The 72,089-nt window shown below is 43.8% G+C and overlaps 1 protein-coding gene across 1 annotated transcript; it reads left to right on the forward strand.

Moving 5' to 3' along the window:
* Window positions 1-9,196: 9,196 nt before the first annotated feature.
* On the forward strand, window positions 9,197-33,023 carry SYPL1 (synaptophysin like 1). Its single transcript, XM_074379251.1, is given in 7 exon segments — window positions 9,197-9,388; window positions 10,132-10,179; window positions 10,181-10,210; window positions 23,641-23,765; window positions 25,313-25,520; window positions 30,413-30,601; window positions 31,595-33,023. Coding segments are annotated over 7 exon segments (804 nt in total). The 5' UTR covers window positions 9,197-9,319; the 3' UTR covers window positions 31,730-33,023.
* Window positions 33,024-72,089: the final 39,066 nt, after the last annotated feature.

The raw sequence follows: 72,089 nt of genomic DNA on the forward strand, positions 1-72,089 counted from the left end.
AAAAATAACCTTGGCCAGCGTGGTGGCTCACATCTATAATCCCAGCACTTTGGGAGGATGAGGCGGTGTATCACTTGAGACCAGGAGTTTGAGACCAGCCTCGCCAACATGGTGAAACCCCGTCTTTACTAAAAATATAAAAATTAGCTGAGCATGGTGGCATGCGCCTATAATCCCAGCTACTTTCAAGGCTGAGGCACGAGAATAGCTTGAACCCAGGAGGCAGAGGGTGTAGTGAACCGAGATCGGGCCACTGCATTCCAGCCTGGGTGACAGAGCAAGACTCCATCTCAAAAAAATAAAAATAAAATTAACCTCTACAAATTAGAGGAATTTCCCTGTTTATTGATTGTTTAACTATAAGCCAAGCTTGAAATGGTGATGAGAACTGTGCTCACTTCAGACACAAATAGATTAAAAGTGGACCCACACAGGGAGGATTAGCATGACCTCTGCCCCACGTAATTTTCAGTAATGAAAAACTGCATTTTATTTGCTTGCAAGAATTCTATTCTCATTTCATAGTTTTCATTTTATCAGTGGAACATTCTTCCTTACAACTCTAATTCGCTCTAGCCAAAGGCTGATTTCCTTAAATGACTTTTGTTCCAGCACTAAGTCTTTGCTGCTTCTTACCCACCCAATCAGATTGATGCACCCCCACTGTTTCAGCAGCCAGAGTAGGTAACATTTCCTCCGTTCTTAGTCTGTACCAGGCCTCTTCTAAATGATCGCTTATGATTATAAAATTTAAATCCCACTACAATTCTCATTTCCTGTCCGCAAAATGGGGATGAGAAAATGGAAACTAAAAAGGCTAAACCTCTTGTCAAAGTGTAGGGTAAATGCCCCTAAGAGCAATAACTTGAGCATACCCTTAGAATGACCTTATACAGCAGACGCACCTGAGTGTGTGTTCCCAGCAAGGGAATCCAGGAGTGGCCAACCCCGAGCTTCACTCCTTGTATAAGAGCAACATCTGAGCCCCAGGTCCATCTGGTAGAACAAGAGCCATACAGGGGTTTGAGTCCTGAGTCTGGGGTTGGATGTGTAACTACCCGAGGAGATTTTCCTGCCTTCCGTACGAAGAAAGAATACAGCATTACAGTATAGAAAAAGAATAGACATGAGGCAGCCAAGCCACATGGGAGATGGAGTCAGTATTTAAATCAAAGTTGGTAGTTTAGGAGTTTTTCAAAGGCAGTTTAGGGGAAGGGAGTGGTGGCTGGGGTTGCTGTTGATTGGTTGCGGTAGAGATGAAATCATAGGGAGTTGAAGCTGTCCTCCTGTACCATGACTCGCTTCTTGGTGAGGCCACAGGAGTGGGATTGGTGGGTCCAGGTAGAGCTATGGGTGTCAAACGTACAAAAAAGCCTGAAAAGACATCTCAAAAGGCCAACCTACAATAGTAGTGTTATCTACAGGAATGGCTGGCAATCTGTGTCCACTTCTTAGCAGAATCAGGCTCCTTTCCACTCCCTAGCCTGATGGCCACTCATTAGCTTTAAGAAGGTGTCTGAGTTTGGGAAAAGGGCTATTATCATTTAAACTATAACCTATATGTCTTCTAAAGGTAACAGCCCCAAAGCCCAGGCATGAATAAGGCAGCTTACAAACTACAGGCAAGAGGGGCAGGCGGGCTAGGTCAGATCTCCTACACTATTATAATTTTGTGCACATTTTAAAGTGATGGGCAAACTACAACAAAAAAATTCAGAGCTCAAATGGTTAATCTGCACTGTAGAGTTAAGTAGAGTCCTCTAAAGCTCTGTATCTTCTTCTCTTCTTTTCTGCCTGCTTTAAATCTGCTGTTACTCAGCTGCTGGTGCTGAGATGAGACTGATTACTTACGGTCTAACTAGAATATAAACACTGGAAACTCATTTAAATTAAAAAAAAAAAGTAAGAGAGATTTTGTTAAACCAAACAATCTAGAATTTTTAAATCTCCCTTAAAGTTGATGGAAATAAATCCAGCACCTCTTTCAAACCTTATTCTTTTTTTTCTTTTTGATACAATTTCACTTAGTCACCCAGGCTGGAGTGTAGAGCCCCAAACTCAGCTCACTACAACCTCTGCTTTCCAGGTTTAGGCGATTCTCCTGCCTCAGCCTCCTGAGTAGCTGGGACTACAGGTGTGTCATTACGGCCGGCTAATTTTTGTATTTTTTAAAGTAGAAATGGGGTTTCACTGTTTTGGCCAGGCTGGTTTTGAACTCCTGACCTCAGGTGATCAGCCATGCCTGGCCCTTAAACCTTATTCTTAAAGCTGACTCTTATTATCCAATTCTACTGCAAGCTCTCAATAACTGTCCAACTTCCTCTCTTGAGGAGCTTCACTCTCTTGATATTAATCCTTTTATAAGAGAGATAGTACATGATTGCTATTTGCAAGGGGACTTCCAAAATTATTGCCCAGAGGAAATTTCTTTATCTTTGTCCTAGTAATGCTATTTACCCCCACACCATAACATTGATAGGCTGAGGTACTAAGTACTAGGTGTTTCGTTTTTTCATACTCTTTATAGCATTTCTTCTTTCCTGTCTCCCCGAGTTTACTGTATATTGTCATTTTCCTTAAATATACTTCTGTGAGGCCAGGCACAGTGGCTCACACCTATAATCCCAGCACTTTGGGAGGCCAAGGCAGGCAGATCACCAGAGGTTGAGATTTCGAGACCAGCCTGATCAATATGGAGAAACTCCATCTCTACTAAAATACAAAATTAGCCAGGCATGGTGGCACATGCCTGTAATCCCAGCGACTCAGGAGGCCAAGGCAGGAGAATCTCTTGAACCCAGGAGGCAGAGGATGCAGTGAGCCGAGATCATGCCATTGCACTCCAGCCTGGGCAACAAGAGTCAAACTCTGTCTCAATAATAATAAATAAATAAATAAATAAATATATTTCTGTGTTTATTCTGTCTATCATGGCTAACTATTGTTTCCATGGCTGCACCAGGTACTCACTCTAACCAGTAATATCTCAGGTAACACAACACACAACACTAACCGCTGGATATCCTCACATAGGCAGTCACTTGGGAATGACATTACACTCCTAGCAGTCCCACTACCTATGGAAGAAATTGCTGACACACAAGCCCTATACTGTGGATTCAACTACATCATATACATGCACACCAAAAATACGGGTTGATGAGGTGAGCCTAGGCCAATTGATCCCTCATGGCAATCTTCCATGGTGACCGAACAAATAGGAAGGGCACCAGAGATGGCCTGTAAGGCTAGAAATTCCAAGGAGTCTAGCCCTTTCCCAGAGACTTTAACACATAAGCCCATTGCTATTACACTCTCAGCTATAATCAAACAAACCAGAACAGAAGCCATACAATGATGCTAACAAGTTCACTGTGGACCTCCTCAGTTTTTCTCTATAGTGAGGAAACAACAAAGTTAATGCCAGAAAGATTGATAACCATTCCTTTATGTGTATATATAGTTCACCAACCAGGATGGAATATATAGAAATGGAAGTCTCCTGGCCAACATGGTGAAACCTCGTCTCTACTAAAAATACAAAAATTAGCCAGGTGTGGTGGCACACACCTGTGGTTCCAGCTACTCGGGAGGTTGAGGCGGAAGAATCGCTTGAACCCAGGAGGTGGAGGTTACAGTGAGCCAAAATTGCGCCACTGTGCTCCAGCCTGGTGACAGAGCAAAACTCCGTCTCAAAAAAGAAAGAAATGGAAGTCAAAAGTGGACTACTTCTCAAGTTCACGAATACATCTACATCTTTTCCTCAATTTTCTCTTATCCCATTAATATTCAAAAATCTTACCTGTCAGGCCCACAGTCATATAATACTACAACTCAAAATTTTACCCCCTTATGTATGGAAAACTACTTTTTGGGTCACCGCCCATCCACATTTAATCCCAGGGGACCATGGGATCCCTCTATTTATGCAAATCATACTGGAATCTAAACTAATTACACCTATACCTGGTTATGAGGTTCCTCTTCAGGAGTTTCATTGAAAGAAACTGGGTTCGGCCGGGCGCGGTGGCTCAAGCCTGTAATCCCAGCACTTTAGGAGGCCGAGGCGGGTGGATCACGAGGTCAAGAGATCGAGACCATCCTGGTCAACATGGTGAAACTCCATCTCTACTAAAAATACAAAAAAAAAAAATTAGCTGGGCATGCTGGCACGTGCCTGTAATCCCAGCTACTCAGGAGGCTGAGGCAGGAGAATTGCCTGAACCCAGGAGGCGGAGGTTGCGGTGAGCCGAGATTGCGCCATTGCACTCCAGCCTGGGCAACAAGAGCTAAACTCTGTCTCAAAAAAAAAAAAAAGAAAGAAAGAAAGAAAGAAACTGGGTTCTTCTTTTCATACAAATCTAACATATTTCTAGCCTCGTCTGTTAAGTGAAAAGGCACTTGCAATCTAGTTGCAGCAATATCTGTAGTGCATATATAGAACTCCTCAGATTTTGTAATCTTTGGCCAGGTTCCAAATTTAAAATCGTTCTTATGTCGGTCCCTCCAAAGGGCATCAGAAGCAGTACGTAGTCAATCTCCCATCATTTGGCATCCTTGCCGATAATAATCCTGTCAAGGAGAAAAATGGCCTTGGACATTCTGTAGCCCGTGCAATCTTTTGGTTTGCAGATATACCCATGCGTAAGTGCAGTGTTCATACTCTCACTATCCCAGTCCAGCAGGCCCTAAACTCACTGGCAGGGGGTGTTTTGCAGAACGAACACGCTTTGGATGTGCTTACTGCTGCTGCAGGAGGCACCTGCATGCTATTAAACTAAACCTGCTGCTTTTACATCAGTACCTCAGGTCAGGTAGACGAAAGTTTAGAAAAGATAACAGAGAACACAAATATTAAAGGGCCTTCAAAAGGGAGTTCCTCAAAATTCCTTTTTAGCACAACTATTTCAAAGCTTCTCCAGTTACATTTGGCCATAGGTTACTCAACTTCTTCTGCCTATAATAAAGTCATATTAATTTGTTTATTTGTATCATGAATTGTTAATATTATATCTTATTTTGTGTTTTCTAGGATAGGACAATTTGAAACCAAAATAATACTACAGCAAAGGTATCAGCCACTAAGAAAACTCTGTAACTTTCCTTTGAATGCGGCAGAACAAAATTTAGGCTACAAATGCTGTTCCCCGATAGTCTCATAGCAACCCTGCCCAATTTAGGTCCCAACTCAGGGATTTAGGCCCAAATAACCTCCTGACTACTAACAATCTTAGGTAGGGCCAACTCTACACCCTTCGTCAGCAAGAAGTAGTTAGAAGATGAGATCTTCAACCACATGCCAAAGATTTATTATTGCTGCTTTGTCAGGGTGTGCCGAGTCCTAATTTGGGAAAAGGAGTCAGGCTGGCAGGACCAGAAGAAAGCAAAAAGAGAAAGCAGATAGATAAGCTATAAGTCTGCCTTTCTTCGTGGTCTAGGACACATAGCCCTCATGTGTAAGTAACTCACAATCTTCCTGTGCCCAGCTATCACCAGACCCTTAGCTGACAGAAAAATGCAAGTTAGCTCACTGCAACCTTGGCCTTATCTGTACTGCACAAAGTCCTCTTTAAGCACAGAGCACAAGCACCATCCTATAAAATCCCTAGCAAGCTTTCGTCTCTTTGCAGTCAGCTCCCCTTTTGCTGACCTGCCTGTTGCACCCCTGCAATGCATTTTCCTGCTTTCTCAAATGAATGTGCCTTTCTTTACCTACAACTGTCTTGGTAAGTTCTTACTGCCTGCACCACTGGCGCCAGATAGTTGCTGATCACCTGTGACTCCCATTACATTAAATGTGGTTTCCTGGATTGGATCCTGAGAGAGTAAAAAAGACATTAGCGAATAACCGATGAAGTTTGAAAAATCCTTCAATTTAGTCAGTAGTTATATACAAATACTAATTTCTTTGTTTTGACAAATGTATGATGGTTATAGAAGATGTTAACATTAGGGGAAACTGGGTAAAGTGTATACAGAACTCTTTGTACTCTGCAACTTGCTTGTAAATCAAAATATGTTTTCAAATGGAAAGTTTAAGAGAGCTCAATTTAATTATTTTGAGATAAATGTACTGTGCCTATTAAATCAATCTACTGTACAATTTAAATAAATTTAGTTATTTAAAAATGTTTCTAAAATGATTACTGAATTCATTAGTGAAAACAAAACACATATTTGTATTTATAAGCAGAAGTCAGGTTTTGAATTCGATATTAAACAATATATTTTTGGCTGGATGCAGTGGCTCATGCCTGTAATCCCAGCACCCTGGAACTTTGGAAGGCTGAGGTGGGCGGACCATGAGGTCAGGAGTTTGAGACCAGCCTGACCAACGTAGTGAAACCCTGTCTCTACTAAAAATATAAAAACTAGCCGGGCGTAGTGGCAGGCACCTGTAGTCCCAGCTGCTCAGGAGGCGGAGGTAGAAGAATTACTTGAACTCAGGAGGCAGAAATTGCAATGAGCTGAGATCCCACCACTGCACTACAGCGTGGGCAACAGAATGAGAGTCCTTCTGAAAACAAACAAACAAACAAAACCCAATAATATCTTTTCAGAAAAAGAGATGAATGTTGGTTGGGAATGAGTTACAAAGTTCCATCTTGCCAATAAGGTGATCAAAACTTGGTACTCTCATTGAGAAAAACAAAAAATATTATAGTTAGCCAATGATATGACATGCCTAAATATATCTTCCTTTCTGGCCTTCTGAGCATTCCTAAATCCCATGTGTCACAGTCTGGCACATATGCTCAAAGCCACAGAGAGAAAGTAAAACAATAACAAATTATGTAGATAACTTAGCCATAACTATACCACCATAGACAGAGCTCAATAATAGAACCAGCTCAGATAGAACCATTTTATATTACAGGGATTATTTTGCAAATAGCCCTGGTAGAGTAGACCTGCGAACATGTTGTCCCCAGAGTGCCTGGCTCTTTCCTCAGATTTGAGGAACAAATGAGAAAATGACCAGTGTTGTAGTCAATGTGATATAGTCATCTGAACGTTCTTCTCAGATGCTTCTTGAGACGCTGTTGTTTAAAGACTCTCGTTTTGGGAGGATTTTTTTTAAAAATCCCAACTATCTTGTTGCCCAATCAGATCTCACTGGCTCTACCAGTCACGGCCAGCTCCTTCTCAGGAAGGTAGGCCCCTGAGCTTGCCTGACTGACAGAAGCAGTGCTGTGCTGTAATTGAAAGTGAGCAGTGGTGGCTGACTTCTGTTTTGTTCTGCTCAGTGAGAGTCTGCAAATGAGTTCTGGTCAGTGACCAGATGTGGTTCTGCTCACCTTTGGTGGTCTCCATCTATAAAACCGAGTGGCACAAGGCCAAGAACAGGACGTTCTTAAAGTTCCAGGAGTTACTCTAGCACTGAAGGTTTCCTGAGGAAAAGTAACCTCCCAGCTTTCCACTGGTGGGCTTGAACTTCTAAGAAGCAGGAGAGAAAGTGAGGAGAGGCAGATAGAAGCAACAGAAAGTTCAGCACAGAAGTTAAGAAAGGGCCTGGCCAATTCCAGTTACTAAGGTCTTGAATAAACAAAAAGAAGAAATGCCAATACCGGTTTACTAAGTTATGGTATGTTTTAGATCTTTAATCAATAAAGCTGCATATGAACATATTTCTAATCTGTCAAGGTATATCTCATTTTGAAACAGCATTAAGAGTCTAATTTGAATCTTTGTGAATATGAAGCTCAAGCTAAGTAGTCCTACTCTTCACTATTCCATCCCCAGGTGTCTATCCAGAAGGCTTCAACAGAATGAGAGTAAAAGCTTAGAAAAATGGGCTAAAGAGACAAAAAGATAAGCACTGAGAGGAAGGTACAGAAACAGTAGAAAAAAGAGAGAGGGGACGCACCTCTTCTACCCAGGGAGCACCGTTCATAGTGGTACCAGATGCAACGGGTAGCAATGCATGATCAGCTTCCACCCACCTAGCCCTAAGGGGTACCTACGATGCCTTCTTGCTTAGTAGGAGAAATCTGCAACCATCCATTAGGTGCTGACTGAGGACTGACCGTGCTGGGAACTGAGGAACGGGAGGCAAGATAAAAATAAAAATAAGATTGTCTCTGTCTGCACGGAAAATAAGATGTATTCTTGGCACTCCGTAGAGAGCAAACATGGAGATAAACTGGTCTCGAAAGAGAAGGGTTCGCTTACTAGCACGACGTTCAATAACAGTTGTCAACTATGACGGAATAACCTCAGTGGCAGGTAACCTGCCGAGTCATATTCGTCCTTGGAAATTCAGGTGAGTACTTGGAAGCCGGTTTTTCATACACACGAATATGCCGCATTCCAGCTGTCCAGGAACTTTCCAGGTATTGAGGAAGCGAGCGAGGAGATCACACTACCTTGGGGCTCCTGCAACTGGGTGCCAGGAGGAAAAGATCACTGAATCCGAATCTTAAAGGCATCAGCGACTTGAAGAAAGATACCAGTGATGACTGACCGGGTAGAAGAGGCGAAAGCGGAGGTCCCAGAGGGCCTGTCCGGCCACGCCTCTTTTTTCAGGTATAACCTTTCTTCATCTTTCAACCACGGCTGCCAGGATAACTTTGAAAATCAACCGAACTTGTGTAGGAAGCTTTGGTGAGTCACACCTCCCAGGCGCCCTACAGCATGGTCGCCGTAAGTCTGTCGTTTCCCAGTAACTTTCCACCATTTTAATCAAAGGCCCCTAGCCCACGCCTGGAAGCTCGGCTGCATCTGTGCCAACACATTATACATTCATATAAAAGTTGAGATCTGTGAAGGAAAACACGGGAGGGACAGGTCGGCTTGGGTGCAGTGAGCTCAGCGGCGGAGAGCTCGGGGTCACTGCGGGTTTCTCTGAGGACAGCGCTGGCGCCCCCCAGGCCAGGGCGCTCCGCAGCCGTGCGGGGCCGGAAGCGCGGCGCGGGCCCGAGGAGCCCACGCGTGCGCAGGGAGTGACCGAGCGCCAAGGGCCGGGCCGCAGGGAAGGGGGCGCGGCGCGAGCAGCATGGCGCCCAACATCTACTTGGTGCGCCAGCGGATCAGTCGACTCGGCCAGGTGCGGCCTGAGGAGGAGCCTCCCTGTCCCCGCCCCGGCCCGCCCCTCGCCTCCCCGGCCGCCCCTCTCCGTCTCCGCCCCAGCGCCTCAGCCCGCGGCTCAACCGCCGCCGCCCCGCCCCGCCCCGCCCCGCAGCCGCCCGGGCCCGCCTCTCAGCCCGGCCCGCGCGCGCGCCCCGCCTGCCCTTCCTCGCCGCCCAGCTGCTCGGGTCTCCGTCGGTCCCTCCTTCTCCGCCCCGTCGTCCTGACTTTCTCTCCCTCCTTCCCTCAGAGGATGTCCGGCTTCCAGATCAACCTCAACCCGCTCAAGGAGCCGCTCGGCTTCATCAAGGTCCTCGAGTGGGTGAGTGCAGCCCGCGCCGGCCAAGCCAGCTGCGGCTCTGCGCGGCGCCCCGGCGGGGGACGGGGGACTGCGAGCCGGGACGCAGCCCTGCTCTGCGGCCTTTGAGGCCGCCGCCCCGGGACGGGAGTGGACGGCAGGGAGGGCAGGGAGGCCGCGGCCTGGGCCCGCGCGGGGCGGAGACGCCGCGGCAGGCGTCGAATCACGAGTTCCTCGACCGCCTGGCTGCTGGGGAGCCACCCTCCCTCGCCGCCGGAGCTCCCCTCCGGGTGCCCCCGTGGAGTGAGAGTTCACATTTCCCCCCGGCTCCACCGCCTCCCGCAGAGGAAGGGAAAACTTCCTGCTGCGGTCCAACCGAACCCGGCGGCCGGCGTCGCTCTCCGCGGAGACGCTCAGCGGCTGCGTCCCTGCCGGTACCCACTCGAGGTCCGGCTCCCTGGGTAGCCGATGTCGTCCTGGAGACGTGATTTGGCGAGCATTCCGTTCTTAACTTGTTTTTCAGATGGGCTCCTAGTTAAAAATAGTAAAAATATAAACCGTGGGCCAGGAAAACGAAGGAAAGGCCTTTGAACAAAACGCATCGAGTCACTTCGGTTCACTAACACGTTGGGAATGGGCATCGTGTTTGTTTTGGGTATTTCCAAGCAACATCCTGCTTAGAAAGTCAGCTTTTAGTCCTTTCCTGAGCACACTCACAATCATTAACATCAAGGAACACTTATTAATTCGGCCTTGGCAATGATCAGTCACTTGGAGGGGTTGGTGAGGATACCAGGCACTGCAGGCTTCTTTCAAAACTTCGTGGCCCAGTACGTATTTGTACAGGCAAGTTGTGTTTATAGACAGCAACATTTACATCCATAGCTTTTTCACCTTTTAGTGTCAGAGTGGTGAAGGAGAACTTCTAATTTCCTGTTTTAAATAACCTACCGAGGATGTTTTTAAAAGCAACATAGAAACTCAGTTTCTCTGATGGGTACCTAATGTGATTTCCTACTTAGACCACTGTAACTGCCCAATGGGTAAGGCGGTTTCACCATTCACTGAACATTGTGTGTGTTTTCTGAAAACTGGAGTGGTGATGACTTCACATAAATGTCTACTTTAAAGATGCATATGTACTTCAGTTTTTTAAACCTAAGTCCAGATTTAAGTATAAGGAAAAAACCATTATTTAAGCATTTCAAAATTGCAAGAGGAAAATCGCAACAACGAGTCTAATCAAATATAAACGTTAAGACAGTCTTAATATCTAGTAGATTTAGTCTCACTGAGGTTTGTAATTAAATTTATAACTAGCAATTTAGACTTCCACTTACATGAAGAGGCAGTTGTTTACATCTGTGCTTATATTTTTTGTCAAGTTTTTAAACAACTATAGACTTAGTTAACTTTTTCTTAATATTTCAAGCACTAGTGATAAGTTAAATTGTATTCTGATGTACTTTAAAAAAATATCCCTTTTTAAGCGCCATACGGAAATACCACTTTCAGTTTGAACAGCCTGTTACTAAACAGGAGAGCCTTTTATGTAAAGACTACACATTGTTAATGGTGTGGTAAATATTTATTCGATAAATATTTGACTATTTTATACCAGCTATGTGCTGCACACTAGCATACCAAGATGAATAACCCATGGTCTTTTCCTCATGATCTACTGAAGATGAAGGGCATGAAAAAAAATGTGAAAATGCCAAGTAATAAACTATAATAAAGGTGTATGCAAAGAATAGTAGATGAAATGAGGAAGAGATCATTTGCTTGTAGGTACTAGGGAGGACTTCATAGATAAGAGATCACTTGAAGGATGGGTACTAGTTTACTTGGGGAGTGGCCTTCTAGGCAGAAGGAATCTTATATTCAGGGTTAGGAAATGTCGAAGTAGCATAACCCTGTGTGAGAACTTAAAAGTAATTGGGGGTTGGTTGGAATATATACTGGGTGAGAAAGTATGGTTTGAGATTATTCTGAGAAGATTTCAAAGAGCTTGGCTCCTTCTAGGGTTAATCTTTGGAAATCTGGTCCCTTTCCTTAGGAAAATGCCTATGTATAGGGTACAGAATGTTGGAGTGTTTATTGGATCATTTCCACTCAAGCCCAGAATCCCTGCCTTAGATGATAGGAACTTACTTAAAGCTTTAAACAAGTCAATAATATGATTAGATTTGCCTTTTGGAAATTTTCATTTTATTAGCAGTGTAGAGGATGGATTGGCAAGGTCAGAATTGGAGGAAGGGAAATCTGTTGATTGAGGAATTATGAGGGCCTAAAATTAGTTTCAGCAGGACCAAAGTGATTGACAAAAGGGGTTTACAAAATAGAATATATTTGGAAGGTAAAGAAGAGGGAGGACCCTAAGATGACTGCGGTCTTTCTGACTTGGTTGCCATTAGCATCTTATTCAAGGTACGTCATTAAGAGTAGGAGGAGCAGATTTTTGTGGAAGGTCAAATAAGGTTTTGGATGGATTGAGTTTGTGGTCTCTTTAGATCTTTTGGAGGTATCCTATAGGATACAGTTGTATATATAGATCGAGAATTTAAAATCTGTTTGGGCTGCAGCTTCAGCAGCTATCTGCCTGCAGAGGATAGACGGAATGGTTAGGAAATGGAGACAAGTAATGCTTTGGCCTCACTATTAGAATTTCAAGAAAAGAGAGCCCCAAAACATTAGTTACAAAATGGCTAAGTAAAATAGAACTAAAATGTGTCCCTTGCTTTTACTAATCAGACTATTGATGGCTTCAGCAAGAGCAGTTTCAGTAAAATCAAAAAGCCAGATTGTAGTAGGCTGACTGAATGTGTGATGAGAAAGTGAAGACAGTGAGCATAAACAGCTATTTGACTGTGAAGATCGGAGAAATTTGGTGGTTAACGAAAAAAAAGGGGGGCTAGTTCAGCTTATAACTCAGTTGCTTAAATGCTTTCTCTGGAGACAACCATTGTATTTGGTATGCAACAAAACTCTATTTGCATGTCCCATTTTATCATACTATTAAGAGAATACAAAGGTCAAAGTGTAACAAAATTTTTACTGCTTCATCAGATGTTCTTTTTTTTTTGAGATGGAGTCTCGCCCTGTCACCAGGTTGGAGTGCAGTGGCACAATCTCTGCTCACTGCAACCCCTGCCTCCCAGGTTCAAGCAGTTCTGCCTCAGCCTCCCCAAGTAGCTGGGATTACAGACCTGCGCCACCACACCTGGCTAATTTTTGTATTTTTAGTAGAGCCGGGGTTTCACCATGCTGGCAGGATGGTCTCGATCTCCTGACCTCATGATCCGCCTGCCTCAGCCTCCCAAAGTGCTGGGATTACAGGCGTGTGCCACTGCGCCTGGCCTCATCAGACATTCTTAAGTAAAACTGGTGTGTGTTTTTTGTTCTGTTTTTTGTTTTTGTTTTTTTTTTAACTGCAAGTGTATGGCAGTGAAATAGAGTTTGGTATTCTTGCTGATTCTTACCAAGCCCAGCAGTTTTCCCTACCATTGTTATCTGCTTCATCAGTACAAATGTCAACACAGTGTAAAAGGCAAATAATGTCTTAGTATTGTTATGAAAATGTTTTACCTTCATGAACTGAAAGAGCCTTGGGAGCTTTCAGGGGTCCACAGACCACACATTAAGAGTTGATGAGGTAAACATCACTGGGGACCAGAAACAGAACAGAAAATATGGCAGGGAGAAGGACTATTCCCAAATTTGGTAACTATTAATAAATCTGGAGAAAGTTGAATTGACGGTCTGAATTTATGACTGACTTAGAGCTGAGTACTTAAAAGTGTAGAAATAGAACCTGGAAGGCAGAGGTTGCAGTGAGCCAAGATTGCACCACTGCACTCCAGCCTGGGTGACAGAGTGAGACTCCATCTAAAAAAAAAAAAAAGTGTAGAAATAAAGATATATATATAGCCACTCAAGACCTGGACCAATCTACTTGCAGTCTTAAGGTCTAGATCTGTGATAACTTGAATTCACTTATGTTGGTGGTTTGGGGGTTCCTTCATAAGGTGTGGTGTTTGTGGACTGGGGGACTCAGAAGGCCAAGCAGAAATGACTATGACCATAAAGCCACTAGATAGGGATAGAAGCAGGAGGGGACAGTCAAGTTGCACCTACATCAAACATCCTAAAACACATGAAGGAAACTTAACTTTTACTTAAAAACTCAAATTATATCAGTGGCAACAAACGCTATCAGTTTTCCACAAAGTGACAGGCTTACTTCAAGACAGCCAGCCAGATCAACAACTCATATACTGATTCACTCTAAAAGACATGAAAATAGTAGAGCAATTGTACAATGGTATTTATTTATTTATTTATTTAGAGACAGAATCTCTCTTTGTTGCCCAGGTTGGAGTGCAGTGGCATGGTCTTGGTTTACTGCAACCTCCTTCTCCCAGGTTCCAGCGATTTTCCTGCCTCAGCCTCCCGAATAGCCATAACTACAGGTATCCACCACCTCACCTGGCTAATTTTTGTGATTTTAGTAGAGACAGGGTTTCACCATGTTAGCCAGGCTGCTCTCAAACTCCTGATCTCAGGCAGTCCATCCACCTCAGCCTCCCAAAGTGCTGGGATTACAGGTGCGAGCCACACCGCGCTTGGCCATAATCCAAATTTTTAAGGGTTATAGAATTATCTTGGCAGGCTATTTAGAATTTTCTACTATTGTACATCAGAAGCAAAGGGAGATAGAGTGAAATTGAAGCACTTTTCAACTGACTTTTTGCCCAGTGGAAATAAACTGAAATATCAGCATCAAAAACAATACTTTTTTTTTGGATACAGTCACTCTATCACCAGGCTGGAATGCAGTAGCCTGATCTTGGCTTACTGCAACCTCTGCCTCCCAGATAGCTGGGACTACAGGTGCAAGCCACATGCCCAGCTAATTTTTGTATTTTTAATAGAGACAGGGTTTCACCACGTTGGCCAGGATGATCTCAATCTCCTGACCTCGTGATCCACCCACTTAAGCCTCCCAAAGTGCTGGGATTACAAGCATGAGCCACCATGCCTTGTCAAAAAACAATACTTTTTTTTTTTAATTAATAACTTTAGTAAACATTTCAGACTTTGACTCATAAAAATCAATACCTTGGGCTGGACGCAGTGGCTCATGTCTGTAATCCCAGCACTTTGGGAGGCCAAAGTGGGTGCATCCCCTGAGGTCGGGAGTTCAAGACCAGCCTGACCAACATGGAGCAACCGGTGTGGTTGCTAAATACATTAGCTGGGTGTGGTGGCACATGCCTGTAATCCCAGCTACTCAGGAGGCTACTCAGGAGAATTGCTTGAACCCAGGAGGCGGAGGTTGCAGTGAGCCGAGATCGTGCCACTGCAAGCCAGCCTGGCAACAAGAGCAAAACTCCATCTTGGAAAAAAAAAAATCAATACCTTGGGCATCTAATCTTTTGATTGTAAAGGCAAATGTGTTATAATAGTTCATTTTAAGTATTGAGTGGTCATTTGATTTAGTAAAACCAGTATACATTTGTTTTGCATGTAAACCCTCATATATAATATACTTTTATATCTATTTTTGAAGATTTCAGTCATGTTACTTTGATAAACTAAACCTTGGACAGAAAGAGATTTTAATTAGATGATTTCAGATTAATGATGGAACTAAATAGCAGTGAGGACCCTGCAACTAGAAGCATGTAAACAACACTCATAAACCAGGTGAATACTTACATTCTCTAGTAGAATCCTCAGAATGAGCATGGCCTAGCAATAGGCGTTAGGTCTCCAAACTGTTTTTAAATTTTATTTATTTATTTATTTATTTCGAGACAGGGTCTCACTCTGTCACCCAGGCTGCAGTGCAGGGGCAGGATCACAACTAATTGCAGCCTTGACTTCCCCAGGCTCGAGCCTTCCTCCCACTTCAGCTTCCTGGGTAGCTGGGACCACAGGCGCACACCACCACACCCAGCTACTTTTATTTTTTTTAGAGACAGAGTCCACCATGTCACCCAGGCCAGTATCGAACTCCTGAGCTCAAGTGATCCTCCTGCCTTGGCCTCCCAAAATGCTGAGATGAGCCACTGCACCCAGCCTCCAGAGTCTTTTTTTATCATGAACTCCTATTAGTGCAAAATTTTATGGACACAGCCACCTAAAAGTTAGGTGCATGTTTTACTGTGTCAGTTAGTATCTTAAGGTATGTTATATACTCAGTGCAAATTTTGTTTATATTTTTAAATCCTAGTATCTTAAATCATAGTATTGTTTCAGACACTATTCTGATAATTTGATTGTTTTGCCACCTTCTTGTGATCTGATTAAGTAGCATGTTTTTACGTTGTAATGAGGCTGATGAATATAGTTACAGAGTACATATAGAGTATGAATGCTTCCATTTTCCTTTTTTATACTTAAGTGTGTATGTTACCAATCTGTCGTTTCTTTGAAGACATATTAAACCCACAGGTCGATTTTGTGAAGGTTATTTTGGTTAAAACGAGACAATTTATTTCATAAACCCAGGCCCACTCACATTGTAATGCATGACCACTAAAAGCGAAATAAGTGAGGTTATCACTGTCCGTCCTTCTGTGTATGAGATTTCTCTGACCTTCAGGACACCCAGCATGCTATACTGACTGACATGTGACCTTCTGATGTCCACGCCCAGCATCAGTTTCAGTGGTATATTAATTGCAATAAAGCTTCAATTCGTTAAGTCTAAAAGCAGATATAAATAGAAGTTTATATATTCTTGTGTACCAGTTAATTGATTACTCCAGTCTAATTTGGAGACTAGTGCTGTAGAAAACCAGGCTGTAATATTCACCCTGATGTTACAGATCTTTGAATAAGATCTGCCATGGTGGTCCTCTAGTGTGGGTCTGGTAGGCAGAGATGTATGTGGGACTGTTTCTCTGGTTACTTGAGGCTGTATGATTAACATGTAACGTTTCTGATCTAAAAAGAAGCTTGCTGTCACCCTGCCTCTGGATTCTTACTAGTTACTCTGCAGATAGAATTTTACGTGAGTAGTTTCAGTCATTCTTCATGGGGTAGGAGTGTATTGGAAAATGAATTTCAGAAGTGGCCAGAAAATACAAATCAGAACACTAGTACTTTTTCATTTTAGACTAGGGTTAGAAACGGAAATGGTCATAGGAACCACCCTCTAAAGTAAATGAGTGAAGCAAGATGTTTGGAATAAAAACAATAGTATATCGGTGATTACTGGCAACTACCACACATCCTGAGGGCTGATAAGAAAATGGAGAAGGAGATAACCTGGAAAGCACATGCTTTGCCATAAGTGACATCTGTCTCTCCGTTCTGACTGTTGCTTCATGAGAATGTGGGTCTGATGTTGCCATTCTTCGGTTTTCCCACCCACACTCAGGAAAAGCAGGAAATCCAAATTTTTATGTGTGGTATCCTGATATTAAAACAGTGACAACAAATTCACATTTTTTTTAAATACTAGAAAGGCCATACAAATACACTTGCAGGCCAGGTTTTAACAACAAGCTGCCAGTATATAACTTCGAATTTAGATCAAAATAGCAGTAGAATATAGGAAGAAGTTAGATAGTTGGATATTTTACCCTCAGAAAATTTTGTGCTTTGTTTAATATAAAATATGTGTTTTTGTCCCTTTTTCTATAAGATGAAGACCAGAATTGCTGTCATGGTATTTATTTATCCTTATAACAAAAAGCTTTAAAATGATAGTTATGTAAGATCCAAATATGGTTTTATTTGTGAGTTATTGGAAATTAATTTCTACTTAAGCAGTTATTTAGTGAGCATTTGCTATGTGCCCGGTTTTCTGCTAGCTAGTCATTGAAAATCCTAAACAAGACCAGGTGCAAAAACATGACAGTCTGGCAAAGGAACAGTAGAAGTGACAGTCTTCAAAGCAACAAACTGGCTGGGCGCTGTGGCTCGTGCCTGTAATCCCAGCACTTTGGGAAGCCGAGGTGGTTGGATCAAGAGGTCAAGAGATCGAGACCGTCCTAGCCAACGTGGTGAAACCCATCTCTACTAAAAATATAAAAATTAGCTGGGAGTAGTGGTGCGTGTGCCTGTCGTCCCAGCTAGTCGGGAGGCTGAGGCAGGAGAATCACTTGAACCCAGGAGGCCAAGATTGCAGTGAGCCAAGATTGCACCACTGCCTGGCGTCAGAGTGAGAGTCCAACTACAAAAAAAAAAAAAAAAAAAAAAGCAACAAGCTGTAGTGTGATGTGCCATCTATTTGCTACTCTGTATTAGGTAATTCGTTTTTCCTTTTAATTTTTTAATTTTTTTTTTTAAGACAGAGTCTCACTGTGTTGGCAAAGTGTATTAGGTGATTCATTTTTCCTTTTAATTTTTTAATTTTTTTTTTTTTTAAGACAGAGTCTCACTGTGTTGGCGAAGCTGGTTTTGAACTTCTGGGCGAAAGCAATCTTCCTGCCCTGGCCTCCCAAAGTGCTGGGATTACAGGCATAAGCCACTGTACCCGGCCTCATTTTATTTTTTATAAGGCAAGTTACACAAGAAAGATGACTATAGTAGAGTTCATATATAACAGAGTTAATGTCTATGATAGCTCAAGAGAAGAATCATGAGTTCTGCCACAAGGAATTGGATAGGGCCTTAAAAAATGAGCTAATTAGAGATAGGCGGCATTCCCGGCAGAAGAAGCATATACGTCTAAGACATAAATACATGCTATGTTTCAAGAACAGTAAGCAGTACAACGTGACAGAATGGTACAGTACCTGGCAGTGAATATAGTGCAGATAAATCTATCTAGAAAGATAAACTTGAGTATAGATCAGCCATGCTTTTTTTGCCAAATTAAGAAGTTTTTTAAGTGTTGTTTTATTTGTTTGTTTGTTTGTTTGTTTAATTTAGGTTGAAAAACCATTGAGGAAATTCCTTTAAATCGGATGGATATCATCAGATTTTTTTTTTCAGATCAGTGTGACATCATTCTAAACTAGCTCTGTCCAGTACAAAAAAATACAATGGGAACCAAAAATGCAAGCCACATAGTAATTTTCAGTGTTCTATTAACCCACTAAAATGTAAAAGGAAATGGGTGAAATTAATTTTTTTTTTTTTTTTTTTTTTTAAGGCAGAGTCTCGCTCTTTCACCTAGGCTGGAGTACAGTGGCACAGTCTCTGCCCATCTCAACGGCCGTCTCCCGGGTTCAAACAATTCTCCTGCCTTAGCCTCCCAAGTTACCGGGACTACAGGTGCTCATCACCACACCCAGCTAATTTTTTGTATTTTTTTAGTAGAGATGAGGTTTCACTACATTGGCCAGGCTAGTCTGGAACTCCTGACCTCATGATCTGCCCTCCTCAACCTCCCAAAGTGTGGGATTACAAGTGTGAGCCACCGTGCCCAGCCATAATTTTAACAAGACATTTTACTTAACCCAATCTATCCAGATTATTGTTTGAACAAGTGGTCAATATGAAAATTATTAATATTTTACATCCTTTTCATACTAAATCTTCAAAAATCTAGTGTGTATTTTGCAGTTAGAATACATATCAATTTAGATTAGTGACATGTAAAGTGTTCAAGAGTCACAAGTAGTATTACAGGGTACTGCAGCTGTAGAGCCCACGTTTTAGAGGATAAGTATCAATTGGAATGAAATTGGAAACGAGAGGAAGAGTCTGCTAGGTTAGTCCCAGTGAAAAATGGTGAGGGCCTGAATGAAAATAGGGTCAGGTGTGATGTAAGCAGGTAAACACAACTTTTTAAAAAAATGGTTTTATACTCTAAGTAGTGACATGAAACATAGTTTTTGTTTTAACTCAGCATTAGATTTCTATGATTCATCTACGTTGATGTAGGCAGCTATAATTCTCTCTTTTTTGCATATAACTTCCCATTGTAAGAATATACTATGGTGTTTTATCCATTTTACTGTTACTTTTCCCCTCCCCCCTTTTTATGAACATTCTAATACCTCTCTTAGTATGAGCAAGGGTTTCTCTTAGATCTATATACTAGTAAATCCTTTGTGACATCATGTTTATTACAAATATATCCACCTAGTTGGTAGCTTGTTTTACATTCAACAGCTGACTTGATTAAAAGATTTTTTTCTGTAGTTGAATTTATGGTTCTTTTTTACAAAAAAATCTTAAATTCTTCCTTTTCATGTGGTCACAGGTTTTCTTTTATATTGTTTTTAAATTTTTTAAAGACTTTTTACTTTTGTCTGCAGCTCATCTGGACCATTTACTGAACAGCTTCTTTGTATCATCTATTGCTATATAACAAGCTACCCCAAGCTTAGCAGTTTAAAACAACAGACCTTTATTTTCTCATCCATTTTTCCCTGGGTCAGGAATCTGGGAGCAGCTTAGCTATGTGGTTTGGGCTTAGGGTCACCCATAAGGTTTCAGTCAAGCTGTTGGTTGGGGTTGCTGTTATCTCAGGGCCTCCTGCTCATTCTCATGACTGTTGTCAGAGGATGCCCTTCCAAGCTCAGTTATGTGGTTACTGGCAGTCCTCTAAAAGTTGTCTGAGTATCCTTCCAACATGGCAGCTGGCTTCCCCCAGAGAAGGAGAAAGTTCAAGAGAGTGAGAAAGGAAGACAGAATTTGCAATCTTTGGCCAGTCACAGTGGCTCAAGCCTGTAATTCCAGCACTTTGGGAGACCGAGGTGGGCAGATCACAAGGTCAGGAGATGAAGACCATGCCAGCCAACATGATGAAACCTTGTCTCTACAAAAATTAGCCAGGCATGGTGGCAGGTGCCTGTAATCCCAACTACTCAGGAGGCTGAGGCAGGAGAATTGCTTGAACCTGGGAGGTGGAGGTTGCAGTGAGCCAAGATCAAGCCATTGCACTCCAGCCTGGGTGACAGAGAGAGACTCTGTCTTAAAAAAAAAAAAATTAGCAATCTTTTCATAACTGAGTCTCAGAAAAGACATTCCATTTCTTCTGCAGTACCGTGTTCTATTCTGCAGAAGCACGTCACTGTGTTTAGTTCACACTCAGGGGAAGGGAAATCAAGCTCCACCTCTTGATGGGAGTTATATCAAGGAGTTTGTGGGCATACCTTTAAAACCACCACATTCCTTTCCTCTGTGATCTACAAATCAACTCTGTTAGATACAATTTGTCTTATATACACTAGTCTTTTCCTGGCCTGTTTACCCCTTTATTCTGCTCCATTGATTCAATTTGTGTATCTCTCTTTTTTTAAAAAAAAATCTAAATGTGGATATAGGCTCAAGACTCATTTTGTGGCCTTTTGTTTTCACTCTGTGTATTCATGCATATTCATTCTAAGAGAATATCGATTCTTCTATCTTTACCTCTTTTTTAAAAAAACCCTAAGACATTATTTAGTATAAATAATGAAAAATGACTTCATGACACATTTTCCAGGGAAAGTTATTTTTACATATTTTGAATTTCTTTCAAAACCAGGGATCACCTCTTAACAGTTAAGACCCCAAACTAAGTGTTGGATATTCCCTCAGACTCTTCGTATCTGTAATCAAATTCTTTTAGTGTATTTCTTCCTTGTGGTGGGGGGAAAAGAAACCCTTGACAATTACTATGATTTGAATTATGGCCTACAAAATTCAAGGCCCTGGAATAATCCATGGGAGGCATTATATCAAGTGAAGGTTTGATATCAAATCTTCATTGAATTTTATCTACTACTGCTTGCTGAGTAGCAGTAGTAGACCTTGTGTGACCTTGAACAAAACCAAGTCTCTTCAGGTTTCTATTGTAGGGAAAGACAAACAAATTAAGTGCTGTGTCAAGCCCTGGTAAATAGAATGGAGGAGAAAGAGAGTAGAGGGAATAGGTAGTGTGGGATGGGGGATGCTGTTGTTTGATATAGCGTGGTGAGGGGAAGGCCTCTCTGAGGTGGTCATACTGGAACAGGAAGCTGTGGAAGTGAGGGAGTGAACCATGTGTTCCAGGCAGAGGAAATAGGCAGTTCGAAGGCCCTGAAGGAAGAGTTTATCCTGTGTCATTAAAGGTATAGCATGGAAACCAGTTTGTGTATACAGATTAGGTAAAGGAAAAAGTAGCACCACGAGGTCAGAAATACAAGGGAAGAAAGGATCCTGCAGGCCTTTATATGAACTTTGGTTTTTATTCATAGAGAGCTTAAAAGCCAATGGAGGCTTTTGAACAAAGGACAACATTTTAAAAGATTGTCTTGGCTGTTGTGTTGATAACAGACTGAAGCTGGGGCAAGGACAGAAGCAGAGAGATCATTTAGAAGGCTGTTAGCGCAAAATCCAGGCAAGAGGTGATGGTAGTTCAGATCAGGAGGCAGTACGGGTGGTCAGATTCCAAATGTATTTTGAAAATGGCACTTTGGGAGGCCGAGGCGGGTGGATCACGAGGTCAAGAGATCGAGACCATCCTGGTCAACAAGGTGAAACTCCGTCTCTACTAAAAAGACAAAAAAATTAGCTGGGCATGGTGGCGCGTGCCTGTAATCCCAGCTACTCAGGAGGCTGAGGCAGGAGAATTGCCTGAACCCAGGAGGCGGAGGTTGCCGTGAGCCGAGATCGTGCCATTGCACTCCAGCTTGGGTAACAAGAGCGAAACTCTGTCTCAAAAAAAAAAAAAAAGAAAAGAAAAGAAAATAGAACCATCACCATTTGCTGAAAGATTGAGCTCTTGGACTTTAACAGCCTATCTGGAGTTTTTTGCCTGCTTATGTTGTTTTGTAGAAACTTTACAAGTACAAAAATAAAAAGGAATTTTTTTTTATCTTCCTTTGAAAGGTGACCAGTGTTAAAATTTTGATGCATAACCTTTCTAGTTTTTGTTGTTTAAACCTACTTTATATGTAATGAACACTTTCTGTGGTGTTAATCTCTAACATTTTAATGGCTATATAATGTTTCATTGCATGAATGAATGGATGAATTCCCTAAATGTTTGATTCCCTATCAACATTTAGGTTACTTCCAGGTTTTTTTTTTTTGTTTTAGATAGTATTTGAGAGAACATCATTACATTTTTTTAATATATACATGATTAGGAAAATAAGTTTCCAACAACTTTGTGAGACCTGGCAGTACCCACAAGGGAGGCTTAACAGGCTCATGAAGTAGTGTCTCTTCTCTGCTTACAACCTCTTGGCTTTACAAATTACTGGTAACTTGCGTTCCAAATAAAAATACCTCCAATTCATCCCTTTTGATTTTGATACTAATAAATGAGTCTCCCTCTGTATTTCATACTAATATTTAGTAGATACGCTAAAGTATGAGCAAATGAATTGTCATATGTGCTGGTACATTCATTTCTATATTATATTCAGAAAAATACAATCATATTTGTTGAGGTTTGCCAGTGAATGTTTTCATGTCTTTTACCATCTTAGTTTGTGTTTAAGAATTTCTAGCCAGGCATGGTGGCTCACACCTGTAATCCCAGCACTTTGGGAGCCCGAGATGGATAGATCACAAGGTCAGGAGTTCAAGACCAGCCTGGCCAAGATGGTGAAACCCTGTCTCTACTAAAACCTACAAAAAAATTAGCCTGGCACAGTGGCAGGCGCCTGTAATCCCAGCTACTCGGGAGGCTGAGGCAGGAGAATCACTTGAACCTAGGAAGCGGAGGTTGCGGTGACCCAAGATTGTGCTACTGCACTCCAGCCTGGGCAGCAGAGTAAGACTCTGTCTTAAAAAAAAAAAAAAAATTTTTTTTTTTTCTAGAATGTAGCCAGGCATGGTGGCATACTCCTTAGTCCCAGCTACTTGGGAGGATCACTTGAGAATTCAAGGCTGCAGTAAGCTATGATTGTGCCACTACATTTGAGTCTGTACAACAGAGTGAGACCCATCTCTTTAAAAAAGGGTAGCGGGGAGCTGGGCACAGTGGCTCACACCTGTTATTCCAGCACTCTGAGAGGCCAGGGTGGGAGGATTGCTTTAGTTAAGGAGTTCAAGACCAGCCTGGGCAACATAGTGAGGCCTCGTCTCTACTAAAATTCAAAACAATAAAATAAAATAAGCCAGGGGTGGTGGTGTACACCTGTGATCCAGCTGCTTGGAGTGCTGAGGTGGGAGGATCGCTTGAGCCTGGGAGGTGAAGGCTGCAGTGAGCCCTGATCATGCCAGTGTACTCCACCCTGGGTGACAGAAACTCCGTCTCAAAAAAAGAAGAATTTCTAGAATTTTAGTGAGCCAGTCTTTAATAATCAGTGTGCTTACAGTTTTGTTGACCCTTGTTTAGGGTGTAGTAATGCTTATGTTTTTTTTCTTGTCTTTTTTCGTCTTACTTTGTATAGCTTGCTTCTATCTTTGCTTTTGCCACCTGTGGAGGTTTTAAGGGCCAAACAGAAATTCAAGCGAGTTGTCCTCCCAAACTTAATGAGAATAAAACTATTACAGCTGTTTTTGGTTATCCATTCAGGTGAGTTATGTTTCTTTTTATGGTTTCACAACTCTTTACTTTCACACTGAGTTACTAAGATTTCCAGTAATTTATTGATTGTGGGGGGTAGAAAATTTTAGATTGCATGCTCATTTGTAAGGGATCATTACCTCCCAAAAGGTGGTACACAGACCCATGCCTGTCTGCAAACATATCCTGGTCTGTAACAAAATAGTACAGAAAGTGAGAGTAAGCGTTTAGAAAGTTTTATAACAATGTGATATTGCCTTAATAATTTTGTTCTAACAGAGGATAGGAAATTTAAAAGTAAAGCAAAATAGAGACTGTTCTATCACCTTAGTATAAGAAGCCCTAATGTAACTTAGAAAAATCCAGATTCTCAATGTTTTTTGCAATTGCTGAATGTTAATGTCTTTATATAGTTTTAAGACATATATGTATATAAAGAAAAGAGTTTCTATATTTCATCATTAGCATAAAGCCATACTTTCTTACTCTTAAAGTAAAATGAATATTTCATCTGTGAAGTCTTGTTTTTTTTTTTTTTTTTTTTTTTTTTTTTTGAGACGGAGTTTCGCCCTTGTTACCCAGGCTGGAGTGCAATGGCACGATCTCGGCTCACCGCAACCTCCGCCTCCTGGGTTCAAGCAATTCTCCTGCCTCAGCCTCCTGAGTAGCTGGGATTACAGGCACGTGCCACCATGCCCAGCTAATTTTTTGTTATCTTTAGTAGAGACGGGGTTTCACCATGTTGACCAGGATGGTCTCGATCTCTCGACCTTGTGATCCACCCGCCTCGGCCTCCCAATGTGAAGTCTTGTTTGACATCAGTATCCATTGAAAAGTTTATTAAATGTGTCCTATGTTTAAGCCAGTGTGGGAATCTTTCACTTACTATCTTCACTTAATTGACCTAGGACTCAGTTTTTTGATCCAATAATTGGAAATATCTTGTAAGGCTGTTTTGATGATTAAATAAAATCTCCATATTAAAGATAAGTCAGATAACAAGTGGTTAGTATAATCATCAAACCCTCTCTATCTTGTGTCCCTTCTCCTAGATGCGTCTCATATAAGGAGCTGCTACAGCCTCTTTAATGAAAATTTTTTGCAGTTTATGAATGGGAAAAATGACAGGCAGTATTTATTATTAGCAACTAATTGATTTAGGGTTAAAATGTTAATCATTGTTGTAATTGGCTCTCTTGGGGCTAGTCACACGTACTCTGCCTCCCACAATGGAATATGATGTCTCAAAGTGTAAACTATTTGGTATAATCCCTCCTAACTGGCTAATTTTTTACTGCAGAAAGATAGTATCTGGGTATAAAAGTATTTAATTCAGTCTGTATTCAATATGTCAAAAACCAATACCAGGTATTACTTATATACATTTATTATAAAAATGTCAGTTTACTTAAATATATTTGAATTTTACTTTTTTCCCAAATGAATGTTTTGAGTATATTTGGGGAATATTTTTTGAAATGTCACTTCCGTGTTTTGCTTAAATGTTTCTGTCTCTGTTGGGAAAAGTCCAGTAATTCATACATTTATTTTAATAGGTTGAATGAGGCATCATTTCAGCCACCTCCAGGTGTAAACGTATGTGACGTAAATTGGAAAAGTTTTGTCCTCGTAGGCGATTACTCTTCTTCTGCACAATTCTATGTTACCTTTGCTGTCTTTGTGTTCCTGTACTGCATTGCTGCCCTTCTGCTTTATGTTGGCTACACGAACCTATATCTGGATAGTCGTAAACTTCCTATGATTGTAAGTAATGACTTTTTTAGGAATTTGTGTAAATTAAATATAGGTTTTCTTTACTGGAAATAAAAATGCTTAATGTGGCCAGTTCAGTGTATGTTGGCCTATGTTTGCCACAAGGTTGAGCTTTCTTCCATTAAGTTTAACCCAATTTTTTTTAGCCTATTTGCACTATAAAGAAAGTTTCTTTTTTTAACTCTATTTTATTTTAACTTGGAAAAAACTCAGATATGTAATAAAGCACATCAGGTTACAAATAGCAAAAAAAAAAAAAAAAAATTAAGTCAAAATTAATTCTTTTAATTTGAAGAATTACTGATCACAGCGTAACTGTTGTAACTGTTTTTGCTTGTAACTGTTTTTGCTTTACACAAGTTGTTTTTTTGTAAAAACTTGCTTTTACAAGTTGTTTTTTGTAAAAACTTGCTTTTACACAAGTTGTTTTTTGTAAAAACTTGCTTTTACAAGTTGTTTTACACAACTTGTAACTGTTTTTGCTTCTTACCTTTTTTCTTTCTCTAAAGGCCGACTTTATACTCCTACAAAATTTATTGAGCTTAATTATCTGTATCATGGGTTTGCAAACTGTATCTTGGAAGTCACTATCTTATTTTTTATTTTTACTTCTTTATTTATGTGTTTACTTTTTGAGACAAGGTCTCGCTCTGTCACCCCAGCTGGAAGGCTGTCGCACCATCTTGGCTTGCTGCAGCTTCAACCTCCTGGGCTTAAATGATCCTCCTTAGTAGCTGGGACTACAGGCACAAGCCACCATACTCAGCTACTTTTTGTATATTTTTATAAAGACAGAGATTCACCATGTTGCCCAGGCTGGTCTCAAACTCCTGTACTCAAATGATCTGCCTGCCTTGGCCTCCCAAAGTGCTGGGGGTTATAGGTGTGGCCACTGAGCCTGGTGTTTTTTTAAATAAAGGTTTTTTTTTTTTTTTTTTTTGAACTCAGCCATACACAATCATTTATACATTGTGGGTGCTTTCATCCTGCAGTGGTAAAGTTGAGTAATTGTAACAGAGATAACAAATATTTGCTATTTGGCCCTTTTCAAAAGAAGTATGTTGATTACTGGTCTATATCCCTAAACTCCTTAATTTAAAATCAGACCCAGAGAATTCTTATACTCAGCATTAGTGGCAACCATGAACTCATTTTGAATCTTTGAGGTATCAACAAAGGACTTAGATTTGAAATCCTGATACTTTTCTTGGCTTTAGAGCCTACTGAGCTAGAAATATTCTCTGAGATTTTAGTCAGTAGAATCTGCCCTGGATTATTGGTGGCAAATCCAGAGATAAATCATGATTTTAAGCTACACCTCCACTATAAAAGAGTAACTACAAAGTCAGTTATTAGTGACTCAAAGGGAGAAGAGAAGTGTTTTTTATGTGTGATACTGGTCATTCATATGTGTGAGAAAACACCTCTGCCAGTTATTTTGTGAAATTACTTTAATGGGACGGCTATTTAAATATAAAAGATTATTAAATAAGCTTGCAAGTTTTATTTACTTATTTATTTTTAATTTTTGCTGCTGGATCATAAGAATGCAAATGGTAAGTAAGTAATACAACAATCTTTTATCATTCAGATTTATTCTATTTCTTATGTCATAGGAGACATAAGAAAATGAGTGGTTTTCATAAAATACTTCTCAGTTGTTAAATAGATATCAGCTGTTTTAATTTTCAGTGCTATTCAACATGCATGTTAGGAATCTATGTCTTCTGCAGACTTCAAATTTTATTTAAAAGGGAACTAGAATGATCTTATAGATAATTATATTTTATTAAAATTCTTTATAACTAGAAGCCATTTCTTACCATTTTGTCATTATCCCAACAAATTTTTAATTAAATCAGTGTGCCCTTTATTTCTCATATTTTGTCTAGTAAAATTTTTTAAGTACTACAGTTTTTAAAGCAGCATTCAGGTCTATTTTTGTAGGTGGTTTTTCTGTCTGATAAAATTATAAAACTGATCTAAGTGTATCATTCAGAAAAGTCAAAAGTAATTTTCCACCTCAGAATGACCAATTAGTGGTCATATAAAGAGATAATCCAGAATTGGTTCTTTAAGTAGGTTTTTATTGTTATAAGATGTAATGGGTGCTTCTTGTCTGTAAAAGTCTAGCTTCTAAATTTAATTTTCAATTCTACTTCTAATTTAACCATAAAAATATTTAAAAGTTTTTCTTTGAGAGGCAGGGCATGGTGGGTCACACCTGTCGTCCCAGCACTTTGGGAGGCCGAGGTGGGCAGGGTCACTCCAGGAGGTTCAGGAGTTTGAGACCAGCCTGGGTAACATGGTGAAACCCCCATTTTTGCTAAAAATACAAAAATTAGCTGGGCATGGTGGTGGCCACCTGTAATCCCAGCTACTCGGAAGGCTGAGGCAGGAGAATGTCTTGAACACTGGAGGTGGAGGTTACAGTGAGCCGAGATCATACCACTGCAGTCCAGCCTGGGTGACAGAGCAAGACTCCATTTTGAGATACCCAAAATTTAAGATATCACCAAATATGACATTAATTTTGAGGTACTATTAATGAGGACAAGCTCTTTTTAGCAATATTCTCAATTCTGTGCTAAGGTGTTTCTAGGAGTATTTCAATTATGAAGTTTTAAATTTATGTCAATTCTCTTTTGAAGTAAATATAGCACTTTTTTTGTTGTTAAGTAGCAAGAATTTAAAGTTTCAAGGCAATGTGGAAAATTGGGAATACCAGAAAATGAATCCAAACAAAATTAGAATATCCCAAATTCTAAAAATTATGAATGATATTGTGAATTGCTGGTAGTAGAAGTAGAGCTGCCCCAGGCAACTGCAGGTTGTGCATTGCAGAGCTCCAGGTGGCACCGTTCACTTAGAGTGCAGTGTGACTAGAGTCCTGAGTAGACCAAATACTGTCTGCAGGGACCAGAATTCCCCCCTTGTTCCTTCACCTAGGGTTACTTTGTGCATCATTTTCAGAAAAGTTCCTGCTTTTGAAATATAATAATGTCGTGCCTCAGGCCATCAAAGTGGATGGATATAAGAGCATAATCAGAAAAAACAAAAACAAGAAATTGGAAGGAAGAAAATATCTGAAAATTAGGAGGGTTTGACATGTATTGATCAAAGCTGTGAACTTTACTGTAAAGAGAAAATATTTAACATGCAATATGACCTCATGTTACTCATCAGTTTTCTAAAAGACATTGTATTTCCAGCAACTGTTTAGAAAATGTCTACCTGCAGCAGAATGTACAGCAGATGTCCAGCAGTAAAAAGAGTACTTCCACAGTGAAGAAAATACAAGCTGTGGTATTTTAGCCTTTTCTCTTTGATCCAGGTTTTTTTAAAAGGACAAGTAGCAGAGAGCTCAAATGCAAAATGCACATACTTCCATGTTTGTGTAATTAGCAATTATTGTTTTTGGTCCTCTGATCCTAAGTATTCATTCAGTGTTGTCTTGACCAAGTGGGCAAGCTATATAGCATAGCTTCTGTATCTCATAAGAAGTCACTGGTATTTATCCTAAATATTAGGTTAGTGCAAAAATAATTGTGATTTTTGTCATTAAAATAAATGGCAAAAACTGCAATAACTTTTGCACCAACTTAATAAGTGACTAAAAGGTGGCTGGCAAAATAAAAACTAATCAGGCTTATTTAAAAAACAAAATGCTTCTGTGATAAGCTCCAAAATCCATTCTGTACAGCAGTAAAAAGGGGAGTGCTTCCACAGTGCAGAAAATACAAGCTATGATATTTCTAGCCTTTAGACCAAATACTGTCTGCGGGACCAGAATTCCCCCTGTGTTCCTTCACCCTAGGGCTACTTTGTGATCGTTTTCAGAAAAGTTCCTGCTTTTGAAATATAAGAATGTCATGCCTTAGCCAACAAAGTGGATTTTTGCTGCAGATACGTAAGAGCGTCTATCCTTGAGTGTATGCATATGTTTAGCATATGTAGCATCCAAAAGATACAAATTTTGTAGTATTCCTACCCTGGTCATTAATTTGAAGCAAGATCAAACAAGATTGAACTTATGACCTAAAGTATTAAAATCATCCATTAGAACCATTTATTCTAAAATATTAAAACCATTCCATTCTTAGTAATAAATAGCAGAGAATTCAATACAGAGTTAATAGTGATAAGGTATCTAGGGAGATTTTTATTGTTGCCTTTTTCTTAATATAATGAGCATTCTTACAATTTGTGGTTAGGAAATTTAAAAGAGAGAACCATTCTGGTGTGGGCTTTTCACCATTTTATTATACGTCTCATGGAGAATTCATTTTAAATGAAGTTAGAGTTTTACAGAAAAAGGATAAGGGAGTTGAGAGTATATGCAAGGGATAATAACAAAGGACCTTAGAATAGAAATTGATTAAAAGAAGTGAGGACATTAGTGAAGTCGTGAGACAGTAAAAAAGCAACAGGATCAGATTCTAAGTCTTAGTGGAGCTAAAGGAGTTTTAGGATTGGGGTTCCAGAGAGTCAGCTGGAAAAAGGTGTTTTGGGAAATGGGATGATCAAAACAGAGTATGGAGGGATACAGTTATTGTTGATGATAAGGTCTAAGGTATGATCCTGGGAGTAAGTGGCTGATGTAAGTTTATTTTGAAGGCTCTATAAAACTTTGGTTTCTAGTGTGAAAATCTTAGACTTCTGAGGATCCAGATGACTGAGTCTTATTTACTGTTGTAACTCAGGCACTGTGCTTGTAACACCAGCAGCAATGTTTACTATGCTGACTGTTTCAATAAAGTATATCATGAAGGCCATTTCTCAGTACCATAAGGTTGAATGTAATCTCAGTTTCTTCGTCATGGATTTGAAATTTAGATTAAAATTAATTGTTCATTATTAACTCATACTGATTTTTGCTTTAGGACTTTGTTGTTACTCTTGTTGCCACTTTTTTGTGGTTGGTGAGCACTTCAGCCTGGGCTAAAGCTCTGACAGATATTAAAATAGCTACCGGTCACAATATTGTTCAGGAACTTTTGCCTTGTCAGAAGAAAGAAGCACTGTGTTACTTTAGCTCTGTGACCAGTATGGGATCTCTAAATGTATCTGTGGTATGTATGCATTATTTATAAATTATTTTTATATTTCTTTAAAGTACTAGTAATTCAAGAAAGCAATAGCTTTCAGTAAATCTCTGGATGGTTTTCATTTTTACTCAGCTATCTGAATTCGAGTTACAATATAATGTTTAGTGAAGAAAAGTTTGTTTTAAAAAAGTATTACCTGTAACCAAGATTATGATTTTATTCATCTCTGAGACCTTTTTCCATCTAGTCAGATTGATATCTGGGAAGATTAATTTTTTTTTTTTTTTTTTTTTTTTGAGATGGAGTTTCACTCTGTCACCCAGGCTGGAGAGCAGTATCATGATTTTGACTCACTGCAGCCTCTGCCTCCTGAGTTCTAGTGATTCTCTTGCCTAGGCCTTCTGAGTAGCTGGGATTACAGGCATTTGCAATCACTCCTGGCTAATTCTTTTGTATTTTTAGTAGAGAGGGGCTTTCGCCATTTGGGCCAGGTTGGTCTCTAACCCCTAACCTCAAGTGATCCACCCACTTCAGCCTCTGAAGGTGCTGGGATTACAGGCATGAGGCACTGCACCTGGCCAGGAAGATTAATTTCTTTGAGGTTGACTCATGTGGGATGGGAAGCAAAGTTGTGTGACTCTTCTTTTTTTCTGACTACAACTGTTGAATTGGAGTAGAAGAGATGGTAGGATGGGGGTGATAAGAGGTGAGTAGGAAAAGGTACACGAGCAGTTGATAATCATTCTAAATGAGAGAAAAGTGAAAACATTCATAAGAATAGCTAAATCTCTTAGCCATGATTTTATATGTTTCATTGGGAATAAGTAATTGTATAACCACATTTTGTACACTGAAATATAGTCTTTATTTCACATTGTATGTAGTATTAACGTTTAAGTGAAATAATGATATACTGCCTAATAATATTAAATATTTAAAGAAAATGAGATTTTTAAGTAGGGCATGAAATTTTGTAAGTAGGTATTTAGTTTTCATATTTATTTTTCTCTTTCATAGATATTTGGCTTTCTGAATATGATACTTTGGGGAGGAAATGCTTGGTTTGTGTATAAGGAGACCAGCCTACACAGTCCATCAAATACGTCTGCCCCACATAGCCAAGGAGGTATTCCACCTCCTGCTGGAATATAATTAAAGGGAGAAATACACTGTATGAAGTATATGTTGATACTATGACATGTTGCCAACATCTGGAGAAGCATTATTTGTTTCTAATAAAAGTAATGGCTTTGTCAATATATTGGTGGGTTTAAAATTTTGCTGCTTTTTTACATAAAGCCTGTGCCTTTCCTAGAAATTTAAGATGTAAATGTATTCTCACCTGTAAATTTGAAAGTTCAGGGTCCTATTATGAGATGATACACTTTTTTTTAATGAACAGTAATTTTTTCACTAAGCTGTTTGCCTTCTAAAGTGTTTACACCTTAAGCCTTAACTTGTGTCTTCATTCAGAAAACAGTTATATTGTCATACCATAGTAGGAAGAAAAATCTTTATTTGGAATATACACTACTGTAAGTTTGTACAGATCATATAGCTAAAGACCTGTCTTTGCTCAAAAAGCCTTGATTACATAAATTGTATTTAGGAAAAACATATTTAGTTCAAAATTTATATGTAACATTGCTTATGTTATGATTTTTTTAATTGCAAACACTTGGGATATATTTCTTTCTGTTTTTCTAAATGACCCGTGGTACTTAATAGGTGTACTAAAATTGTGTTAGGAGCAGGGATTTGGAAATTTCTGATAGATGTGTAGTTAATTCAGTAAATCTGTTGATGATCTTCTAGTGGTTTAATAGGCTTGCTATGTAAGTAGAAAGAACATGGCTCAATTAGATATTTTTATATGTATGGGCATTACTCTTAGTTATATTTGTTTCCTGTCCTTTGTTGCTCAGGCTGTTTAAGTGCAGGCTGAGACCTAGCCTCTTTGTAAGTAGAGTAAAATAATCCATCTTTTTTTTGCAGACCCTATTCACAGGGTTAAAAAAATTAAGATTGCTTTCCAGGTTTGAAATTTACCATTGAGAGTTAATGAAGTTGCTATTTTGAGTTCAGCATTGATATTGTGAAAATAAATGCAATTTGGATTTCATGTTTCTTAATATTCATTCTTGTTTCACAAATGAATGATTAAGGAATTACGCATCATAAAGTAACCTAAGTGAGTTATATAATGAGTGTATTGTCTTTGCACCCACATATAGGTATATTCTGAATACAAGCTTATTCACATTTTGCTTCCTCATCTTTTTGTTGTACAGGGATTCAGGTTTCTTATTCTTACAACATGATTGTTTATATGTGAAGCACATCTTGCGATTGCCTTATTTTTGATGCTTTTATTCATGATAAGAATTGTCAATATGAGAATGTATATCTTTTTTGCAACCAACTTAATAAAGGGGTTGAAAGAGTGCACCGATTGTTAATATTACAAAGAAACCTTCATCTGAAAGGCATTGAGCTGTGCAGAACGGAACTGATTTTCAAAACAGGAAATAGAATCACAGTCTTAATGTCTGGCAAGGCATACAATAGACAGAAATGCTTTGGAGACTCTGGTTCTGTCCTTTTTTCTTCCGACCTCATTTAGAAAATACTTATTTTTAACCCTCAGATTAAGTTTTCCTGATATACCTTTTCTCATTGTCTAACTAGCAAAGATTCCTGATTAAGAGTGTATGCGCTACAACGAGACTACCTAGATTTGAATCTTGTCCACACCACTTACTAGCCATTTAACTGTAGGCAAATTGCCTCAGTTTGCTTATGTGGAAATCGGAAATAAAGTAAGTAGTTCCCTCCTATTCACTGGAGATACGTTTCAAGACTCCTGGGGATGCCTGAAGCCAAGTGTTGTACCAAGCCCTATACGTACTGTTTCTTCCTATCCATCCATATGTACACTTATAATAATAAAGTTTAATTTACAAATGAGGCACAGTAAGAGATAAACAATGACTAAGAAAAAAGTGGCACAATTTAAAACCATACTGTAGTAAAAGTTATGTGAATATGGTCTCTCTCTCAAAATATCTGACTATCCTGTACTATGGGGAACTGAAACTAAGAATAGTGACACAACTTTCCTGATCTCAAAGTGTGTTTATGATTTAAAAGTGAATTAATAAATGTAAGGCCCTCAAAGTGTGTTTATGATTTAAAAGTGAGTTAATAAATGTAAAGTCCTTAACACAGTATTCTGCATTTAGTAGGCACTCTATAAATGTTAGCTATGATTACTAACTTTTGATAGCATCTAATACAGAGATTCTCAAAATAGGAACTCACGGGGCTGGAGTGGTGAGGGTGGTGATTTTGGACAAAGAGAGGCTTGGCTTCAGGCTTTCAAGCTTCTCCCTTTACAGTCCTTAAAAGAGTTTTGGATCTTTTGGTGTGTTTTATTTTCCTCTTGGTGGTTGACATAAGGTTAATGAGATCAAAATTTAAGAATTAAAACTGTATTGAGATTAGAGTAGATTTTTAAAAGAGTTGTATTGCCTTTTCACTTTCTGCTTTTGAACCAACATTACAAGGTAACCCATTTATAGGATAATTTCCAGGACAGGAGTAATAAAAGCTTTGCTTACTAGGTGTTAGGTTGTGGAGAATTATTTATAAACAGATGAGCATTATGAATGTTTTTGTGACTAGAGGTCACTTGAATAGAAAGATGTGTAACCTGACCTGCTGTAAATGTTAAAGGCAATATTGCTTATGTTTCACACTTGAAAAATTTTTACATAGTATTTCAGATTAACAGGTAAGTATACAAAATAATATTTAACAATTGTTTTATTTGCATCAGATGTTTGTTTGTTGTTTGTTGAGACAGGGTCTTACTCTGTTGCCCAAAGTGGAATGCACTGGTGCCATCTCAACTCACTCTTAACTTCCACCTGCCAGGCTCCAGTGATCCTCCCACCTTGGCCGTATGAGTATCTGGGACTACAGGCACATGCCACCATGCTTGGGTAATTAAAAAAAAAAATTTTTGTAAAGATGGATTTTCACTATATTACCCAAGTTGGTTTCAAACTCATGGGCACAAGCAATCCTGCGCAAGCAAGCTTCCCGAAGTGCTGGAATTACAGGTGTGAGCCACCGCACCCAGACTTGCATTAGATTTTCTTTTTCCTTTTTTTTTTTGAGACAAGAGTTTCACTCTTGATGCCCAGGCTGGAGTGCAATGGCACAATCTCGGCTCACTGCAACCCCTACCTCTCAGGTTCAAGTGATTCTCCTGCCTCAGCCTCCTGAGTAGCTGGGATTACAGGCGCCCGCCACCACACCTGGCTGATTTTCGTATTTTTAGTAGAGATGAGGTTTCACCCTGTTGGCCAGGCTGGTCTCCATCTCCTGACCTCAGGTGATCGGCCTGAGCCTCCCAAAGTGCTGGGATTACAGGCAAGAGCCACTGTGCCAGGCTTTGCATCATATTTTTTAAAGGAAATAAAACGTTACAGATAAAGCCTTTTCCTTACTAAGGTATAGTTACGGTTTTCCTAACTTTCACTTTTTTTTTTTTTTTTTTTTTTTGAGACAGTCTCACTCTGTCACCAGGCTGGAGTGCAGCAGTGTGCTCTCAGCTCACTGCAACCTCCACCTCCTGGGTTCAAGCGATTCTTCTGCCTCAGCCTCCTGAATAGCTGGGACTACAGGCACATGCCACCACACCTGGCTAATTTTTGTATTTTTAGGAGAGACGGGGTTTCACCATATAGGCCAGGATGGTCTTTCTCCTGACTTCATGATCTGCCCGCTTCAGCCTCCCAAAGTGCTGGGATTACAGGCACGAGCCACCATACCCAGCCTACCTTTCACTATTAAAAAGAGCATACAAGGTTGGGCGCAGCACTTCGGGAGGCCAAGGCGGGCAGATCATGAGGTCAGGAGTTCAAGACCAGCCTGGCCAACATGGTGAAGCCTTGTCTTTACTAAAAATACAAAAATTAGCCAGGTGTGGTGGCATGCACCTGTAGTCCCAGCTACTCAGGAGGCTGAGGTAGGAGAATCACTTGAACCTAGGAGTCGGAAGTTGCAGTGAGCCTCAGACCACGCTATTGCACTCCAGCCTCGGTGACAGAGTGAGACTCCCTCTCAAAAAAAAAAAAAGAAAAAAAAAAAAAATGCCGGGTGCGGTGGCTCAAGCCTGTAATCCCAGCACTTTGGGAGGCCGAGGCGGGTGGATCACGAGGTCAAGAGATCGAGACCATCCTGGTCAACATGGTGAAACCCCGTCTCTACTAAAAATACAAAAAATTAGCTGGGCATGGTGGCACGTGCCTGTAATCCCAGCTACTCAGGAGGCTGAGGCAGGAGAATTGCTTGAACCCAGGAGGCGGAGGTTGCGGTGAGCCGAGATCGCGCCATTGCACTCCAGCCTGGGTAACAAGAGCGAAACTCCGTCTCAAAAAAAAAAAAAAAAGCACACAAATAATCTTCTGCAGCGTGTGAAGGCTTGTCTAAGACACGTCACGAGAAATAGGAACTACTAGAATGTGAGATGTTCATGGTTTCCATTGTAACCTAGGTATTTCAAGATTGTTCAGCAAAATCCTTGTAGCAAATTAGTCTCCCACCAGCAATAATTAAGATTTCCTCTTGCTCTATATTTTTGCCAATAGCTTGATATTTTTGGACTATTGCCAAGCTGATAAGTTTGAAATTGTATCTTTGATGCTTTAAAATTTATGTTTCTCTGATTGCTATTTATGTTGGTGGTCCTTTCCTGTATTGGCTATTTGGTTTCCCCTACCCTGTATTGCCTATTTATAGCCTTTGCCAATTTTTCTGTTGTGGTGTTTGTCTTTTTCCTGTTAAATTGAGGTGCTCTTTATGTATTTTTCTTTCTTTCTTGAGACGCAGTCTCACTCTGTTGCCCAAGCTGGTGTGCAGTGGTGCAATCTTGGCTCACTGCAACTTCCGCCTCCCCGGTTCAAGCAATTCTCCTGCCCCAGCCTTCAGAGTAGCTGGGATTACAGGCGTGTACCACCAAGTCCGGCTAATTTTTTGTGTGTGTATTTTTAGTAGAGATGGGGTTTCACCGTGTTGGCCAGGCTGGTCTCAAATTCCTGACCTCGTGATCTACCCGCCTTGGCCTCCCAAAGTGCTGGGATTGCAGGCGTGAGCCACCATGCCTGGCATCGCTTCTATAGTTAATAGCGTTTTTTGGTTGGGATTTTTTTTTTTTTAAGATTCTATGAACTTATAAATCAGTGAAGAATGGATTTGGTTGTAAATAACAGAAAAATTTAGTTTAAATAGAAGTTTATCTGTATCATACAGCTATTAAAGTGAACTAAATATGGCCTGAGAAGACTGTACTTTTATATTTGAGTCCTGGTAGACCAACAGTAACCTAGCTTAGTATAGACAGACAAGATCAGAAACCTAACTGAGGAGCACGTGCCGGTAACAATCGCTGAGTTTTGGCCAATCCAGGTGGCCATACTTCAACCACTCATATACTGCTGAGTGTTCAAACTGTTCAAATAAGGCAAACACCAACCTGTAACCAAACCAGCTATTCTGTACCTCACTCCTCTTTTTTTAATCTATAAATCTTCTACCACGTGGCTGTGCTGGAGTCTCTGTGAACCTGCTGTGATTCTGGGGTCCCAATTCGCAAATCGTTCATTTCTCATTAAACTCCTTTAAATTTAATTCAGCTGAAGTTTTTCTTTTATCATAGCCAAATGCTTTACCTCTTTAAAAAAATGAATGAGTAAGCACACCCCATGTATTTATACTACACACTGTCAAACACTGAGGAAAGATTAAAATAAAGAGTAAGAATCAACCATTACATTTAACAATGTGGAAGTTATTGACCTTGACAAGAGCTATTTCAGTGGAATTCTGGGAACAACAGTACTTCATTACATGTAGTCCAATAGAAATTTGAGGTGAGAGTGTGCAAACTAGCAGGTATGGATGATTCTTTTGAGATGTTCTGCTATAAAGGAAGCAGAGAATTAGAATAGCTGAAAGAAGATGTGAGATCAAGGGACGCATTTTTGTGTACTTAAGACAAGCTATTACAGCATGTTTTTAAACTGAGAGGATTGATTCATTTTAGAATAGAAAAAAAAATGCAGACACAAGAAGGAGAGGTGGGGTGATTGCAGAACCAACTCCTTAAGAAGGTGCCCAAGAGGAAAGGTTGATCATGGTGAGAGCAAACACAATTCATTCATTGTATTGGAAGTAAAACACAGAAGTTTAAAAGATTTCTTTGTAGATTGGGTGGTGATTAAACTAAGGAAGTTCTCTCTATACTTGTTTTCTCAGTGAAATAAGCCAGTTCATCACCTGAGAATGGTAGCAAGGCGGTACAGAGGTTTGAGTGAAGGCCACATTTATACGATGTGTAAAATGAAATAACTTTGTACTGAGGATCCTAGCCAACATAATAGAACAAGAAAAGTAAATTTTAGAAAGCTAATATTAGAAACTAAACTGTCATCAACACATACTATGTATTCAGATAGAAAACCCGAAATAATCTACCACTAACCACTAGAATTAGTTAAGAAAGACACCTGGCCAGGCGTGGTGGCTCAAGCCTGTAATCCCAGCACTTTGGGAGGCCGAGGCGGGTGGATCACGAGGTCAAGAGATTGAGACCATCCTGGTCAACGTGGTGAAACCCCATCTCTACTAAAAATACAAAAACAGCTGGGCATGGTGGCGCGTGCCTGTAATCTCAGCTACTCAGGAGGCTGAGGCAGGAGAATTGCCTGAACCCAGGAGGCGGAGGTTGCGGTGAGCCGAGATCGCACCATTGCACTCCAGCCTGGGTAACAAGAGTGAAACTCTGTCTCAAAAAAAAAGAAAAAAGAAAGACACCTGATAGGACCGGCACCATGGCTCATGCCTGTAATTCCAGCACTTTGGGAGGCTGAGGCAGGCAGATCACAAGATCAGGAGTTTGAGACCAGCCTGGCCAATATAGTGAAACCCCATCTTTACTGAAAATACAGAAATATTAGCCAGGCATGGTGGCTGGCACCTGTAGTCCCAGCTACATGAGAGGTTGAGACAAGGAGAATCAATTGAACACGGGAGGAGGAGGTTGCAGTGAGCTGAGATTGCGCCAACCACACTCCAGCCAGGGTGACAGTGCGAGACTCTGTCTCAAAAAAAAAAAAAAAAAAAAGATACCTGAATAGAAGATCAATATATAAAAACTGTTTCTGTACAAAAACAACAGTTATAAAACATAACTTAAAAAAAATACATCATCTAAAGCTAAAAAAAAAGATTAGGAAGCTAGAGATAAAAATAAAATATGCAAAATTATTACTAAGAAAACTGTGAAACTCTCATCTGATCTACAGATTCAATTGAATTCCAATCAAAATTCTAATGTTTTGGGGGAAATCTTATAAGCTGATTCTAAAATTGTTATGTAAGAGCAAAAAGTAGCCCCCCCAAATAGCCAAGGCACTCCTAGAGAAGGTGATAGAGGAATTTGCCCTACTAATAGTAATACTATGAAGCTACTGTAGTATAATGTGGTGAAGGGATTTATTAAATGGATCAGGCCTCACACAGTTGCAGGAACTGGTGAGGAAGCACATGGAAGGTGGTTGCCTCTGCATTTGGAGATGGGGCTGAAGTCACAGTAGACCGGCAAGACCAGGAGTCAGGTAGCAAATCTGGATGTGAAAGGGGAGAACAAACTAGAATCTGTGAGGGCAAGTTGGAACCCATGAGAACAAATGGGAACTCAGAAGGACAAATGAACCCACCGTGTTTTCTGCCTCGACCACACTGATGAACCATGGAAGCAGCCTGTGCCTCTACTAGAGATCAGCGTGTTTCTGGCTCAAGACTCAGAGAGGACGAAGGTGACCTGACAGCAGCTGGAGGAGCAGCAGACGCACCTAGCACCCCAGGCCAACCTTCACAGCCTGCTGGCTGCCGGTCCTCTGCTACTTTCCAAGTTCTCTGGAGTCCATTGCCAAGGCAGGAGATGGGAATTTTGGGAAATGTAGTTCAAGCTTAACTAAGTTACCACACTTTAAAATCACAATGAGGAACAGCAAAGGGCCCAGTGTGGCCAGACTGCAGTGAGTAGGGGGGAAAGTATATAGCAGTGGAGGAGGACTGCAGAAGTGTATTTTGAAAATACGCTACCCGGGCATTCACTTATTTGATTCCCTCTACATTTGCCTGGAAATAACCTACCATGTATGGTGCCTTAGCTTCCTAGGCTGGGGAAATGCCTTCAATATACAAGGAAGCAGGGGTGGTGGGGTAACAAATAGCACTGGTCATTAAGACTTCAGTTTTTCATTTTGACCTGAAAATCTTCATGATGTGGTTTCTACTCTTCTTTCCCTGACAAGCAGGCAGTCTTAGTTTTGGCACAAAGGGAGTTCTGAGATCAGGAAGTAGATAGGGTGGAACAGAGGGCTAAGGAAGTTCCTTTGCAACTTTTTATAATGTTATTGTTTGTTTTTATAATTACATGAAAAGGCCTAAGACATTGTTATACCTTGCAAGATATCCATATGACCCTGGCCTAAATGGCCACCTTGGTTTCTAGGCAACATCCAAAAGATACGGTAGAGGCTGCCTACTCATTACCAGGCAAATAGCCATTCTTTTGTTTTATATCGAATTGACAGAACTCCATTTGCCCACCCAGCTAAAGCACTACATTTCCCAGCCTCCCTTGCAGCTTTGTGTAGCTTTGTGGCTAAGTTCTGGCCAATGGAATTAAAGCAATGTTGTGTGGGACTTCAAGAGTCTCCTTAAGATCCAATCTTAAAGCGCCCACGACAAAAATCCACACTAGGAAAACACTGAAAGTTTTTCTTTGAAAATCAGGACCAAAGTAAAGATGCCTGCCATCATTATTTCAAGTCAGCATTTTAGAGAGTTCTTGTGCAGCACAATAAGGAAAATAAACATATAAGAACTGAAATGAAGGAAATAAAACTATCATTTTTTTGTGGTTGATATGATTGTCTACAGTAGTGTTGACAAAGAGTTAAAGCTCTAAAATATTTTGAGAGATTTATTCTGAGCCAAATATGAGTGACCATGGACTGTGACACAACCCTCGGAAGGTCCTGAGAACACGTGCCCAAGGTGGTTGGGGTACTGCTTTGGTTATATATATTTTAGGGAGGCATGAGACATCCATCAAATACATTTAAGAAATACATTAGTTTGGTTCAGAAGGGTGGGACAACTAAAAGCAGGGGCGTCCAGGCTGTAGGTAAATTTTAACAATTACTGGTTGACAGTTGGTTGAGGTTATCTGAAGACCTGGGATCAATAGAAAGAAAGTGTTTAGGCTAATATAAAGCCTAAACATTTGTGGAGACAAATGTGGAGACCAAGCTTTTTTGTGCAGAGGAAGCTCTCAGTACCAGACTTCAGAGACGACAGACTGTAAAACGTTTCTTATAGGACCTAAAAGAGTGTCTGGCTCTTAGTTGATTATCTCCTGGATCTGGAAAAGAAGGAAGGAAAAGAAGGAGTGGGAAGGGATTCTCTATACCATGCGGATTTTTCCCACAAGGGATGGCTTCGCAGAGTCATTTGAAGATATGGCAGAGAAACATGTTTTGGGGTAAAATATTTTTATTTTCTTCCTTGTTATGCCAGAGTCAAACTGGAAAGTCAGTCACGATATATCAGAAAGAAAACCCATCTGATGAGAATTTGTGTTTTGGAGGACATGACTTCGCAGACCCCTTAGATAGGAATTGGGGCAAGATTAAAAAATCAGAGCTTAGTTCTCAGTAGAAATCCCTAAAGAACCTAAAAATAACTTCTCAGACATACTAGAAAATTTCAATAAAATCAACAAAAAAAAATTCAATTTCATTTCTATATGCTAGACACAATCTAACAACTATTTTTAAAAATAAATATTAATATTATTGATGTACAATACCACTAAATTAAGTTCTAGGGGAAAAAAACTAACAAAGATATGTAAAATCTATACATAAAAATTATAAAATTTTAGCAAAAAGCATTAAAGGACATCTAAATGGACAAAGATCCCATTTTTATGAATCATAAGTTCTTATGATAAACACATGAATTTTCTCCAAGTTGATCTACAGATGTAATGAATTACTGTCAAAATCCCCAAAAGATAAAATGCAATAAAAAAAATCCCCAAAAGATTTTTCATAGAACATGAGAAGTTGATCTTAATATACACTGAGGAGCAGATGTCAAAGATAGCCAAGATATTTCTGAAGAAAAATAAAGAGGGGAGAATTATTCTAGCAGATACAGTGATTTTTAAATAAAGTTATAGTAATTAAGAGAGTGTGGTCTTGGTGCAGGAATAAATGAGCTGACTGGTAGATAGAAATAGAGGGCCAGGAATTAAACTCATGCATATTTGCATTTTTAAGATGGGCTGGAAGTACAGAACTGGAGAAGGCAAGATTGAATAACAAGTGGAGCTGAAAAAATGGTTATCCATGTGGAAAAATGAAATCAGATCTTACTTCACACCATATACAAAAATCAAACCTAGAAGGATTAAGAGCTTACACGTTGAAAGCACACTTTCACTTTTAGAGAAAAATAAGCTAATATTGTTCTGATCTCAGAATAGGGAGGAATTTCCTAAATAACACACAAAAATATGCTAACCACTAGAGACAATATTCACAAATTCAGATACATTGGAATTAGTCATCGAAACATGTAATACAAATATTTTAAAGAAAAGAGAAGAAAAATTCCAACTGAAGTTACTAGAGTACAAAGGATTAGCATGCAGAATAGATAAGGATTCCTACAAACAAAAAAAAAGGGAGAAAAAGCTGACAAAACTGCGAAAGATTCAAACACATTTCACAGAAGAGGAAATACATACAGCTAAAAAAAACATGAAGCACTGTTGAACCTCATTATCAGGGAAATGTAAGTCAAAACCACAGAGATACCATTTTACACCTATTGATAAAAATTGTGTGTGACAATATTGAGTTTGAAGGGAATGTGAATCAATGTGATCGCATTGCTGGTAGAAATGTAAATTAATATAACCACTTTGGAAAATAATTTGTCATAACCTTGTAAGGTTGTTCATGCCTGAAGAGCCAGTAACTCCTCATTTAGGTATATACCCAAGAGAAACATTAGCACCCGTCTAATATGAAATGGAAAAATGTTCTAAGCAAGAAGTTTCTCTTACAAAAAGAAATAGAAATTACTCAGATGTCTATGGGAGGAAAAAATATAAACTTTAGTAGAGTTGCACAAGGGACTGTAATACAGAGGTGAAAATTAATGAACTGCAGCTTTACCAACCACATGAATGTTCCAGAAACACTGATGAGTGAAAAGAACAGGTTAGAGAAGACTACTGTCGCCTGAGAAGACCCAATTACATGTGTTTTAGGTGTTCAAGCATATTTGGTAAAATTCATCTTTAAAAAGCAAAGGCATGACAAACACCAGATTTAGAAGAGTAACCTATGTGAGAGAGGCAGAGAGCAGAGATAGACTGGGGGCCTTTCCCTTCCCTTAGGTCAAGGTAAAATGGTGGTGATATTCTAGTTCTTGGTTGGGCCTTGGTTTCACTAGGTGTTCATTATTAAATAAAAGTGACATAAAGTAAAATAAGGCCATGAACGGGCTGATGATGATAGTGTGCCATGAATCAAGAATTTTTATTAATTGCATTCTGTGCATTTGAATTCCATTTTGTAAGAAATCAACGAAACTAAGAAATGTTCTTCAATCCCACTATCAAAATGCACCAAGCAGTTCCTCTTAAAAGTCTCATTTAATGACCTGGAGCACGCTTTTATGCTTTCCAGTGAAGTGTTGCCTTTCTTGTCAACAAACTGTCAGTCAGCACTGTACCACTTCCAGCAGTTCTGAGGTCAGGGGAAAGATATTGAAAACCTTGGCTGGGAACTTTAACATAGAAACAAAAAAGGTGGCAGCTAAGGTTTCTTAGGAACAGTTGTTCATTTGTTTATTTTCAAAATCTGGTCCCAAAAAAGGCTCATTTAAATTCTAGGGGAAAAAAAACAAATAAGAGTATTGCAAAGTACATGTTTTCTCTCTGTGCCGGGTCACATTTATATTGTAATGTGTTTTACACTTTTCTTGGGTGTAATTTCTTATTAAAATATTCTTTATAAAACTTTATACAGCCCACAGTTTCCACACAGCAATATAGAAAAGCATTTTGATTTAGAAATAGCAGCAAAAAAAAAAAAAGAGTTTGGGAAGCTAGAATGTATGTGCACTTAGAGTACCATCCCGGGCCGGGCATGGTGGCTCACGCCTGTAATCCCAGCATTTAAGAAGCCCAAGGAGCAGGCATTACTTGAGCCCAGGTGTTCAAGACCAGCCTGGGCAACAAAGTAAGACACGGTCTTTACAAAAAAACAATCAAAAAATTAGCCAGGTATAGTGGCAAGTACCTGCAGTCCCAGCCACTCAGGAGACGGGCAGGAGGATCGCTTGAGTCCAGGAAGTTGAGGCTGTGGGGAGCTGCGATTGTGCCACTGCACTTTAGCCTGGGTGACAGAGTGAGATCCTGTCTCAAATAAGTAAATCAGTGTCCACTTAGATGCCAGACAAGCAAATGCACAATCTGTACTGTGTCATGAGCAGGGCTTCAGAGATGGACACTGTGGTACTGTGGAAAGTGACTGGACTTAAGCATCAAACGAAAACCCATTTGCTAAGTCTCTGCTGTGCTTCCAACCAGCTGTGTATTCCTGAACTTCAGTTTCCCTATCTGTTTAACTTGGGGACTAAAATATGCCTTCCCTACCTCAGATGCTAGTATATTGACAAAATAGATGTGAGCATACCACTGGCCAGGCACATTCTGCCCACTACATTGTAAACCAATCACTGAGATGATGAGTTTGGCAGTGGAGAAGACTTCATTCATGAGGCAGCTAAATGAGGAGCTGAAGAATGCCTCTCAGGTCTGCCTCCCTGAAGAAGAGGCTTTAGGGATATTTATGGGATAGAGAAGCAAGGTAGTCTGCGGTCTGGGGAAAGGCGACTGGAGCAAAGGAAAACGAGGCAATGGGTGATCCTCACAAGTGCAGTCAGGCTTCATGGCTCTTCCCAGGATGCATGTTAACAAAATGACGTCATTAGTGTGAACTGAGGGTGGAGTTTTTGGCCCTCCAACATCAAAAGGTCACCCACTGTGAAACGGGAAAGGTCCCTGAACCTCCTTGCAGGACATGCAACAAGAGTATGGCTTGTCTGTTCAGCCCCAATGTGTGCTCAAACCCCTACGGAAGCGGGAGCACACAGACAGGCAGGTGTAGGAATCAGGGCGAGCGCTTTTGGGCTCCGGCCCCACCGGTAGCATTTAGGAGAGGGAGCCTGTGACTCCTGAATCACCAGTGGATGTGCTACGGTGCTCTTTTAGCTCTGCCATCTGCGGACGGCTTAAATGTTAACCAGCTCGGTGCCTTCTTCGTACCTGGGTTTTCGTCCAGTGTCCAGGAAGAATCAGGTCACACACAGATTTGAAGGATAGTGAACGCAGGGTTTTGTCTTGTTTTGTTTTGAGACAGAGTTTCACTCTGGTTGCCCAGGCTGGAGTGTAATAGCACGATCTCAGCTCACTGCAACCTCTGCCTCCTGGGTTCAAGTGATTCTCCTGCCTCAGCCTCCTGAGTAGTTGGAATTACAGGTGCCCACCAGAGGCCTGGCTAATTTTTGTATTTTCAGTAGAGATGGGGTTTCACCATGTTGGCCAGCTGGTCTCAAATTCCTGACCTCAGGTCATCCACTTGCCTTGGCCTCCCAAAATGCTGGGATTACATGTATGAGCCGAATGAGGGGTTGGGGAGGGGGCTATTGAGTAATGGAAGTGGCTCTCAGCAAGATGAATGGCGAGCTGGAAAGGGGATGGAATGGGAAGATGATTTTCCCCTGGAGTTTAGCCGTCCAATGGCCGGTCTCTCCTCCCTGACTGCCCCAGCTGAATTCTTGATGTTCAGATGCTCCTTCTCTTCTCTCCTTCTCTGCCGCGTCATTCTGCCGCTCTTCTGTTTGCTCAACTGCTTGCGGAGCCTGGGGTTTAGGGTTTATATGTGTACAGGATAGGGGGTGTGGCAGACCAAAAGGCAACATTTGGGTGTGAAAACAGGAATGCTTGTTCCCACTTTGGGCTGTGGGTTTCCAGGCTTGAGGGTGGGGCGTTTGCCAAGGAACCGCCCTTTTCTAACCCAGCGTTTTCCCGCCTCCTGTCCATATCAATTGGGCATTCACACAGGTTCAATTGAAGGATCGGTGGTCTCAGCTGGTTTGAAGTGGACAAGGCTGACCCCAACATCCTAAAAAACAACTGTTACCATGGTAAGCAATGCCTTAGAGATGTTATCTACAAGGAAGCTACTGGCAGATATATATTATTTAGCCATATGGATTTTAAAATCAGCTAGAAGCAAGCGACTAAAAGCAAGCAAGGCAAGATAAGCTTGCTGGGCCTTATCAGTTTAGCCCTCAGTTTCCATCAACAGCCCATGGTCAAGCAAGAGGCAGCAGGTGCGGTAGCAGGAGACAGTGGGATGCAGACAGCGTGCCAATGCCCACTTTATAGTGCTTAGAACACTGGTTTACTATTTATAATGACCACGGAGTTTAAAGCTATTTTTTTATTGCATTCCTGACAGAAATCATCAAATCATATCTGATGTGCTTGATGTCAAGTCCCTAATCAGGAATGTAAGTCCAAATTTATAACCTCTTTTTTTTTTTTTTTGAGACAGAGTTTCACTCTTGTTGCCCAGGCTGGAGTGCAATGGTGTGATCTCGGCTCAATGCAACCTCCACCTCCCAGGTTCAAGCAATTCTCCTGCCTCAGCCTCCTGAGTAGCTGGAATTACAGGTGCTGGCCACCACGCCTGGCTAAATTTTTATAGTGTTAGTAGAGACAGGTTTCACCTGCCTTGGCCTCCCAAAGTGCTGGGATTACAGGCGTAAGCCACGGCACCTGACAATAACCTCATTCTTACGATAAAAAACACACATAATCCAGTTTGCAGAAACCTTTTTATGATGCTCCAGTTTATGTGGTGATTTCTAGAAAAATTTTATGATGATAACTGAAGATTGTCAGTCACTGAAATATTAATTACATAGTCAGTGAAGAGAAAGTAAAATATGCTTCTGGGCTTCACTTTACACTAGAGATGTTTTTCTAAAACGGTGCCTATGAAGCAAATCTTTGCCCCCATTACTTCACATTTATTGTTTCAAAGGCACTTTATCTTTATTTCTGGTTGATCACCCTTTGCGGGTGGCACTCCCAAAATGCCAGCTCAAAATTTCCCTGCCCTTCAGTTTCCATGACAAGTAAGTTAACGATCTGTAAATAAATCCTGAAATGTCCTCGGGAATCTGCCACTTGAAGGAATCCTATTAGAATTCTTCTGGAATGCAAACATTTGGCTTGTTATGCGCCGCCTGAAGTTGTACACTGGGCTTTCTGGAGGGCAGCAGACCCCTAAGAATAGAGCTCCAGGCTTTCCTTGTTCCTCTCATTGTTTTTTAGGGACAAAAATCGTTATCTTTTTTTTTTTTTTTTTTTTCCAGAGGAGTAGGAGGAAGATCTAAAATAGTTAGGTCTGGCAGCTTAATCTGGGTTGGCTGTCTCTGCCGGCAATCTGTAAAATGTGTTTTTCAAGGATAAGAAGTTTGGTCCCGGGCCAGAGCTCATGTCTGTCATCAGCGTGAAGATAAATGATCCCTGTAACCTACTGCTATGCGCTGTTTACCCTTGTGCTTAAACATGAATACCTTGCCTTCCGTAGGCCCAGAGCTGCTCCAAGTGGATCCTTTGCTCCTGTCAAACGGAATCTTTGCAGGTCTGCCGTTTGGGTGAGCACAGCGGGGCCAGCCTTTTGTGAGGTGAAACTCCAAACCAGCTTCCATTCTTGGGATTGGTATGTAGTTTTTTCATGTTGCCTAAGAGGCTCAGGAGGGGAACTTGAGGTATTTGTTTTTTCATGCCTGCAAAGGCCATTTCCTAAGAGGTGAGAAGCAAATGTACGTGCCTGCAAGGTACCTGTGAATGAGGCCACCAAGAGAGAGTCTCCGGGCAAGAGCTCTTCAGGGGAATCTGGTATCCATTCATTATGCAAAACTTCATTCTAGCTAGAACTGGGCCTGGGCTACGCTTAAAGCTTAAAGGGATGCCTGTTAAACCATGTTTCCTGTTTCCTGTAGAACTTAACCACACTAGTGCTGAAAATGCCAAAGTTCGTAGTAGAGGGTTGAGGTGTGAGAAAGGGACAGCACTGGCAGAAGGCGCATAGTGTGACCACTTCCTTCTCCACCCTCTTCTCCCATCCCTTGCCTCCCCGGAAAAGCTGGTTTCCTCGGGAGTCACTCCTTCAGCAGCCGCACAAGGCAAATGCCTCGGGGAAGCCTGGCATAGGCTGGGGTCGCCTCTCACCTGCCCCTGCCCCAGCAGGCAGTGAATAAGCCACCCGGTTGGCCCAGCTTCCCCAAATCCCATATCCCACGCTGGGGCACAAGTATCTAGGAGGACGGGACTGCGTCGCTGGGAGGTGGAGCGAGAAGGATGACAGGGGCCACAGAATCAAGAACACAGTCAACTCACTTCTACCGAAAGATTCAGAAAGGAAAGATTCGGTTCTTTCGCTTGTAAGTTCAAGTCAAACATGACTTTTTATTTTACTTTGTTTACTTGTTTTTTGAGACAGGGTCTCCTCTGTCTCCCAGGCTGGAGTGCAGTGGCACAGTCGTGGTTCACTGCAGCCTCCAACTCCTCGGCTCCAGGATCCTCCTGCCTTAGCCTCCCAAGTAGCTGGGACCATAGGCATGCACCACGATAGCTAATTTTTTTTTTTTAAGAGACAGGGTCTCACTCTGTTGCCCAGGGCTAGTCTCAAACTCTTGGGCTCAAGCAATCCTCCAATCTTGGCCTCCCAAAGTGCTGAGATTGCAGGTGTGAGCCACCACGCCTGGCTGAACATTACTTTTTATAAGACACATATTTTTTTCTGAAATAAGGTCCAGTGAAGCCCACGTTGTTTGTGTTTAAGAAACCATGACCCAAAAGAGCACTACCCATTCCCGCCCAGGCGTGTTGCATTCACCCATTTAATCGCTTATTCAACGCGCACACATGGGGCTCCAGCCAAGTGCCAGATGAGAAAGACGCAGGCCTGTCTCCGGAGCTCACAGTGAAGCAAGGAGAAAACAGGTTAATGCGTGGTTTCCAGGGAGCAGCTAGGGCTCAGATAAGGGGCAGCAGAAGTGGTCACAGGAGCCCAGAGAAAAGACCCCAAATCAGCCTAGACGCAGCTAGAGACAGTGGCTGCTGGACTGAGGGAAGGAGAGACTCACCTACCAAGCAGGTACACTGCCCTGGCCTCTTGTTTCTTCACCTGCCAGATAAGCAGTCAGAGGAGTGACTCTCAGCCCTTGCCGTATTGATAAGTCTGTGGCTCCCTTTACCTCTATCTCTGCAGAGCTCAGTAGCTCTCAAAAGACAGAGCCCAGCCTCAGGGCAGTGCAGTGGTGTATGCTGGGGCTGGGATGTGTTAGGGTCATCCTGACTCCAGGATGCAAAGGTGGCCATTGCTGGCCCCAGGGTTTCATAAATTGCTTTGCAAGTGAAGAGTCTCGTGTGGGCAACACTGGTTCTGAAATCCTGTCAACTGGGTGTAATGTGCAGGCCAGGTGGAATTCAGGGCATGCGCCCACAGAGGAACCGCCGGGGATTCTGGCTGTGGCAAAGGTGCTGCAGATTTGCCCCCGGCTTGATTTGTTCCCGGATGGAGAGCACCACAGCCAGCCACACCTTAGAGCACATTCCCCACCCCACCCCTGCTCCCTCAGCACCCCAGCAGCCCTCTCTGTCCATTCATTGTTTAGGTAGTACCTGAAAGAAATCTCGCCTCATCTGGTCAGCTACCCTAAACTTATCTGTAGGGGATTTCACATCCTCTTCCCCCACCAAAAGCCACACGTCATTTTGCGTAAATGTGAAACTTCAGGGACTCTTGCCTCATAAAGGCATGTTTTTCTCTTGTACGCAGAGCTATTTTCAAGACCAATATTTAAGTCTTTCTGGTGAATTCCTGCCCATCTGTCAGGATTGAGCCTGCATGGCCTCCTCCTACCCATCCTGTGGGCTTCCATAGCCCTTTGTGCCATCTCCACCAGGGCTTGAGAGCACAGCCTTGCAATTTATCTGCTGACACCTCCATCTCCCCAAATGGCCCTGAGCGGATGCCCTGAGCAGATTTTCAGGGGCAGGAACCGTACGGTGCCTGGCTTCCATCACCTGATACTAAGGCCTCTGCTGACCCCAAAGCTCTGTAAACGTTGCAGTCAATTCCAAGGGTCTTTTTCTCAACTATTCTCATCTTAATTTTTGTGGTCTCTGTGCCTTCCACAACAGTTTACTCTCTGACTCAGATTTCACCTATCTCACTGAATGGTGGCGTTGGGTCACTTGGGGTCAGAAAACCCTTCCAAAAATGCTGACACTCTGGCTATTACTATTGCGGGAAGGGAAGAAAGCGTCCTTTTCTGACCCAGGAGCCTCACGTCTTCTACCGACATCCGTGAAATTGTGCCACGCATGCTTATTAGCCTGCAAATGAGGTAAGATCTCAGTTCTTGGTGGTATGGAGCCCTGGAGGGAGAGGAAGTGTGCACGCACAGGCCCAGAGGCCTGGGGGAGCCCAGCCTGCTGCTGGAACTGCCAGGAGAGCAGATGACAGCGGCACACCCTTGCTGTGTGGGGTGGCAAGCAGCCTCTTCCTTCAGACTTCTGCCCAAATGTGACCTCATTAGAATGGCCTTCCCTAACCATGCCAGCTGACACAGAATTTCGCATCACTCCCTGTCTCCTATCTTGCTTTTCTGTCTCTCACACACGTACCACATCATCTCATGTATTTGTTGTCTGTACTTCCCTACAAAATGGCAAATCGCATCGGAGAAGGAACTTCGTTTTGTTCACTGCTGTAATTAACTCTACCACTTAGGCCAGTGCCCCGCCCTGGTTTGTATCATGGGTTAGAGCCCCTAAGCCATGCCAGGAGCTTGGGTGAATCCTGGGAGGTCAGGAGAGCCTTTCAAGTATTTTACGATGTGCATTTTAGGGCAATGATCTCTTCAGCAGTTGGGAAGTTCATTGAAGGAAGGCAAGACCACAGGAGTCTGGGAGAGCAGGTGGGAGGCGGGTGCATCATCTAGGAGGAGGGTGTTGGAGTGGATTTAAGACACCAGGCTGGAGAGGAGTGGAGGAGCGTTGAAGCTATCAAGGATGAATGGACAGGGCTTGGCGACTGATCGGATGTGGAATGTAGGTGAGTAGGGGTCACAGACGGTGATTTGGGTGACTGGCAAATGGTTCAGGGCATTCAGGGGAAATGGGGGGGTATACCTGGAGGTAAGAAGTTCAACTGGGGCAAAAGTTGGACTTACTGTTATCTGCTGAACTGTGAGAAGGGCTGTTATCCTGTGATCATTACTTGACACGATCCGATGGCAAGAAGTGTGTTGCTGGTGCCAGAATGCGGCAGTGCCTCAGTCCTGTGTTCACAGACCCTAAAGGAGAAGCAGGTTACAGGTTAGACAGCTCCAGGTTAGACAGCCCTCATTTAAGCTGATGTTTTACACTTCTCCAATTTCTGTTTTTTAATATTTTTACATTTTTAATTTATATGCCACAGAATGCACAATTCTTGGACACACATCACTGTGAATATTTATCTTTGCATACACCCATGGAACCACCCAAATCAAGATTCAGAACCTTTCCATATTTCCAGAAAGCTATTTGTGCCTCTTCCAAGTCCAAGGTGACCATGCTCACCCAAAGGTAACCTCTGTCTGACTTTCATCGTCTAGGATCAACATTGCTGATTCTTGAACTTCATGTAAATAGAATTGCACAGTATGTACTTTTTATATGTGTCTTGTTCTTTCAACATCATGACTATGAGGTTCACCTTTCAGAAATTTGCTGCTTTTATCATAGCTGTGTAATGTTCCATTGTATAAATATGCCGTAATTTGTTGACCATTCTCCTGTTGATGGGCATCTGGGTTGTTTAGAATAAAGCTGCAATAAACTTTCTGGTCCAAGTCCTTTTTGCATTTTCTCTCTTTTGGCAATTCCAGGAAGGCCTGTGTTTTGTGTGTGTGGATGTGCATTATTAAAGGAAAACCTTCTCGACCAGGCCTCTTCCTGGGGTGCCTTTGAGAATCAGCAAATCCAAGGAGCAGTGGCCAGAAGCTCTAAATCACCAGTGACCAAGGGTAATGTCACATGCCCTCAATTATTTCTGTGTTTTTGTTTTGTTTTGTTTTGTTTTGTTTGAGACGGAGTTTCGCTCTTGTTACCCAGGCTGGAGTGCAATGGCGCGATCTCGGCTCACCGCAACCTCCGCCTCCTGGGTTCAGGCAATTCTCCTGCCTCAGCCTCCTGAGTAGCTGGGACTACAGGCACGTGCCACCGTGCCCAGCTAATTTTTTTGTATTTTTAGTAGAGACAGGGTTTCACCAGGTTGACCAGGATGGTCTCGATCTCTTGACCTCGTGATCCACCCGCCTCGGCCTCCCAAAGTGCTGGGATTACAGGCTTGAGCCACCGCGCCCGGCCAATTATTTCTGTTTTATTAGAGATCAGAAGAATTACGGGGAAACCTCTGAGTGATTTTGAGCAGTTATTCTCATGCGCTTATAAAGACTTTCACCTCTTGCAAAGGAGCAGGGCTGGGGAAAGAGACAGAACCAGGATGTAGGTTTGGCCCCATGTGCCTGGAAAATGGCATTGAGCGCCCTACAGCATGTGGCCACCAGTTAAGGGAATGGTTTTTCTGTATCACAAATGGAAAAGATTCTCATTTCTCTGTCATTGTAGTCATACTGTAAACCATCCTTCACTAGGGTTTGCATGAAAGAGGTCATCTCAATTCTGCTAAAGAACGTCTCACATCCTTCATTGCTGATGACCATGACATCCTCATAGAGGCGATTTCCCTTCTAACTTTTTTTCCCAAATATTTCTGATCCTCCCTGGGCAACTCTACTAGTAAATATTCAGAGATTCCGAATCCTAGACTTTTCAGGCATCCCAGGTTTTAGAAGAGAAAGAGAATCCTCATTGGTTAAGGACTTGCTACGTGCCAGGTACTATGTGATGTCGTGTGCATCCATTTCCTTATTTAATCTTTACAGCACAGTGAGGTAGGTTTTATTATTCCCCTTTGACAGATGAGGAGACAGAAGTGCAGAGAGGTTAATTAGTTTGCCCCAAATCACAGAACAGAGCCAGGATTTAATCTGAGATATATTTGGCTGTCTTGCCTACAGCAGATGGCTCCTAACTGTGTCTGGATGGGTGTGGTGGCTCACACCTGTAATCCTAAAACTTTGGGAGACTAAGGCAGGAGGATTGCGGAGGCCAGAAGTTCAAGACTTGCCTGGGCAACATAGCAAGACTCCCATTTCTACAAAAATAATAATAATAATAAATTAAAAATAAGTGTCTCTGACCAGACTTTCTAGCCTGGCTCACACTGTCTCTATGGTATAAAACATTCATATGGCCTAAAAAAAAGTATTGTCTCTCAAATGACTACGAGATTCCACTGTCCTTTTATAACTTCATGATATGGAAGAGTCACAGTTGGCTGGATGTGGTGGCTCACGCCTGTAATCCCAGCACTTTGGGAGGCCGAGACAGGCAGATCATCTGAGGACAGGAGTTTGTGACCAGCCTGACCAACATGGTGAAACCCCGTCTCTACTAAAAAAATATAAAAATTAGCCAGGCATGGTGGCAGGCACTTGTAATCCCAGCTACTCAGGAGGCTGAGGCAGGAAAATTGCTTGAGTCTGAGAGGCAGAGGTTGCAGTAAGCTGAGATCGTGCCTACGCTGCAGCCTGGGTGACAGAGTAAGACTCCGCCTCAAAAAATAAATAAATAAATAAATAAATAAATAAATAAATAAATAAATAAATAAAAAAGAAAAGAAAATAGTCACGATCTTGAGGCTAAAGTGATGTAACCCAGAATCACATGGGTCCTCTGTGAAAAAGCTTAAGGTGACCCAGGGTGCAGTGGTGACTTCCAGAAACCTGGAGACCAAAGGTGAGCTACATAGAGGCGTGGAAGGTGCTGAGGGCAGTCCCAGCTTGGGGCGAGGGCACTTCCCACCCACCCCGAGGGCTGTGATCAGCCCCTGCCTCCTCCCGGCCCTGCACTGGCAGCTGCACACCACGCTCGCCCCTGCTCCGTGTACCCTGGTAGCAGAGCCAGCATAATTTCATGCTTCCCGATTTCTCAGGATAGTGAATCAATCTCCCCTCCAGTTTGCCTAGAAGAGGAGCTTATTTAGATAAACGCCTCCACAGAAACAGTTGTAGAAATCACTTAAGAAAACAAGAGGCTGCTGAAGGAATGCTCTGCGCGCTGTGTGGAACGATTTGCTGTCAGCATGGGCTCTCCTAGGTGGGGAGCAGCAGCACATGGCTGCACATCCCTCCCGAAAGGAGCCCCGCTTCTCCTGGACACTGAACTGCAAATCAAAACAGCAAACACTAGAGTCCTAGAGTCAGGGGGAGGGGCTGGGGACAGAGGTGAATGAAGACTTTCCTCCCTGGCTTCAGATCAGCCCTTAGACAGTTCTCAGAACTCCTAAAGTCGTAAGTGGTCTCTAGGTTACTGTCACACCATACCCATTTTAAGGGGGTTCAGGGCACCTGGCTGATGGGACCCTCTCCTGGGACACTCCTCCAGGCACCCCTCCACCATGCGCTGGAGGTGTTGGACTGACAAGAGACTGCTCACTTTAGGGGACAAAGGGCACTAGGGGCTTGAGACTTCAGAGAGGGAACCCGGGGAGGAGCACTGGCCTCGGGAGAGTGGAATCCAGCTGTCATAGAAAACTGGGAAGTGGCCTCCGAGAAGCCTCACCTCCAGTTTAGCGGGTCAGTCAGTCCCGGAGCATGCTGCTGGCTCCTGGCAGGCCTGAGCAGTTTCTATTACAAAAAGAAAAGGAGGGGAAAGGCTGTGAATGCTGGCCTGGTTCCCAGAACAGAGGCTGTGGGGAAAATGGAAACAGCTGTTCACTCCGCCCAGTGGGCTTGGCAAGGGCAGGTCAGTGCAGAACCAGAGGAAAACGTGGAGCCCCCAGGCTCTGCCTCCTGGGGCCAGAATCACCCATGCCCCACCCCTTCAAGTCTCAGCTCAGACATGGTGGGAGTAGAAAGAGCCCTGGATTGGGAGTTTCAGTTCTGGCTGAGCTCCTAACCAGCTTCCTCACGTGTCCAGGAATCATGGGCTCACAGTTCCCAGAGCCCAGGAGGACCCCTCACCCACTAGGATGACTCATGCAGTCCTGCCAGCCCTGGCTGACAATGGTCTCTCCCATGCTGAGCTGCGCCAGATCATCGCATTCTCATGGCTCCCTCCAGACACCCTGCTGGACAGAGCATGATGGAAGAGGGGAGATCCCCAGCCACAGGGCTCCTCTGCCCTCATCCCAGGGTCTGCCCCAGCCCTGTGAGGTCCGGCCCCTGCCTCCTGTGCCTTTCATATCCCCAACAATTCCGGGGACGAGGGGGACTCAGGAAGTATTTAATGGCCTGGTTAATAATGAGCCCTGGCTGGGTGCAGTGGCTCCCACCTGTAATCCCAGCACTTCGGGAGGCCGAGGCAAGCAAATCACAAGGTCAAGAGATGGAGACCATCCTGGCCAACATGGCGAAACCCCGTCTCTACTAAAAATACAAAAATTAGCCGGGCACGGTGGTGGGTGCCTGTAGTCCCAGCTACTTAGGAGGCTGAGGTAGGTGAATTGCCTGAACCCAGGAGGTGGAGGTTGCAGCAAGCCAAGATTGTGCCACTGCACTCCAGCCTGGCGACAGAGTGAGACTGTCTCAAAACATAAAATAACAGAAAACAAAATAATTTTTAAACATGAGCCCTGTCACAGCTTATGATTTGGGGTCCAATAAATCTGGGTTCCGATTCGAGCCCTGCTGCCAGCCGGCTGGGAGGCTGAGACACAGGCCTTGGCCTCTCTAAGGCTCAGCTTCCTCGGCACTAAAGTGTGCATGCTTCACAGAGCTGATGGGAGGATACAGGAAATAAGTGTTTGCCAGCAGAGGGGTTTAGTAACAGCGTCCATCTCTCCATGCATCTGGAATCCTTGTCCGCTCTCTCTTAGACGCAGGCTCAGAAGCCAGTGGAGCCTTTCAGGGCAGGAACTTCGTTGGTTTTAGGGTCACATCTGTTGCTATGGAGGCAAATGGCACATCTGCCGGGCTCCACAGGAGCCTGGGGAGAGGCCTTATGGTGCGGCTGTTTCCCAGCCGGCAGTGGTGAGGTGTGCAGCAGGGCCCTGCTTAAACACAGAGACGCGGGAGCCCTCGCCCTGCACCTCAGATTCGTAAGACACCTGCTCCCTGATATGCTCCCCAGGCCTCACCTCTTGGTGGGAGTGGAGGAAGTGATGGGATGAGTCACCACAAAGACCCTTCATGGGACACATTAACTTCACAGAATAATGTTTCTGATAAAGAGTGGAGTATTTTTTTTTCTTTTTTTGCCCTCAATCACTGAAAGAGTAGAAGATTTTAAGTACACATAGCGTGCTCTGGCAATTGGCAAATTTAATCTCTGCTTGCCCTAAATTTTTTTTTTTTCCTCGAGACAGAGTCTTGCTCTGTCGCCCACGCTGGAGCGCAATGGCAGGATCTCGCCTCACTGTAAACTTCGCCTCCTGGGTTCAAGTGATTCTCCTGCCTCAACCTCCCAAGTAGCTGGGACTACAGGTGTGTGACACCACGCCCAGCTAATTTTTTGTATTTTTAGGAGAGACGGGGTTTCACCGTGTTAGCCAGGATGCTCTCGATCTCCTGACTTCATGATCTGCTCACCTTGGCCTCCCAAAGTGCTGGGATTACAGGTGTGACCCACCATACCTGGCCAGGAAAGGGGTTCTTAGTAGCCCTATTTTTCAGACAATGGCATTGAGTTCCAGAGAGGTTGGGCAATTGCTCAAAGTCACACAGCTTATTATTCAAAGCACAGTAACTCATGCCCCCAGAGTTGACTTCCTGTCTTCTCACCACAAGCCAGAGAGGAACAAACACCACTGTCCGGCCTCATATACTGAGTTTTGATGAGACATTCTGCACACACACACGCCCCCACGTGTGCACACGCACACCCACGTACGTGCTCTGTTTCTTTCCTGGGTTCAGCTTCCTGTCCCTAAGCGCAAGAAAGAAACCTGGAGACCTGGAGATCAACTCCCCTCACCCCATGCTGTAGACCCGACTTGGGTGGTGGGTGGTGAAAGAAGTCAACATGTTTCATCCACAGATACACTTCTTTAACATAATTTGAGACGGCCGTTCAGAAGAAATGCAAACAGAAGGAGCCCTGCCGTGCTATCTTTCTGGGGGAGATTTGTATCTGCAGAAAATCTGCATTGATGCAGCCAAGTTTTCTCGGAGGTCTTCCTTTGTCCAGTCCAGGAAAAATTAACCGAAAGTGGGACACCTTTAAAGGTCCGAAAGTAACATTTCCCATCAGTTCTCTTAGAGCTGCTCCCTGTGAGGTTTTGTCTACGTAACAAGACCATCTTGGCTCCTCAGGCCTCCTCATCTCCCATAACCTGTTTTGCCCCATCCACGCCCCCATTCTTTCTGTAACCTCAGGATGGTACATCTACCTCTGAACCCCAGGGGGATAGATGTAATCACTCTATGGTTCTCCCTCATGTGCACATTAACAAATTTTTATGCTTTTTTTCTTATTAATCTGCATTTTCTGAGATGTTTTTCTAATGAGCCTACAGAGGGCAAATGAGTTTTTTCCCTTGGTCCCTACTGTGGCTTCTCTGGACTGTGAGACCACCTTTAGTCTTGCCCAGGCAGGTTCTGCAGCAGGAGAATAGGGTCTGGAGGCAAGAAACCTAAGACCAATTCACATCGACTAACTAGAAATAAATCAAAAGGAAAATCCCAACTTTCCACACTTAAGTACCTCAAGGACCAGAGGCCACTCCCTTTGTAAATCCCACCCCCCTCTCCAACAATCCCTCTCTGGCCGGCAGATGAAAATGGAAAGTGCCTCTGATTCATTGCAATCAATTGGACATTTGCATGAGAGAGTAACTTCCCTTCAGCCTCTGACTGGTTGCTTTCTGCAGCCAGTCAGACCGATTGCAGGCCACTACTTCATTTGCATGAGGTGTCCACCAAGTGGCCAATGGGAAACCTCTAGGGGGTATTTGGACCCCAGAAGATCCTGTAACCGGGGCCCTTGAGCTGCTGCTCAGGCCCGCTCCCACCCTGTGGAGTGTACTTTCATTTTCAATAAATCTCTGCTTTAGTGGCTTCATTCTTTCCTTTCTTTGCTGTGCATTTTGTCCAATTCTTTGTTCAAAATGCCAAGAACCTGGACAACTTGCAGTCAGTACCCTCTACCAGTAATAGTTGCAGCTGTCTTCACACACCCAGAGGCTCGCCCTAAGCCCTGCTCTGTTGAGGCCCTGGGCAGTGGAGCCACACAGGAGGCACCTCCGACCCAGTGCTCTGTCTCAGGCTGGTGCAGGCCAGGGCCTGAGCCTGGGCAGGGCAGCACTGCACCCCTGTGAATCACGCACCCAGCAGGGGCTGTAACAGGGCTGCATGGCCACCACCAGGCAGCTGCTGGCAGGACTAGGTTAGATGGTAGCATGCAGGGCAGGCAGGGGCTTCTGCACGGAAGAGGAACAGTGGCACATCAGATCCACCAGAAAACCCCGTTCATCACCCATATGTTCAGCGGCCACACCAGGTGCTGCCTCCCCTGTGGAGGATGCAGTAGTGAGTAGTCAGAGGCTGCTGAGTGAGTGTGGAGGCAGCCAGGGCAGAGGCTGGGAGGCATACTGCACAGCAACAAAGAACAAAGACGCTGGAGTCCCACGGTTTCAGATTCAAATCCAGACTCCATTTCTTTTTTTTTTTTTTTTTTTGAGACGGAGTTTTGCTCTTGTTACCCAGGCTGGAGTGCAATGGCGTGATCTTGGCTCACCGCAGCCTCCGCCTCTTGAGTTCAGGCAATTCTCCTGCCTCAGCCTCCTGAGTAGCTGGGATTACAGGCACGCGCCACCACGCCCAGCTAACTTTTTGTATTTTTAGTAGAGGCAGGGTTTCACCATGTTGACCGGGGTGGTCTCGATCTCTTGACCTCGTGATCCACCCACCTCAGCCTCCCAAAGTGCTGGGATTACAGGCTTGAGCCACTGCGCCCAGCCCAGACTCCATTTCTTAGCAGATGGATGATCTTGGGAAATCACTGAGTCTCCCTGTGTGCCTGTGTCCTCATCTGCAAACTGGGATAAGAATAGCACCTCCCACGGGGGTTATGAAGTGATTTAAATGCAATGCCTAGCCTGCAGTGACTGCCTCATCCACGGTTGTTACTCTAAGAGGTCAGTGAAATACCCTGTTTTTGCAGCTGTGGTGCCATGGAAATAGAAGCTATTCTTGGAACTGCTTATCGCTCTTAACATGTCATAGGTTTCACAGTTTATTTCCTGTCTCCCCATTTGGAACATAATCTCCATGAGGGCAAGGATTTAAGACTGTTTTGTTCACTGGTGTGTCCTCATGTGTCTACAAGACTCTGTGCATAATGGAAGCTTGATTTTTTGAGTGAAGGAAAAACAGGAAAAAAAAGAGAGTGAGAAAGAGGAGAAAAGAGGAACTGAGAAAGAAAGAAGTGAAATCTCCTTTATACACAGGTGACAAGAGCTGTACTGGGGAGCCATCGCAGGCCAGATACCTGCCCTGCCTGCTGTTTTTATGAAGGCCATGAGCAACAACAGTGACCTCTGGAAGTTGGACTGGCTTAGGAGACACACAGGGACGGAGGGGAGCCTCGAACCAGACTTGGGAGAGCAGAGCAGCAAGGAGAATGGACCGTGACCCAAGGGCTTGCTCAGTCCCACCTGACTTAAGGTCTCACCAGTTCCGAAAAGCAGCCAGTTAGGAAGCGGCACACAAACCCCACTGATTAGCATGTGTTATTTATTGCAGGGGTCCCTAACCTCAGGGCCTGTTAGGAACTGGGCCACACAGCAGGAGGTGAGCCATGGGTGAGAGTGTTACTGCCTGAGCTCCACCTGCTGTCAGATCAGCGGCAGCATTAGATTCTCACAGGAGCACAAACCCTACTGTGAACTGGGCACTTGAGGGATCTAGGTTGCCTGCTCCTTATGAGAATTTAATGCCTGATGATCCGAGGTGGAACAGTTTCATCCTGAAACCACCCCATCCTCCTTGTTCATGGAAAAACTGTCTTCCACAAAACTGTTCCCTGGTGCCAAAAAGGTTGGGGACTGCTGACTCATTGGACAAGGAGTGATGCAAACATTCACGGCATGCTGAGCTGCAGCTAGTTCTCATCCCAAGCGTGAGTTCGTGCATTTCAGGACATACTTTCGGCTGCCTGTTGAGGCTCCTTAAGGCTAATCAGAAAAGGTTTCCCAACAAGGTAAGCTCCTAAGAAACAGTGCCAGCAAGATCCTGAGTGAGCAGGCCATGTGGGCAGCCCCTCAGGAAAGTTGCCTCTGCAGGCCTGGCTGCAGTCTGTGTGAGCTGCTTGTTACACACAACTTCCGCCTTGGACAGTAGTCCGGTGGGGCTGCACATTAGGGAGAAGGGATAGCTTTGTGGCCACCTGAGGGAGCCCCTCTTGGTCTAGAAGGTGCTAGCTGTCAGCCATGTTTACCCTACCATCAATAGCCTGTTCTGAGGCCCTGCTGAAACTCACCATTGGGCTTGTGAGGTAGAGTGAACTGCTTTTCTGATTGAAAATATGCTCTCTAGGCTGGGTGCAGTGGCTCACGCCTGTAATCCCAGCACTTTGGGAGGCCGAGGCGGGTGGATCACCTGAGGTCAGGAGTCCAAGACCAGCCTGGCCAACATAGTGAAACCCTTTTTCTACTAAATACAAAAATTAGCCAGGCGTGGTGGCATGTGCCTGTAATCCCAGCTACTCAGGAGGCTGAGACAGAAGAATCTCTGGAACCAGGGAGGCAGAGGCTACGGTGAGCTGAGACTGTGCCACTGCACTCCAGCCTGGGCAACCGAGCGAGACTCTGTCTCAAAATAATAAAAATAATAATGCTTTCTAAAGCCCACTGGCAGATAAGACCTGGCGAGACGGCAAGGGAAGACTAAGGATGGGGTGAGGAGGCGTCTCTAGAAACTGGAGGATCTGACACACTCACCAGTGGTAAGGACAGGAAGGGAAGGCGCAGGAGCAGACTCGGGCTCTGAGTGGGAGGACATCAGGGGAAGGACAAAGCAGAGGGCTCTGCAGAGCCTGGCGGGCCAGGCTTCCCAGGGACTCGTCCAGGGCCACCGCGAGCCATCCAAGCAGCATCTCCAGGCCCCGGAGAGAGACTGGAGGAAACAGATCTCATTGCCTATTTTGTACTTTCCTGGATACTGACTAGGTTATGGCTATTCATATTTTTTTCTCATTTTTCTTCTGAACTACTTGTCTATTTCCCCCTCCCTCCACCCCACCAGGCATGCAGGGCCCTCGATATATTCTTGATGTTTATCTTTTGTCACTTACGTGCTACACATATCTTTTCCTAGCATGTGGCTTATCTTTTGAGTTTCTTTAAAGTACCTGTGAGGAACCAAGGTTTTTAAATTTAATGTGGTTGAAATCACGAATCTTTCTTTTTATGATTTGCGATTTTTTTTTTTGGTGTGTTATAGTTAAGAAATTCTTCCTTACTCCAAGATCAAAGAGATATTCACTTCCGTTTTCTTCTGGTCAGATATCCCACCCACAGGGCTGCTGCTGTTGTTTGGCGATCTGTGTCCAAGGCAGGGATGTGTCGCCCCCAAACCTGCTGTGCTGTCTCCGGATGCCAGGAGGACATATCAGGGCCTGCACAACCTTAGGGTGCCTTTCCTGTAAACCAGCCCCAGCCGTCACTGGGTACAAGCTACTGCTCCTAATCTACTCCGTACTCATACTTTGGCCAGCACAAAAGGTGCCAGTGAGCCTGAAGCCATAAGATCCATGTGGCAGATTTGAGGGCCCCAGGTGCTGCATTTAACTAGGGGTACTCAACATACTGTGATCAGCACAGATCTGTCTGCTCACCACATGCCAGGATCTGCCAGGGACCATCTCACAGCTAATGATAAATCCTCCTGTCAGGACCACAAAGCAGGGCTTTGTGACACTGTGTTAGCCCACATCGACCCAGGGCAGGGCTCCAGGCGGCGCTGGTCAGCCCAGGCCACTGCAGACAATGGAGCCACAGTGGGGCACGGCTCTCAATGGAAGTCAGCATGGAGGATGGTGACAAGAAGCAAAAATCCTGGCAGCAGCCAGGTCCATGCATGCCTCCTCAAGGAGGGAGGGCAGGGTGGGGCAGGCTCTGCAGAGTAAACTGGGCAACCTGAATCTTGCAGCATCTGGCTAGCACCCAGGCAGGCTCCACAGATGCCCGCCCGGGCCTGATTTTCCTGTTCTCAGTCTCCCACGTCTGCCAGGAGGCCTTGATAAATATTCAACAGCTCTGGCCTCGGAGCCTGTGTCTGGAGGACATTCATAGGCAGTGAACTGTAGAGAAGCTGAGAGGAGGCCTTTAAAGGAGCCCCAAACCTCAGCCTCTCCATTCTGCTCGGCTTTGGGTTTTACAGGGTCCCAGGGGAGCCACCCACCTGCAGGCCTGACCCCCTGAGTTCAATGTGTGGGTTTCCTGAGCCCAGCTCTCAGGGAAGAAAGAGGCAGAATTCAGGCTGCTAGAGCAGCCGGGATGAGAGAAGTAACGCCGGCAAATGTGGTATTTAATGGATATTTTTAAACACCAGTAGCAAATACAGTCATTTCTGGGACTTGTTTTTTTTTTTAGAAGATGCTGAATTAAAAATTTGCATCTTCGCTCATTCTTGATCTCCTGCGGTTCCACTTGAGCAGCCCCACAGGCTGCAGGCTCACTTCTGCCACATGTCCCCCACCTGCTGCCACACAGCTTACTGCCCCGCGCCGTCCGGCTCACCTGGTGGCCATCAGACATCGCTCACGACCCCTCCCTCTCACCACAGACGGTGGCTGCAACCATTTTGAGTATGAAGCTTCTCATTTCACTCAAAATATCTGACAGACTCCCTGCACCATTCATTATATTAGACACATAGAGAGTCAAATATATATTAAACTTCAGTGAAATCAATTCTATATCAGACTTCTATAAAACATCGGCTGCATGAGAAACTATGTAATGATCAAAGTGACTGTGAATTCAGTAACCACATTGTGCAATTCTATTTTACTTATCACAGGAGCATCTAGACACCTTTGAGAGCCAAAGGGACATCCATGTGCAAAGGATGTGATTTGTTCAATCTAAAGACAGTGGAGAGAGGGGTGTGTGTGTGCGTGAGGGGCAAATTTGCTGGCCCCTCACAAAAGCTCTAGTTTTTGGAAGGAGAGTCCCAGTGTCCACAGGCCCAGAGGTTCCAAGCATTACTGGGTCCTCCACTGAAACAGCAAAGGACTCGCAGGGCTCCAGGTGCCCGGTACTGATGTGGAATTGGCCGGGGCTGCCTGCCGCTGAGGAAGTACTTGTCAGGTCTGACCTTGGTGGGAGCACTGGTGGTAGTCAGAGTTTCTCACTTTTGGTGCGACATAGACCCCTTGGAGAGAAAATGTTGGAGGTTTCTCCTGAAAAGCACATTCATTGCCATTCAGTGGCTCCCCGGGGTCCTGGAGTCCATGTATAGGCTTCATGGACCCTGCGTGGAAACCTCCTGGATTCAGAGGTCTCGGAAGCTCTTCCCATCTAATTTGCTGGAGGCCACCGGACTTCCCTTCCCTGGCAGAGCCATTATGGAGGATGAGAAGATGCGTCTTCTCTACCACCGCACATGCGGTCGACCGTGACTGAGGGGAGTGTCATGGTGCCACCTTGTGCTTCCGTACCAAAACTGCACCTCCTGTGGGGTCCACACTCAGGTCCACATGGCCCACCTCCCACTCCATGGGCCTCACTGTCTACCACTCTCCCACCTCCGTACTCTGACCAAGCCCCACGGACTCCTTACGTCCCTGCCTTGGGGACTTTGCCCTGACTGTTCCCTCCATCTGAGGCCCGGGTTGAAAGCCGTATACACAAGAGCAGTGTGTCCAGCAGGAACATGCACCAAGAAGCAAAGCACGTGTTTATGAAGATGCCTTTCTTTTCACTTGACCTAAGATGAGAAAATGTCACAGCTGTATAGTAAAGAATTGTTTGCCATTTGAGGCAGCTTTGAGGAGAGACTGAGGAAGATGAGAGGGTATAGTAGTCAGCTCTCATTAAGTTTTGCTGCAGTAACAAATAGCCTCAGAAATCTCCGTGGCTAAGAGCAACAAAAGTATCTCTCCCTCAAGTTGCTTCTTTTTTTTTTTTTTTTCTTTTTGGAGACAAAGTCTTGCTCTGTCACCCAGGCTGAAGTACAGTGGCACAATCTCAGCTCACTAAAACCTCCACCTCCCGGGTTCAAGTGATTCTCCTGCCTCAGCCTCCCAAGTAGCTGAGATGACAGGCGCCCGCCACCACACCCAGCTAATTTTTGTATTTTTAGTAGAGATGGGGTTTCACCATGCTGGCCAGGCTGGTCTCGAACCCTTGGCCTACAGGTGTGAGCCACCGCACCTGGCCTCGGTTGCGTCTTTACGGTGGGAAGCTGTGTCTCTGCTTCACTGCAGGACAGAGGAGTGAATGAATTGCTGGGAAGTCTCACGTTCATCCCCTTAAAGGAGAAAGCGATGCCGAATGAAGCAGCTGGGGCCCCCTGCTTCCTCACATCAGAGCCTTTCTGAGGCTCCTGGCTTTCTTGCCTTCACAGAGCAGGACTGAAGCTGGCCCTGCTCCACAGGAGTGGTCTGCAGCCAAGGGGCTGGACGGAGCCCCCTGCCTGGGCTCCGAGTCTCCCACCAACAGGCACATTGACCCAAAAGTTCCCAAGAACTCTGGGGGGATTGCACCACCCCAAAGCCCTTCTACTCCAACGGCCGCAAGAGGGAGGACAAAGGCTTCTGGGTGCCATTAGGAGACTTGAGGCAAAGAGAAGGAGGGAAAGAATCCTAAGGGAAGTGGAGGCCAAGAGAAAAGAGAGGAAAGAGGAGGATGTGGCAGACGTGTGGAGCGTGGCAGCCATCAACCTGGAGCCAACCCTGACCTCTTCCCAGCCTCTCATCTGAGCCTCTTCTCTCCGCAAAACAGACGCCGGAATGACCCACCTGGAAAACTGATGGGGGAATTAGTTTCCCTCCCTTGAAAGATCTCTTTTCTCAGCCACAGGAAAACAAGTTTCAAAGTTGATTGGGAAAGGGGGGGGTGGGGTTCAGATATGAAAAGAATGAGGAGGGAACAGATGGTGCCTGCTAAGGCGACCAGATTTTTTCCCCCAGTTAATCTGGGAATGACCTAATTTACATAGTATTTGCATAAATTTCCATTTCAAATTAAAGCCGTCCTAACTTCAAGTATACAGGAGAAAATAAATGAGATCAAGCAATCTACTGTAATTGAACTCAAGCCGGTCCTGACTTCTGTGAAATGCAGGTCAGGCTTTGAGGCCCTGGCAGGGGAGAGGAAAGGCGTGGGCCCCACTGTCCCTTTGAAGAGGGGCTGCAGGAAGCCTGTCTCCACCTCTGAAATTAGAGAAAGTCATCACAAGGTCCTGGGGCACAGCGTGGGGAGATGAGGAAATGCTGCCTCTCCTCCCTCCCTTGTGGGGCCTCCTTAGGAGGAACCAAAACCAGGACTGGAGCAGAAAAGCCAGAGATGCTCTCCTAAAGTCAGACTAGACTAGCTGGCATCTCACAAAAGCAGCAAAGGGAAGGCCGGCGTCGGGCCCAGCCTCTTCCAGGGGCAGCAGACTGACTGGGTTCTTGCGCAGGAGGGGAGTGGGGTTCACACGCCCAAGTGCATGGGACCTGGAGGCATCCACCCATGTGGTGTGTGGGCTTTTTTTTTTTGTCTGCCTGATTCCTTAGCACTCCATCCTTTATTCTCATCCTCCACCAGTTCCCAGATCCCACCACACAGCCTCACAGACACACAAACATATGTGAGTGCCAAGGAACACACAGACACACACACACACACCCCCTTGGCATTTCCACCAGCCCAGCCTGTGCAGTCCCAACCTAGCGACGGGAACACTGGGAACCGTAGGATGTGCTGGTCATCTTGCTCACTCAGTGTCCAGCCCCTTTGTCTATTTCTAGGATTAACTCGGATCCAGGGAATCTGCAAGGGCAGTGAATTCCCAAGGCATTCCAGACGGGGAAAGAACCAAAGCTGGGGGCTGGGACGGTGCTGTGCACCGCATGGAGTCACCCTCGAAGTACTGGCTGCTGCAGAAAGAAATCCCCACCACAATGAAGGCAGGCCAGCCAGCAGCCCCAGATGCCACTGACTGCAATGGAGGCTGAGCGGTCAAGGTGGACTTGAACGTGCCTCTCCCGTGGTCCTCTGATGGATGTCCTGAGTGCAGTGCTGGCCTCCGTGTCCTCAGGAGCTATGTCTTCTCCCCTCACGTGTTGATTCCTCTGCACTTAGCGTCCCTCTCTGTTTCTCTACATGCCTCAAGGAGGTGGGAGAAGCCTTGCTTTAGCTTGATGTTCAGTGAAGCAATTTCTGCTGAGAATTCTCAGGCCTCCTTGTCCCTGAAGTTAAGCCAGAAAAACTCCCTGCCCTTCACTCCCCTGAAACAGGAGGGCAAAACAGCCTCGCTGCTTCAGTGGGGAGGCAGAGAGTTTGAGGAAAGGAGAGGCGAAAAAAATAAAGACCGGCCAGGCACGGCGGCTCACACCTGTCATCTCGGCACTTTGGGAGGCCAAGGTGGGAGGATCGCTTGAGCCCAGGAGTTCGAGACCAGCCTGGGCAATATATTGAGACCTTGTCTCTACAAAAAAAATATAAAATGAGGCAGGAGGATCACTTAAGCCTGGGAGATTGAGGCTCAATGAGCTGTGATTGCACCACTGCACTCCTGCCTGGGTGATAGAGCAGGAGGAGGGAGGGAGGGAGGGAGGGAGGGAAGGAAGAAAGGAAGGAGAGACCAGGAAAAAAGGGGGTTCATCAATATTTCAAAAAGTTATTCTGTCACATGCTTTTTTGGGAACTAATGATGTAGGGGCCATATAAGCCAAAAGAGAGATAGAAAAAAAGATCCAGAGAAAAGAGTGGCTAGGAAGACAAGGAAGAAAGAAAAGCCCAGATGGAGACATCAGAGTCTAATTCTGGTGAATTCTTCAAGGCTGTGCCCTCTGAGCCCCTGCCCGCCCCCAGATACCCTCAGCCAGGCCATGCAGCGCTGAGAGCCGGTCCAGGTCTGTGGGCAGCTGCTGGACAGCTGCTCACCCGCTCATGCGGTTAAGATGAGTTCACCGCACAGTGGCACCGCACAGATGCTCCTCCTGGCCAAAGAGAAGGCTCCAGAAGGCCAGGCATTCTCATTCAGCCTGCCCTTTGAAGGCTCCACACCAGCAAAATCGTTTGTTTGGGGGTCACTCCATCCCCAGCATAAGAAATACCACTCTTTAACCCAGAGGTCAGCAAACTCTGTAAAGAGCAGGACAGTAAATGTTTTAAGCTTTGCAGACCACTTAGCCTCTAAAACAGCGACTCAACTCCCCTGAAACTCAAAAGCAGCCACAGAAAATAAGCAAACAAATGAGTGTGTCTCTGATCAAATGAATAGAGACACTGAAATCCGAATTTATGTAATTTTCACGTGTTGTGAAATTATTCTTTTGATTTTTTTTTTTTTCATTTAAAATCATTCTTAGTTCACTGACCACACAAAAACAGGCTGCAGACCTTACTTGGCAAGTCAGCTGGATTTTGCTTTAAGCAAGACCTGAAGTAAAAGGTTTGGTCTTCTTAAATACAAATTAAGAATAGATTGATTTAATTGACAGAAGAATTTACCTCGGTGATCTAAATAAAGGGTTCCCTGAATGCATTCAAAATAAGATTTGATTGTAACTTCTTCCTGCTATGTTACCTGTCACCCTTTTTTACTTTGTGTTTTGTTTTTGTTTTGTTTGTTTTTGAGACAGAGTCTTGCTCTGTCACCCAGGCTGGAGTGCAGTGGTGCGATCTTGGCTCACTGCAGCCTCTACCTCCTGGCTTCAAGCGATTCTCCTGCCTCAGCCTCCTGAGTAACTGGGATTCCAGGTGTGTATTTTTAGTACAGATGGGCTTCACCATGTTGGTCAGGCTGGTCTCAAACTCCAGACCTCGTGATCCACTGCCTCGGCCTCCCAAAGTGCCTCGGCACAGCTCTCTCAACAGTGATCAAGTTCCCCCAGTTTTCCACGATTTTGAAGAGTCTGTTGTTGTATGCTAATTGCCACAGTATAACTCCAACAATGAAATGGGGCTCCACACCTATCTACAGGCCACCACTCCACCAGCAGGGACCTGTGACCTTGGGGCGAAGCCAGAGAAAGGGATGAGAGACACAGAACTTTCTCTCCCTTCTCCCAGAAAGAACGTTTAGAGTGCAGCGTTTTGTTCTGTTTTATTATTGTATTTTATTTAGGTGAAACAAACATCTGGTACACAGATCTTCCATTTTAAATGCCACTGTAACCCCTTATGGGTGTTGGAACCCCGCCTCTCTCCCATCCTGAGTGTTAATTTGAATATGAACTTAATGGACGCTAAATAAGTCAGCCAAGATGCCATTTTTAGTGCAGCCGAGCAGATGTGTTTCTGGGGAAAATGTGATTGCATGGGCAACGTCACCCTAAAGGCACCTCAGTGAGCACCCTCCCACCCAGGGGAACCCAAAGGGAAGCCGTGGCACAGCCAGCATGGCCCAGTGCCGCGGGGGAGAGCACGGGGTGGCCTCCCTGCCTGGGGGATTTCAATGTGAAAATGCTACCCTGTCTTCCTCGGGACCTGCCTCTGCTTCAAGTTTCCCCTCCCTTCCTGTGAAGAACCTGCCAGATACTGTGCAAAGGACTCTGCCCCCGACTTCAAGTGGTGCGCAGCCATCCCAGTGCTGAGAAAATAGTCTGTGCTCAACTATTTTAATGGATTAAAATCAGGCTTTCAAATTCCACCTGGCCAAGTTCCATCCCTTTCGAGAATTCTGGGTAACTCAAGACAGGCCAGGGAGTGCTTAGCTTAGCCTGGGTGCACTCATGCCCACAGTTGGAGAATTCTTGTCTGAAGTCTGAGATTCCCAGTTTGGGATTTGGCAAGGACTCGAAGAGACTCCTTAGGGTAGTTGAAAGCTGGAGCTGTCGCTCAGGCTGGTTTTATCCCCTCTGCCCCACCAAGGACTGTTCCTGAAGCTGCACTGGTGATGGGGATGTGGGCTGAGGCACAAAGCAGCCTAAATTGACACGTGGGGCCTGCACTGCATTTGCCTTTCAAGAGCGCACAGCGTCCCCCGTATTAACCACAGTGTGCACGGCTGGAAGAAGGAGGTTCCAGATCTGGCTCTAGCTCTGCTTTTCATTAGCTGAGTGACCTCACCCTTGCTGGGCTTTCCTTTTTTCATCTGCATAACAAGAGAGTAAAGCAGATGACCTCAAAGTTCTTCCAGATTTAAAACTCCATGGGGAGTTTCTCTTCTCTAAACTGCAACTCAGAATTGTTACGAGGATTAAATCTGATGAGTTATTTGCAAAAGTGAGGTGCAGAGCCGGGATCTGCCTGGGCCATCACTTCCAGGTAGTTTTCCTAAGGGATCTTCCAGCTCCATAGATCAGTGATTTAACAGAAGCCCGGCTGAGCCCAGATTAGGTCTCCCAAATCCCGGGTTCAGGCACCTGTCCCATTGAGCCACCTTCTCAAAACCAGGTGATGTTCACAGACCAGGGTAAATGGCCGGAAGCAAGCACTCCTCTCCTATGCCCATACCCTGCTCAGAAAGTCCTGTGCCCAGTGGCATCAAACAGCCACATGTCCTTAATGAAGAGCCCAACTGAAGAGTGCTGGCTCATTCAAACCCGCTGCACTCCACACGCTTCCCACTCGGTGAACGACCCGTCCAAGCTTGCACCTTCCAAGCCTGCTGTTGCCTTGCCTGTCTCTCTGCAGCTAGTACCAGTTGCCTGAAGCACCGAGAGGCAGGAGGAACAGGGCTAGGAGGAAAAACCCATGATGCCCACCTATGATGTTTCCGCCACCCCCAACAAAGTGTGGGCCAGCAGGTCTCTGGGAAAAAGATCTGAAAGCTTCCCAGAGAAATTCCACCCAATCGGAAAAAAGAGTGGGTCTTTCCTGAGTGCTTACTGTGCGCGTGATCTCACTTAATGTACGCACACTACTATAGGGCAGACTGATGCATCGTCATCCCCATTTTACACAGTAGGAAATACAGCTCCAAGATGCCCAATAACTTACTCAAGGTCACGCTGTGGTAACAGCAGAGCCAATATCTGAGCTCAAGTGCATCAAGTATCAAAGTCCATACTCTTAACCACTAAGCTGTGTCTTCTCCAAAGTGGGAACAGGTCACCTTGGTGCTGTTCACTTACACTACAGACCATAGTTTTGTCTTGAGACATTCATTTAGCAGAGAAAGTCAAATCAATCACCAGAACCTGAAGGATTAAATAAATCAACCCTAAGCAAAGACCCTACAACTTGGGAGAAATAAACTGCTAAGGTTTGCGGAGTTGCATCTCTAGGTCTCTGGGAGCCTTTACAAGCAAAAGGAGTTAAAGTTTAGTGATAGCATTCCAGGCTTAGGCGGAAGTCAGCCCAGGGGAAGATGCGGCTGCCCCAGCTTCAAACTCTGTCCCAACCAGGGACAAGGCCAGAAGAGTCAAATCAGGCAAAGGAGTTTTCTAGTACCGCCCGACCCCTATCAGATTTCCTCCTACTGCCAAACCTGGTGGTTAGAGATTTGATTTGATTTGATTTTTTATTTTTTAAGACAGTCTCACTCTGTCACCCAGCCTGGAGTGCAATGGTGCGATCTTGGCTCACTATAACTTCCGGGTTCAAGCAATTTTCTTGCCTTTGCCTCCTGAGTAGCTGGGATTACAGGCATCTGCCACCATGCCCGGCTATTTTTGTATTTTTAGTAGGGACAGGGTTTCACCGTGTTGGTGAGGCTGGTCTCGAACTCCTGACCTCAGGTGATCTGCCCGCCTCCGCCTCCCAAAGTGCTAGGGTTACAGGCATGAGCCACAGCACCCACCGAGATTTTATTAAGAAAAGCGGTGTTCTGGTGTCTTTCATTAAAAGGTAACACAGTTAATTGATGGCAGAGCTGTGGACCCTCTGCATGTGGGGCTGGCCTGAGCCAGGCCTCCCAGGTGGACTCTTCTGGCTATTTGGAAAATACTTTGGCTTGAAGCTGTAGGTTCTGGAGTTGCCGTTGAGCATTGGTGCAACACCACAGGATAAACTCGGAAGAACCAGCCAGAGGTCAGCATGTGGATCCACAGCCCTGCCCTCAGTCACAGGGGAGGCTCTAGGGGAAATGTGTCCTTGTCGGGCTTCAGGGAAGGAGTTGAGAATACTCAGCTCTCCACTCTGTGTCCAGAGCTCAACAATCACCGTCTCTAAAGGCCGCTGAGCCCACAGCAAGGGTGGTGTGCTCTGTGCTGAGGATACTAAAATGCATGTGGAGCAGTTTCTCTTTCCTCACAGCCCCTCAAAGTCAGCCCTCTGGCTCCTGGAAGCTGATCACTTTCCCAGAGACAGCCAACGAGTGGGACACAGGAAGAAGAGAGGTGCTGAAGGTGAAGCCGGTCCTTGAAAACGATCATTCCATCCCCTGCCATCATCTTGCTTTACTCATTATTTATAGGATGGGAGAATGTACCAGGCACATTGATCATGGTGGCTGTCATACACACCATTCCCGCCTAAGAAAAACTGTCCAGTCACAGCCCCCGAGGAGGGAAGCATCCCCAAGCTGTCTCTCATTCAGCATTTGTCTTGTTCCTAGCCAGGTGACCCCCACCTCCTCTTGGCCACCTGTGATTGGACGGGGCAGATGCCTTGCCCAAGACCTCCTATTCAGGGACCAGTGGGATTGTCTGGTGTGGCCCAGCTCTGCTAACTGTGCCCAAATGAGAATTCAAATTAGCAATTAGATCAATCAAATTATCTTTTCCTCTGAGAAAACTAATTTTAGAGTCTAAAGAGAAATTTTTTATAGAGACAGGATCTCACTGTGTTGGCCAGGCTGGTCACAAACTCCTGGCCTCAAGTGATCCTCCTGCCTTGGCCTCCCAACGTGCTGGGATTACAGGCATGAGCCACCACGCCTGGTCGGGAAACTGATTTTAGAGATAAAGAGAAAATGAGCCAACTGGCAGGAGAACAAAAGTCACAAAGAAACACTTAGAAGAGGTGAGTGAGGAGCAAAGGCAGAGAGTTGTATTGATGCCAGAGCCGTGGGACCAGTGGTTCTGAACCCAAACATCTCTGCACACCCGCGGTGGCTG

This window comes from Saimiri boliviensis, chromosome 10 (genome assembly GCF_048565385.1).
Source record: "Saimiri boliviensis isolate mSaiBol1 chromosome 10, mSaiBol1.pri, whole genome shotgun sequence".
Lineage (NCBI taxonomy): Eukaryota > Metazoa > Chordata > Mammalia > Primates > Cebidae > Saimiri > Saimiri boliviensis.